Below are 71,361 nucleotides of genomic sequence, written 5' to 3'. Positions count from 1 at the left end.
GGATTATTTTCTCCCAGGATAAACGAATTACACACTAGTGTAGTGGTACTTCGAACCCTAGTGTTTATGCGAACACAAAGTTTGATAGCAAATCACACTTACTGTTGCTTTCTTTGAAGTTAAAACAATGCAGAAGAAAGGAGGAGAACTCAGAAAATCGTATTAAAAATCTGAGAGAATGGACTGGTATTTATAGCCAACGTTGAGCTCAATACTGAAGAGGTGCAACTCTTCAGAATGATTGTTTATGTAAAACGGTCATAACATAAATGTCATAACATAAATGGCTATTTTCGCAATAATAAACCGGGAATGGAAGAGGGAAGTTACTTTTCAGTTGCAAAATCGAAAAACTGAAAATGGATAACGGAAAAAAAATGTTTAATATTTCCGTTGGATTTAATATTAATATTCTGTTGGATTTCTGTTAATATTTGCTATTAACAAATAAATTTGTTCCAAAATATTAATCAATCAATTGATCATTTGACCAAATCTGAATCCAAGCTGAGCGAGCGAGGACGCGAGACTTGCCTTCTTCTTAACTCTTTAAGATCTAGAAGAAGTGCAATTGTATATATGCCCATTAAAAACCTTTTTCTCTTCCAATATGGGACAATGTCCCTTTGTTAAGGAGGAAATCTCAAATGATACTCAAATATTTCATTTTCCCTCCATTTCCCATTCACCCTCTTTTAGTTTAAAACCTCAACAATAACCACATTTCTGTCAAGGCTGGCAGTTGACGTGGAATATAATTAAGTCAAGTTAGCATTGAATAGTCAAGTATCTGGAAATAAACTTAGAGGTTATCAATGGTCACTGGCTCACTGCTCTATAACTCTAACCTTGCTACCTTTGTTTCAGTATCAGTACCAATTAACATGGTGAGCTGAAGCATAAGGTAAAAGCAGTTACCAGAACAATGAGAGATCTAGAATTTTATAGTCAATTCTAGATGCTACCTTTTACCTCGTCGTTTGTAAAAGACGAGGGGGACAAAAGGGTGATGCAATTATGAAAGGCAATTCCTGTACCCAATTTGTCATCACATGCTACACCAACGAAGCTGCTTAACCATTCAGTCGTCTCGTTTCCGCGGCATCAAATGCGGATCTAAGATTTGAAATGGGTTCAGATTTGTAATTTTGTCACATCTCATCCTGTCACACATCCTTTTTCCGCCCCCGCGGGGGGTGAAGGAGTTTTTTCCAATTAAAGGACAATCGAAACGGGATTTATTTATTTATTTTAGAGTCGCCACTTGGGAGATTTAAGGTGTCCCAAGTCACCAATTTTAATCCCGAATCGAGGAAAAGAATGACTCTGTATTACAGTCTGCGCACCAGAAATCCGGATAAGGAATTCTGTTAACCCGGGAGAAGGTGTTAGGCATTCCCGAGTTCCGTGGTTCTAGCACGGTCGCTCAACTGTCATATTTGGCTTAAATATCTGAGTTTTATACAATTATGAGCTCATGTGCAAATATTATCTTTTTATCGCTTTTATCATTATATTTGTTTTAAAAAATGGGAACATCGTTTAAAAACATGTCTTTGGATTGCGTCACATAAAATGTACCCGCGATCCGGAACGTATTTTTATTCAATGTTTTGGGATTTGGATTTGGGTCGCATAAATGCGCACCTGTGTTTAAGAATGTATTATTATTAAAGTCGTGCCTAAAGCGATTAGCGTATTATTATTTATGGGTAAGACTGTGGAATTCACTAAACAGTCCATCCCGAATTCTAAATACTCAATTAAACATTTATTGAGGGCCCCGCAATTAGTGCATTTTATTGGGCGAGGCTCATCTCATTTTATTTTTAAAAGGACAGTCCTAAAATGCCTACATTTTTCTATTGAAATTTGTCTCTACAAAATAAAAGAGAAAATATCTTAATTTATTTACATGTTATTACCTAGTTACATTATACTAGGCATGTTCTCAGTTTGTCAAATTAAAAAGAAAACATAGCAATTTAATTTTAATCCTAGACCATTTACATGCTGAAATTAACCAATATTATTTAACTAAACAATATTTCTATCAAGTTCCTACTAGATGGCCTATTCGTTTTACTTGACGGAGTTACAACACCATTTATTTATTTTTTAGGAAATATATAAATAGTTCAATCGTTAAGCTATCGTCGGATGTTCCACTATATGTATTAAATAACTACACGATTCTGATTTTTTGCAAACTAAATAATTTATACATACAAATAAAATTCAGAATATAATTAAAGCTAATTCAGAATTTCAACTCTTCATTTTTCGTATTCATGCTTCACATTCGGATTACAATAACCAGCGTGTCAGATGTGTACCTGATATTGGAAGCAAAAGAAAATGACGATGAGAATCAGCAGCAGTAATAACAGTACAACACAGCAACAACAGCCCAGCAACAGTAACAACCCAGTAACAGACCGGTGGATTAGTAATCCCAAAACAAATGCTTCCAACTTTTATGAAACAACAACAATTAATGCTGATTTCAAACAATGAAAGAAAGCAAAATATTTTTTTTTATTTGAAGGTTTGAATATTTTTCGGAATTTTTCTCTCTTAAATATTCAGCTCTTTTTTTTCTCTGTTTGTGTTTTTCTGTTCTGTCTATCTGTTCTTTTTTTTTTTCAGATTTCGTTTTTTTCTCTTCTTCCCTTCCGTCTTTTCATGTGTCTTTCAAGACTTCCTATATATAATCTCAACCCTTTAATCAATTAAAATCAATCTCTTTCTCTAGCAAATCCATTATCTTCCCACTCATCCCCATTACATTAAATAAATATATCACACCACCCCATTATATTTTGTCCCCATGCCTAACATAAACAAATACAAGATTCCCCCACACTAAAATTTGTCTTGTCCCCCCTTTATATTAAATAACTATATCACAACCCACCCCATTTCATTTTGTCACCCATGCTTCACATAAAAAATTACAAAAATGTACAATTCCTAAACTACCCCTCCGACCTTATTGCAATTACTATTTTACCCCCAAACGTACTGCGATTTACCAAATTACCCCATCAGCTATAACAAATCAATTAATCAAACTTAACCAAAATATAGACAATATGATCAATTTCTAACAATGTTCAAACAACGAATCACATGAACATGATTTCTTCAATATTTCAACAACAAATCACATGAACACAAATTGAACAACAAAGAACAACTAAAATTTAATTGAACAATATTTTAGCAACAAACAAACCTATTTTCCGATTCAACAACAACAACAACAAACAAGTATATTCAGATTTCTAAATTCAATAATATTGAACTTAAAATCAACCCTAACAACATTACAACCAACAATTCCTATACTAAACTTAAACAAGATTATGAGACAAATTCAAGAAATAATCATAAATGATAAACAAGAAATCAAACTATACAAATTTCGGATTCAAGATCAACCAAACAAAGTATGAACATGAATGAAAATATTCAATAACAATAACAAACAAACTTTGTTCAAACTTTGAATTAAACTTAAACAAAACAAATAAACATATTCAAATCACTAATATTCAAATAATCAACTAATCTTTAATAAATTAAATCCAACAAAACTTATAACAAAGATGCATGATCCAAAAATTAAAACCAAAACATAACTTCTCATTAAATTACTAAATTAAAAACAAACTTCAAACAAGATGAACACTAACTAAATCTATATTAACAACAAACAACGGATTTGAACGATTTAAACTAATACCTTTCTATATTAAAACTAAACTAACAATTCCTTTTTACAAAAATAAATAAAATTAACATGAAACAAAATGAAAAACAATTAATTAAATTTTCATTTGAATCTGAAAATTAAACCAACAAAACACATGAACAAACTCAAAAAAATTAATTCAACGATGAACAAGACAAGAATGTTAAACCCAAATCTTAAACCCACTAACCGGATCGAAACGACGATCAAAGAAGATGGTCGTTTGGCGTCGTTTGAAGACGACGCAGCAGCTACAGTAGCAGTTCCAGGAGCAGCAACTCAACACGATGGAACAGCAGTAGCAACACGTCGGAGCAGGCAGCAACGCGACATAGTAGCAGCAGCGCGAATGGAGACGAAGACGCAGCGGCAGCCATGAGAGCTCGAGTTCAAGCTCGATGAAGCTCGTCCATAGCTGGTCGTAGCAAAAGCAAGCAGCAGCATGACGGAGCAGCAGCGAGCAGCAGCAAAACGCTAGTGGCGGACAACAACATCTCCAAGACTGTTGCTTCTTCTTCTTCACCTCATGTTGCTCGTTGGTTTTCTGTCCAGCGACGACGAGGTGGTTTCGAATCAGCTGCTCGACGGGCAGCAGCAGTAAAAGAAGGAGAAAATGCAGTAGCGGGCAGCAACAGTAGAAGAAGCAGACGATGCAGCAGCAACTACGAAGAAGCAGACGATGCAGCAGCGTGACGGGGTTCGACGGAGGGTTGGCTGCGTTTTTCTTATTGAAGAAAGAAGATGAAGGAGTTGTGCGTGTGTGTGTGAGTGTGACGGGGTGAGGGGGAAGGGCTGGAGGGGGTGGTCGTTGGGGGTAGGGCAGCCATGGATGGAGCTTGAAGATGGTGAAGGAGAAGAGAGAAAGAGAGAGGGGGGTGGCGGATGGGTTAGTATTTTTTAGGGTTTTCTTCTTCTTCTTTTTGTTTTTTTTTTGTTTTGTGTTGTTTGTAAGATAATAGGGGTGTTGGGTTATGGGCTGGGTCAACCCAGTTCTAAATGGACTGGGTCGTTTGGGAAGATTGGGCCATTTTTTGGGCCTGTGGCTTGAAATTGAAGAAGAGGCCCAATTCTGACTTTCTTTATTTTTTGCTCTCTTTTCTTCTTTTATTTTTCTAAAACTAAATTATAAAACTTAAACTATTATTAAGAACTAAATTAAGTTATAAGCGCAAATTAACTCCCAATAACAATTAACGCACAATTAAGTAATAATTAAGCATAAAATTATATATTCGGACATTAAATGCTAAAAATGCAAACGATGCCTATTTTTGTAATTTTTATTTTTTTGTAAAACAAACTTAATTACTAACAATTGTAGAATTAAATCCTACATGCAAAATGCGACATATTTTTTTATTTTTATTAATTTAACAAATAAACATGCACAGACAAACATACAAATAATTACACAAAAATACCACAAAATATCACAAAAATTGCACACCAAGAAAAATTATTTTATTTTTGAATTTTTTGGGAGTAATTATCATATAGGGCAAAAATCACGTGCTTACAGCTGCCCCTCTTTGCCCGAAGACACGAAGGGTTTTCGTGCAAAGATGAAGCGAGCGATTTTTGCCCATCCGAGTACTCCGTGTGAAGCATTTTTTGAAAAAGATTTAACCGAACCTTTGCTTTCAAAGGTTTCCTACATATCCTGGGCTAAACAGGAATCAAGTCAATGTAGTTCGGGAAATTTTGGTAGCTGGGACTACCGTAGGACTGCAATGTTACTGTTGTTGCATGCTATTACCACTGCTTACCGATCTCCTTGTTACACTGTGCTTAAAAGAAAACAAGAAGCTAGGCTAGACTGTAATTTTTCTTTTTGCCTTGCTTTCTTGTCTGCTTGCATTTTTTTCCGGTGTTTTTCTTCTTTTTGACACATGCATTTGAGTTTGTGCTGGGACCTCTTGTTGCAACATTCTGCTTCCCGGTGCTGGGGATTTTTATTGTTTCCTACTGGGATTCCTGTTGTAAACCCTCTGTTTTATTGTCTTCTGACTTGATCTTGAAATAGATTCCTCTGTTGTATGGGCGGGCTCCCAACTTCAATACTTGAAAATTAATGTTGAATGTGTTCCTCTGTTATATGGGCGGGCTCCCAACTTCAATACTTGAAAATTAATGCTGAATGTATTCCTCTGTTATATGGGCGGGCTCCCAACTTCAACGCTTGAAATGAAAAAACTGAAATGTATGCCTCTGTTCTATGGGCGGGCTCCCAACTTCAATACCTGAAAATTAATGTTGAATGTGTTCCTCTGTTATATGGGCGGGCTCCCAACTTCAATACTTGAAAATTAATGCTGAATGTATTCCTCTGTTATATGGGCGGGCTCCCAACTTCAACACTTGAAATGAAAAGACTGAAATGTATGCCTCTGTTCTATGGGCGGGCTCCCAACTTCAACACTTGAAATGAAAAGACTGAAATGTATGCCTCTGTTCTATGGGCGGGCTCCCAACTTCAACACTTGAAATGTAAAGACTGAAATGTATGCCTCTGTTCTATGGGCGGGCTCCCAACTTCAACGCTTGAAATGTAAAGACTGAAATGTATGCCTCTGTTATTTGGGCGGGCTCCCAACTTCAATGCTTGAAATGTAAAGACTGAAATGTATGCCTCTGTTATCTAGGCAGGCTCCCAACTTCAAAGCTTGAAATGTAAAGACTGAAATGTATGCCTCTGTTATCTGGGCGGGCTCCCAACTTCAAAGCTTGAAATGTAAAGACTGAAATGTATGCCTCTGTTATCTGGGCGGGCTCCTAACTTCAATGCTTGAAATGTAAAGACTGAAATATATGCCTCTGTTATCTGGGCGGGCTCCCAACTTCAACGCTTGAAATGTAAAGACTAAAATATATGCCTCTGTTATCTGGGCGGGCTCCCAACTTCAACGTTTGAAATGTAAAGATTGAAATGTATGCCTCTGTTATCTGGGCGGGCTTCCAACTTCAACGCTTGAAATGTAAAGACTGAAATGTATGCCTCTGTTATCTGGGCGGGCTCCCAACTTCAACGCTTGAAATGTAAAGACTGAAATGTATGCCTCTGTTATCTGGGCAGGCTCCCAACTTTAACGCTTGAAATGTAAAGACTGAAATGTATGCCTCTGTTCTATGGGCGGGCTCCCAACTTCAAACAAACAACTTTTAAAATAAACGCCATTCCGTTCTTCAGGCGGGCTCCTGACTTCAACCAATAAATCGCCATTCTATTATTCAGGGGGGCTCCTGACTTCAACCAATACTTGAACTGTGTGTCTCCGTTCTTCAGGCGGACTCCTGACATCAGATTTGAAAAGTATGTCTCTGTTCTCCAGGCGGACTCCTGACTGCTAAATTTGAAATTGAATGTCTCTATTCTCCAGGAGGACTCCTGATTTCAACAACAACTTAGGAGGAAATGTCTCTCCTATGGGTGAAACTAAAACAAACTTATGGGTGAAACTAAACTTAGGAGGAAATGCATCTCCTATGAATGAAGCTAAACTTAGGAGGAAATGCCTCTCCTATGGGTGAAACAAACTTAGGAGGAAATGCATCTCCTATGGGTGAAACTAAAACAAAGGAGGAAATGCGTCTCCTATGGGTAAAAACTAAACTTAGGAGGAAATGCATCTCCTATGAATGAAGCTAAACTTAGGAGGAAATGCCTCTCCTATGGATGAAACAAACTTAGGAGGAAATGCATCTCCTATGGCTGAAACTAAAACAAACTTAGGAGGAAATGCATCTCCTATGGGTAAAACTAAAACAAACTTAGGAGAAATGCATCTCCTATGGGTAAAACTAAACGTAGGAGGAAATGCGTCTCCTATGGGTAAAAACAAACTTAGGAGGAAATGCCTCTCCTATGGATGAAACTAAACTTAGGAGGAAATGCATCTCCTATGGGTAAAAAAACAAACTTAGGAGGAAATGCCTCTCCTATGGGTAAAAAAACAAACTTAGGAGGAAATGCCTCTCCTATGGGTAAAAACTAAACTTAGGAGGAAATGCCTCTCCTATGGGTAAAAACTAAACTTAGGAGGAAATGCCTCTCTTATTGGTTAAACAACAACTTAGGAGGAAATGCATCTCCTATGGGTGAAACTAAACTTAGGAGGAAATGCATCTCCTATAGGTAAAAACAAACTTAGGAGGAAATGCATCTCTTATGGGTAAAACTTTGATGATTTCAAACTAGGAAGTGCGTCTCCTATTAAATGAAATCTTCACTTAGGAAGAGCGTTTCCTATGCGTGAACCATTTCCTTCTTCCTGAATTATTTACTTACCTATGTTGTCTTCCCTCGAAACTGTTGGGGATTATTTTGATGGGGATGACTTTTCTTTTTCTTCCTTACCCACTCTGGGTTGCCCGAAACTCTGTCGAGGATGCTTCTACATCTCGATGATCCACTGGGGATAACACTGCTGTGGATAAACTCTACTGAGTAAATATGTTATCTTTCTCCTTCCAAAATTACTTCCTTTTAAGTAGGATGTTTCATTCCTCTGCAAACTGCTTCCTTTTTTTCCTCTTTTTTTTTTCTTTTTTTTTAATTCTTTTTTATTCTTTTTTTTTTGTGTTTTTGTTTTATGCATAGCTTCTTCCTTCGAAGATTAACTCCCTTGAGACTCGTTTTGCCTTTCCCCGAAAGGAACTGCTAAGGATACCGATTTTCACCAAACTTGTATTGGACTCCTCGAAACTGCTGAGGATAACACTGTTGGGGAATTATTTACTTACCTATTGGGGGGTAAAATGTTATCAGCTGGGGATAACGCTGTCGAGGTTATCAGCTGGGGATAACGCTGTCGAGGATAACACTGTTGGGGGATTCTGATTCTTTCAGAACTAGTGCTTCACTGAGCTCAAGTTTCATCCCTTTGCTGGGGAACAACTTCCTCCATAGAACTTATTATGTTGGGGGCAACACTGGTTCTAAGACCACTTCCCTTGAGACTGGCGTTATCTTTATTCTTTCCCGCATGGGTACCTGACTTCCAGAAAATTTTCTAAGCGGAAGGAAAATTTTCTGCCCCAGTTTGATAATATCCCTTGCGGCATGCATTTCTGGCATCAATGCCATTTCCTTTACCTGTTTCAAATCAAACAAAATTTGTTAGTTTAAAACATGGTGGTTGGTTGTGATACCCCTACTGGGATGGCTTTTCCCTTTCTCCTTCCTTGCTCTGCGTTCCACAGCTTGTTGGGGATGATATTATGTGCTGGGGATAATCCCTTCCTGCTGGGGATATCCGTCTTCTTTTGTGACATAACTCGGAAGCTGGCATTTCCCCGACCTTTTAGTCCTAGTATGAATTTCCCAAATCATGCTCATTGCTCTCCTTGATTTGCCCACTGGCTTTGGCCTTGAGGTTTATAACTTTGGTTTTGGCAAGGATATCCCTTTTGACACTCGTCAATCCTTTTGTCAATTCCCTTTTGCTGGGGATATTTTCTTGACACTGGCCTCGCGCTTGTTCCTCGCTGACTACACCATTTGGATGCACTAGTCAGATCTCATTTTGTATAATTGGGAAGCTGATGACATATTTTGAAGTCATTTCATACTTGTTCTGACCGGACAGACTCTATTGGGGAAAATTTTTTATGAAAGGAGAAAGATAAAAGATACAAAACAAAAGACAAAGGAAATGATGACTCTTTTACAAAAGAAACTATAAATAAAAACCTATCAAACGCAGATACCGACTCTAATGGCCATGACATGCGTATGTGGCCTATCCTCTACCGTCAATCATCTTTCAAGATCTTCAATTGGCGATTCCCCATTGGATTCTTAATCTTATTCGACTTGTAGTGCCCAAAGGGTTTTCACTATCAAGTCTCTCTCATTTTTTGTTCTTCTCTCAGCTTTCATCGCCTTATGGTGCCTGTGAAGGTTTTCACCGATATGACTCTCTCATTTGTATCACTTTCCAGCTGGGGATTTGGAGTGTTGCCGGTATGACTCTCTCTGCTGGAGATTAGAGTCCTTTCTGCTGTGGAACAGAATGTTATGTTCGCCGGTAAGACTCTCATTTGTCTGACTTGGCATCTTTTGCAGACTGGTCAGAAGGTCTTTCTTTGGACCGTAATGTGGGTTTTTGGACAGGCTAGAAAGAAAGGGTATTAAAGGCTCAAAAACAAAATAAATTTGGGGTTTTTAAATTACAACCTTCGGAACCAATTTTGCTTACCACAAGCGCAACCCTTGCCCCAGTTTCTTGCTTGGGGATTATTTACTTATTTTTTATTATTTTTATTACACCATGACCGAGCCGTGAGGCGCCTGCGTATCCTCTTTGAGGAATCAGGTCAAACGTAGTTCCCAATTCCTCTTTTTTCATTTGACTTTCCTTTTTTTCTTTTTGTTATCATTTTTCTTTTCTTTTCTTTTCTTTTCTTTTTTTCGTTTTTTTTTTGTGTTTTTTTTCTTTTTCTTTTTCTTTTCTTATATTTTATGTTTGTGTTTCTACTCTTTGCTACTGATTCCGAAAGAGGGGTAAGAAAGAAAAAAAAATAAACAAGGCTCAAAAGGGGTAACGAAGAATAAAGTGTTTAGGTAGCAGAACAAAATGCCTTCGTCATTCCAGTCTTCAAAACATGCCAAGTGCAAACAACACAATTGAACATAGATTTATAGTCTCTTCCGATGGTGCTGGACTTGACAATTATGTTAAACACTTGCTTTTTCATTTGTCATTTCTAAAGCACTGCTGGGCGACACTCTCACTCTCATGAACGACCCTCATGCCAATTTGGCGAATCTTGCATTTAACGGTTTTCTTTATGTTTTACTTGCCCCAGTTCCACATGACTCGGGCTTCAAATAATCTCAAACCGTTCTTATTTCCTTTAAATGCTTTGATCACCTTCCGAGGGTTTTATGATTAACTTTTAAGATTAGGCATAAAGTGTGTGCGCATGTCATGTCACGAGAATCGGTGCTGAACAAAAATGATAAAAGGACTAAACAAAAAGATGACTGGAAACAATAAAAGACCGGCTTTTGTATTAGACTACCGGCGAAATGGTTTGAATAATAAAACAAACAAAACAACCAGAATAAAATCCTAACACAACCTTGACAAAACTTAAACAAACTGATATGACAAACTGGAAAGATAAGAAAGTTTGACACAAGACAATATTCAGATTACAACCCTAAGAATAATCCGAACAACAGAAATGACAACAAAATAAGCCACCAAAAACTTCTCTCCTGCTAACCAAGGAACGGAGCATCCTCCCATTTTATCAAAACTGGCATCTCAGCCACTGAGCTTCGCATCAGTATTGCCCAGACCATTGCCAACTTCAATATCATCAACTTTGGTCAACAAGTCCCAATAGGATGTGAGTGCTTATGTTATCAGGCCTGATCCCCGCAAAGTGTGCTTCTGGGTCTTGTATTTTCGGCTTACCACAAACCAACCACCTTAACCTTCTTTGTGATTCAAAGCAAAACAGGTTAGAATGGACTCAGTCGGTCTGGACTCAGTCAGTCCTCATTATTAACAACATCTTTTCCTCTCTTTTTTTCGATTTATTTTCATTTTTTTTTTCATTTTTTGTTGTGGTCGAATCTTATGGAGATTGCCTACGTATCATGACCCCGCATGAATCAGACCTTGCGTAGTTCGGACCAATACAAGATAAACAATAATAAACACCTTTTTCAATTTTCATATTAAAACAAACTGGGTTTCAAAGGTTTGAAAATGACCTACAAACTCGAAAATCAAACAACCCACATATTCTAATAAAAAGATTTACAAACCCCAAAAACAAATGGCCAGCTTCCTTTCTCCATTTGACAAATGCAACCGAACGGTTATTTTTCAAATGTGGCCCTTCCCAATTTCATATGAATTTTGAGGCTGGGGAGGATTATTTTATGACACTTTACAAACTTGTCCATTCTTTTACGAAAATAACTTTTCGACAACTGAAAGATACTCTAAGGCTATTTTGGCAAGAACGGTTTAAGACGCGGCCGAAGCTGGCTCGGCTTATTTTGACCAAAAGCCCAAACGGTGTTCACCTGACCGCTGACTCTTTGTTTTTTTTTTCAAATTACAATGAAAACCTGGTGTTGCAAACACGGCCCTTCAGCGCCTCGGGGGCGAAGATTTTTAAGGCTGTGTGGGTCAACTAGACAAAAAATACTAAACAAGACCCAAAGGTGGCTGTTTATGCAAAGTCAGCCCTCCGGCGTCCCTTTCGGGAACATTCGGCTATTTATGACAAAACAGCATCACCTGACTTATTTATGACTCTTTTTATCGTTTTTCAAATTAGAAAACTCAATATTGCAAACACGGCCTTTCAACGTCTCGGGGACGAAGATTTTTAAGGCTGTGTGGGTCAACTGGACCAAATCTTAAAAAATGACCCGAAAAGTGGCTGTTTATGCAAAGTCAGCCCTCCGGCGTCCCTTTCGGGAACATTCGACTATTTTTGACAAAACAGCATCACCCAACTTATTTATGACAAAATTAAAATTTTGACATGTTTTTTTATCATTATAATTTATTTGTTTGTATTGGCTAATTTAGCAAAAGGTGAGGTTGGACCAGATGAAGGTTGCCTACGTATCTCACATCCGGTGAGAATCAAACCATGCGTAGTTCGGGCAAATTAACCGAACTATTTTAAAACATGACTCTTTTTCATTTTTATTTTTTCATGGCAAGACAATCTATTTTCCTTTTCTATTTTTGAAAAAGACAAAATAATGATTTTTTTCCATTTTCAACAAACAATAAAACAATCTATTTCTCCAAAAAATAAAAGACTCTATTTTTTTTTATATTTTTTAGTAAAACAAAATAAAATATTTTCCTTTTTTTTTTCCAGAGTTTCGCCAGTAATTGGTCATTGATTTTTTCTAAAATAATCAATTAACTCCCTAACTGATATATTCTTTTTCCCTTTTTTTCTTTTTTTTTTCTTCAATTTTCCAATATTCCCGAGATTCAGAAACCGGTAAACATGCAAGTTCGAAACAAATATATGTACAGAGCAAGTAGGATGCATCAGAATGGTCTTTTCATTTCAGGTTGCTAGTCCTAGACGGACTCAACCCCTGTGTTGAGTCCCCTAAGTCAAATGCAACGTGATGCAAATAAGCGTTCCTACTAGGGATCCGGCATGAGGTTTCGTTATACTAGGTTTATAACCTGGGTATATGTTCTAGACTGTGTACCCGAGCGGACAACTCGAGTCGAGGAGGGGGCAACTTACCGGGAACCAAAAGGCCATCCGGCTTCGTAACTTATCCGTCCTCTTTCTTATTTCAGGTATTGACACTAACAGAATAGGGAGCCTCGACCAGCGAGCTTCTCCCCGGAGGTAAGAAGAGAAGGGTTTCGGCACAGTTTATATACAGTTCAGATAATATCAAAGCGGTAAAAGACAACATTTAGTATGTTATGTCAGAACATGCAATATATATCAGATAATAAAGCCAAATATAACAATTATTCTAAGCTCGAATTCTTGAACCCTGAACCAGTGATTCTGGGTTTAGAATTCCCCAGCAGAGTCGCCAGAGCTGTCACACATCCTTTTTCCGCCCCCGCGGGGGGGGGGGTGAAGGAGTTTTTTCCAATTAAAGGACAATCGAAATGGGATTTATTTATTTATTTTAGAGTCGCCACTTGGGAGATTTAAGGTGTCCCAAGTCACCAATTTTAATCCCGAATCGAGGAAAAGAATGACTCTGTATTACAGTCTGCGCACCAGAAATCCGGATAAGGAATTCTGTTAACCCGGGAGAAGGTGTTAGGTATTCCCGAGTTCCGTGGTTCTAGCACGGTCGCTCAACTGCCATATTTGGCTTAAATATCTGAGTTTTATACAATTATGAGCTCATGTGCAAATTTTACCTTTTTATCGCTTTTATCATTATATTTTTTTAAAAAAATGGGAACATCGTTTAAAAACATGTCTTTGGATTGCGTCACATAAAATGCACCCGCGATCCGGAACGTATTTTTATTCAATGTTTTGGGATTTGGATTTGGGTCGCATAAATGCGCACCCGTGTTTAAGAATGTATTATTATTAAAATCGTGCCTAAAGCGATTAGCGTATTATTATTTATGGGTAAGACTGTGGAATTCACTAAACAGTCCATCCCGAATTCTAAATACTCAATTAAACATTTATTGAGGGCCCCGCAATTAGTGCATTTTATTGGACGAGGCTCATCTCATTTTATTTTTAAAAGGATAATCCTAAAATGCCTACATTTTTCTATTGAAATTTGTCTCTACAAAATAAAAGAGAAAATATCTTAATTTATTTACATGTTATTACCTAGTTACATTATACTAGGCATGTTCTCAGTTTGTCAAATTAAAAAGAAAACATAGCAATTTAATTTTAATCCTAGACCATTTACATGCTGAAATTAACCAATATTATTTAACTAAACAATATTTCTATCAAGTTCCTACTAGATGGCCTATTCGTTTTACTTGACGGAGTTACAACACCATTTATTTATTTTTTAGGAAATATATAAATAGTTCAATCGTTAAGCTATCGTCGGATGTTCCACTATATGTATTAAATAACTACACGATTCTGATTTTTTGCAAACTAAATAATTTATACATACAAATAAAATTCAGAATATAATTAAAGCTAATTCAGAATTTCAACTCTTCATTTTTCGTATTCATGCTTCACATTCGGATTACAATAACCAGCGTGTCAGATGTGTACCTGATATTGGAAGCAAAAGAAAATGAAGATGAGAATCAGCAGCAGTAATAACAGTACAACACAGCAACAACAGCCCAGCAACAGTAACAACCCAGTAACAGACCGGTGGATTAGTAATCCCAAAACAAATGCTTCCAACTTTTATGAAACAACAACAATTAATGCTGATTTCAAAAAATGAAAGAAAGCAAAATATATTTTTTTTATTTGAAGGTTTGAATATTTTTCGGAATTTTTCTCTCTTAAATATTCAGCTCTTTTTTTTCTCTGTTTGTGTTTTTCTTTTCTGTCTATCTGTTCTTTTTTTTTTTTTTCAGATTTCGTTTTTTTCTCTTCTTCCCTTCCGTCTTTTCATGTGTCTTTCAAGACTTCCTATATATAATCTCAACCCTTTAATCAATTAAAATCAATCCCTTTCTCTACCAAACCCATTATCTTCTCACTCATCCCCATTACATTAAATAAATATATCACACCACCCCATTATATTTTGTCCCCCATGCCTAATATAAACAAATACAAGATTCCCCCACACTAAAATTTGTCTTGTCCCCCTTTATATTAAATAACTATATCACAACCCACCCCATTTCATTTTGTCACCCATGCTTCACATAAAAAATTACAAAAATGTACAATTCTTAAACTACCCCTCCGACCTTATTGCAATTACTATTTTACCCCCAAACGTACTGCGATTTACCAAATTACCCCATCAGCTATAACAAATCAATTAATCAAACTTAACCAAAATATAGACAATATGATCAATTTCTAACAATGTTCAAACAACGAATCACATGAACATGATTTCTTCAATATTTCAACAACAAATCACATGAACACAAATTGAACAACAAAGAACAACTAAAATTTGATTGAACAATATTTTAGCAACAAACAAACCTATTTTCCGATTCAACAACAACAACAACAAACAAGTATATTCAGATTTCTAAATTCAATAATATTGAACTTAAAATCAACCCTAACAACATTACAACCAACAATTCCTATACTAAACTTAAACAAGATTATGAGACAAATTCAAGAAATAATCATAAATGATAAACAAGAAATCAAACTATACAAATTTCGGATTCAAGATCAACCAAACAAAGTATGAACATGAATGAAAATATTCAATAACAATAACAAACAAACTTTGTTCAAACTTTGAATTAAACTTAAACAAAACAAATAAACATATTCAAATCACTAATATTCAAATAATCAACTAATCTTTAATAAATTAAATCCAACAAAACTTATAACAAAGATGCATGATCCAAAAATTAAAACCAAAACATAACTTCTCATTAAATTACTAAATTAAAAACGAACTTCAAACAAGATGAACACTAACTAAATCTATATTAACAACAAACAATGGATTTGAACGATTTAAACTAATACCTTTCTATATTAAAACTAAACTAACAATTCCTTTTTACATAAATAAATAAAATTAACATGAAACAAAATGAAAAACAATTAATTAAATTTTCATTTGAATCTGAAAATTAAACCAACAAAACACATGAACAAACTCAAAAAAATTAATTCAACGATGAACAAGACAAGAATGTTAAACCCAAATCTTAAACCCACTAACCGGATCGAAATGACGATCGAAGAAGATGGTCGTTTGGCGTCGTTTGAAGACGACGCAGCAGCTACAGTAGCAGTTCCAGGAGCAGCAACTCAACACGATGGAACAGCAGCAGCAACACGTCGGAGCAGGCAGCAGCGCGACATAGTAGCAGCAGCGCGAATGGAGACGAAGACGCAGCGGCAGCCATGAGAGCTCGAGTTCGAGCTCGATGAAGCTCGTCCATAGCTGGTCGTAGCAAAAGCAAGCAGCAGCATGACGGAGCAGCAGCGGGCAGCAGCAAAACGCAGCAGTGGCGGACAACAACATCTCCAAGACTGTTGCTTCTTTTTCTTCACCTCATGTTGCTCGTTGGTTTTCTGTCCAACGACGACGAGGTGGTTTCGAATCAGCTGCTCGACGGGCAGCAGCAGTAAAAGAAGGAGAAAATGCAGTAGCGGGCAGCAACAGTAGAAGAAGCAGACGATGCAGCAGCAACTACGAAGAAGTAGACGATGCAACAGCGTGACGGGGTTCGACGGAGGGTTGGCTGCGTTTTTTTTTTATTGAAGAAAGAAGATGAAAGAGTTGTGCGTGTGTGTGTGAGTGTGACGGGGTGAGGGGGAAGGGCTGGAGGGGGTGGTCGTTGGGGGTAGGGCAGCCATGGATGGAGCTTGAAGATGGTGAAGGAGAAGAGAGAAAGAGAGAGAGGGGGTGGCGGATGGGTTAGTATTTTTTAGGGTTTTCTTCTTCTTTTTTTTTTTTTTTTTTTGTTTTGTGTTGTTTGTAAGATAATAGGGGTGTTGGGTTATGGGCTGGGTCGACCCAGTTCGAAATGGACTGGGTCGTTTGGGAAGATTGGGCCATTTTTTGGGCCTGTGGCTTGAAATCGAAGAAGAGGCCCAATTCTGACTTTCTTTATTTTTTGCTCTCTTTTCTTCTTTTATTTTTCTAAAACTAAATTATAAAACTTAAACTATTATTAAGAACTAAATTAAGTTATAAGCGCAAATTAACTCCCAATAACAATTAACGCACAATTAAGTAATAATTAAGCATAAAATTATATATTCGGACATTAAATGCTAAAAATGCAAACGATGCCTATTTTTGTAATTTTTATTTTTTTGTAAATCAAACATAATTACTAACAATTGTAGAATTAAATCCTACATGCAAAATGCGACATATTGTTTTTATTTTTATTAATTTAACAAATAAACATGCACAGACAAACATACAAATAATTACACAAAAATACCACAAAATATCACAAAAATTGCACACCAAGAAAATTTTTTTATTTTTGAATTTTTTGGGAGTAATTATCATATAGGGCAAAAATCACGTGCTTACAGCTGCCCCTCTTTGCCCGAAGACACGAAGGGTTTTCGTGCAAAGATGAAGCGAGCGATTTTTGCCCATCCGAGTACTCCGTGTGAAGCATTTTTTGAAAAAGATTTAACCGAACCTTTGCTTTCAAAGGTTTCCTACATATCCTGGGCTAACCGAACCTTTGATATACCCAATGTTTTTAGGTCTTCAGAATACTTGTTGGGTCTTGTTATCTTGTAGACCTATTTGCACACAGTACCTGTCTCTCTCTTTCTTCTTCTTCGACTGTATCGTCTCCTTCATATCCAAAATTGGGTTTAGAGTTCTTTTGTACACGATTCTGGTCCAATATTCCAACACCCCCCTTAAGTTGGAGGGGTGAGAAATCAACCCCAACTTGGAAACGATCGCGCTGTGTAGAGGTCCAGAAAGAGGTTTGGTGAAGACATCGGCTAACTAGGATTTTGACGGAACAAAGGATAAAGAGATCAGTCCCGCGAGGTACTGTTGACGGACGAAGTGACAATCGATTTCCACGTGTTTTGTTCGTTCGTGGAAGACAGGGTTTTTTTGCTATGTGAATAGCGGCCTGGCTATCTTAATGTAGAGAAACTGGTAAGCTTGGGGAAAACGAGAGATCTGTGAGAAGGCGTACAAACCATGTTAGTTCAGTAACGACCTTCTTCATAGAACGATACTCGGCCTCGGCAGAAGAGAGTGAGATTGAAGATTGTTTCTTTGATTTTCATGAGATAGGAGAGTCGCCAAGATTGATATAGAAGCCACTGGCTGAACGACGAGATTCCGGACAAGACCCCCAATCCGAGTCGCAAAAAGCCATTAATGAAAGAGAAGGGTCTGATTTCATAAAGAGCCCAACTCCAAGTGAAGATATCAAATATCTTAGACAATATAGCCCAGCATCAAAATGTGGTCAACGTGGGCTTTGCATATATTGACTCAGATGTTGAACTGCAAATGAGAGGTCAGAGCGAGTATGAGTTAAAAAATTGAGTTTGCCCAAAAGTCACATGTAGATGGTTGGATCGTGAAGAGGTTCACCAACATCGACTCGAAGCTTGCAACTAGGATCTAGCAGAGAGGAAGTTGGTCGTGAATCGAGAACACCAAACTCAGAAAGAAGCTCTAAGGTGAACTTTCTTTGACTGATAATTAGTCTATGTTTTTCTCGTATTATTCCATTCCGAGAAAATAATAGCTTCTCCAAGATCTTTGATTTTGAATTCGGAATTGAGGAAATCCTTTAGATTAGAAAGTTCTGTAGGGTCGTCACCCGTGAGAAGTATGTCATCAACATAAACAGCCACAATAGAAATTCCAGAAGTTGTCTTTTTGAAAAATAAAGAATAGTCATTAAGAGAATGGGAATAGCGTTTGAAATTGAGTGCACTAGTAAGTCTTGCGTACCACTACCGTAAAGACTATTTGAGTCCATATAAGGACTTTTTTAATCTGCACACATGATTAGTAGAAGGTGAAACCATACCTGGTGGAAATCTCATGTATACTTCTTCCTGTAGATCACCATGAAGAAAAGCGTTATTGACATCTAATTGAAATAATTTCTAATGCATTTTGACTACAATGGCTAAAATGCATCTAACAGTAGTCATTTCAACCACTGGACTAAAAGTCTCATTGTAGTCTATTCCTTCCCTTTGTATGTCTCCCCGTATAACTAGTCGAGCTTTGAACCTTTCAATACAGCCATCGGATCTATATTTAACCTTATAGATCCTTTACAAGGAAAAGGTTTCTTGCCTTTTGGTAGTTCAACCACTTCCCAGGTTTGGTTGGTCTCCAAGGCTTGAAGTTTTTTTGCCATTGCATCCTGCCAACTGGGATGTAAAACTACTTGAGGGAAACTTGTAGGTTCAATGATATGAGAGATAGAGTTTAGAAGATATTGATTGGATGGAGAGAGGTCGGTGAAAGTCATAGTAGTAGGTGAGACTGGTGTTGCAAAGCAAGAATTGGTTAGATCAGTCAAATATACAGCATTACATACATAATTTGTCCGATAAGATGGTGGATTATGTTCCCTAGTAGATCTCCTTAGTTCAGGTTGAGGAGGAATAGAATATGGAGATGAATTGAACCTAGATGTAGGAGATGAAGTAGGAGCTATTCTAGGTGATGTTATGGATAGAGGGGGAGGAGGATTAACATCTGATTCTAAAGAAGGTTGGGTATCAGACTGAGGGAAATGATAAGTTTGGTCTTGTACAGTGAAAAATTCTTTAGGAAAAATAGGAGGTTCAAGTGAAAGAGGGGGGAAAGGGAATACATCCTCATAAAAAAACGACATTTCTAGAGATAAAAATGGTTTTAGATTTAAGATCCAACAGTTTGTATCCTTTCTTTCCAAAAGGATATCCTAAAAAAAACACTTCACTAATCTAGATTCAAGTTTTGACCTGTGACGATGTAGGGTAGAGGCATAACATAGACAACCGAAACATCTTAGAAAAGCATAAGCTCGAACTTTCTCAAAAAGGATTTCAAAAGGAGTTTTAAAATTAAGAACTCTAGAGGGAAAACAATTTATTAAAAAAGTAGCAGTTAACAAACAATCACTCCAATATATAGTGGGGAGATTAGATTGGAATAATAGAGCCCTACATATTTCTAGAAGATGTTTATGTTTTCGTTCGACCACTCCATTTTTTTGTGGTGTAGAAACACAAGAGGTTTGATGAAGGATTCCATTAGAAGAAAAACCCCCTGAAAGAATGGATCCTGAACCTAATTCCAAAGCATTATCTGAACGAATGATTTTAACCTTAGTTGCAAATTGTCTTTCTACCATTGCTAGAAAGGATTTCAAAACTGGAAAAGCATTGCTTTTTGTTCTTAAAAGATAAGTCCAAGTTCCCCTACTATAGTCATCTACTATGGTCAAGAAATATTTATAACCATCATGAGTTGGGATCTTGTAAGGTCCCCAAGTATCGACATGAATTAGTTGAAAAATTGAATTTGTGTTGATATTGCTTGACTGAAAAGGTAATTTTGCCTGCCTAGCTTGACAACATATATCACAAGGATGATTAAACTTGACAAGAGAAGAAAACTGAAGACTGGTTATATTTTGCATACTGGATAGAGGCATATGCCCCAACCTTTTGTGCCACAGGCTTACATTAGAGTTGACCCTAGCAGAACAAGAAATTGAATGAGAGACAATGTCTTTCTTGAGGTTGTTACAAGCTGAATAAGACTGAAAATTGATTGATTTATATAATCTAGGCCAGAACTTAGAGAAGTTGGATTAAGAAGATATAGACCTTCCTTGACTTCACCAACTACCACTGGCCTCTTCAGTGAATGGCCCTCCAAGAATGTGCCAAAAGATGAGAAGAGCAAGGTACAAGTGAGTTGTTTAGTGAGTTTGTGAACCGAAATTAGATTAAACCTAAAATCTGGAATATATAACACATTGTTTATGATTAAATCTGGCAGAACATGCACACTACCAACTTGACTGACCTTGACTCTGTATGAATTTTGGAGATTCACATATAAAGGTTTTCTTAGAGGTTTCACATTTAATAAAATAGAATAATCAAAAGTCATATGTTCTGAAGCTCCTGAATCTATTATCCAGGAGGTAGAATTCATGTAAGGAAGACAAGAAAGACAATATAGATTAGGGGTATTGATTATTTTACCAGCATAGTTGGCACTAGCATTTGCATCAGAAAACTGTTCACCATGTTGTCCAACCTTCACCTGCTGAAGAAGTTGGTAAAGCTGACTGAATCTCTTGAGTGATGACTTTCCCTGTTGCATTTCCTTCCATTGTGTTGACTGATTGACTTGTGTTTTCTTCATGCTTGAGTACTGCATTGATGTGAGGTCCTTCTTGATACTTTTTGGATTTGGTAAACTTGAAGGTGGAGGGAAAACCAATGATTCTATAGCATTTATCATTGGAATGTCCGGTCTTCTTGCAATAGTTGCACACTAGGTTATTCTTCTTTCCTTCAAGATTTGCTTTCAGCTTTCCTTCTCCATTAGCATATTTCTGAAAATAGGTTGGTTGATTTTGTGCTAGAAAAGCATTCTCAACTGGGTTTTGTGTAATATGAATTTCTCTTTGCTTCTCATCTTGAATGAGAAGAGAATAGGTTTGATTGACACTTGGAAGAGGGGTAAGCATCAGAATATTACTCCTTACAGTTGTGTATGCATCATTAAGTCCCTTGAGAAATTGGATTAGCCTACCATATTGAAAAGACTTTAAAGCTCTTGACTTTCCTCCGCAATTACATTCACAGGTGCAGTGCACATAACTATTCAAGGTATCTAACTCATCCCAATTTTTTTTACCTTTGTATAGTATCCTGCTATATCAGAGGTCCCTTGCACTAGGTCACCCAACTCCTTTTGCAACTGATAAAGTTGAGCACCATTGCATTGTCCGAATCTAACCTCAAGTTCTTTCCAAATTGCATTTGCAATTTTTGAATAAAGGACCTTTTCAGCTATGTCCTTAGATAGATAATTCAAGATCCACGATATAACCATATCATTGCAACGATTCCACTGCTTGAAGTCAGTGGAAGAAGCATCAGGTTCAGAATATGTTCCATCAATGAAACCAAGCTTATTCTTGGCAGATAGCGCAATGACTATGGCCCTACGCCATCCTCCATACCCCTTCCCATCAAATACTGAGTTGACTAGAACCATTCCTGGTGAATCTGATGGATGAAGGTAATAGAGGTGAGTGGAATCCACAGCAGCTGGTTGAGTAATTGTGCGAGCTGCAGAAACGTTTGAAGAATCATCTGTGGAATTTGGTGTCATTTTAAGGAGGAAGATAAGGCTAAAAAAAATGTAGGTTGGGTTTCAGATAGCTATTGCTCTGATACCATGTAGGAATTTAGAAAAAATTCTTCTCTTATTCACTGTCTAATATTCTGTACAATGTATCTATTTATACAAATATTCAATAAATAAAAATATAAGGTACAGCTATACTAGTTACAAGTGTCTAATATGTTATTTGTTGTCATAGTATTAATGCACATAATGTGTACAGATATTACATAGTTGTAAAGTGCATACATAGTTGTAAAATGCATTTGGACATGATTATGTTGGAAGGATTAAGTATCTTTCAGTTGTATCCAATTATGCTAAATAGATTGGACCAGATCTGTAACAATAGGACTAGACTTGTGTTTGTATTGGGCCTTCACTTTGTTGTTCTGTACACTGACCCAGTTGGCCCAGAACTTTGTTATACCTAATGTTTTTGGGTCTTCAGAATACTTGATGGGTCTTGTTATCTTGTAGACCTATTTGCACACAGTACCTGTCTCTCTCTTTCTTCTTCTTCGACTGTATCGTTTCCTTCATATCCTAAAATTGGGTTTAGGGTTCTTTTGTACACGATTCTGGTCCAACATTCCAACATGCTATAAACTTTAAAGGTTGAATAAAGTTTTAATTCTTAGATCACTTTTTTCAATTAGAACGGGCTTCTAAGATATTTATTTCTATAATAAATAAATAAAATTCAGAACATATTTCTATCTACTCTTCTTCTTCAGTTTATACTTATTAGTCTGGAATAAATTTCTTAGATCACGATTTGCTTGCAAAACTTTTAGTAATTTAATTTTCTTCAACGCTTAGATTCCAGCAACGTAAAGAACTTAGTAGACTTCAAAATTTCAGTACGGGAGAATGTGCTATATTCATTTGAGATGGAAGAAGTTTTTGATTTGTAATACTATTCTTTTTCTTTTTTATGTGCATCCACAATTATCTTTTTTATTTCAACGTCCAGACTAATCTGACACAATTTTTTTTACTAAAACTCCGGCTGCTGGTATATTCGAAGAGATATGTCGACGATTTTACTGCAAATACTGAAATAGTTATTTGAAATTTTAGAAATTTGGCCATGGAAGTTTGTGTTTAGCATTTGAATGTTAGTAATTGAAATATTATTTCAAGTTAAATAGTGGTTTCTTTCAAGTTGGAACCTTCAGCATTCACTAACAAAAATGACACAAATAATATACTTTTGTGCCACTATTAATTTTTTAATCTAGTAATAAAAGTATTCGGAAAAAAGTTAGAATTTTAAAGCACGTTATGCAGGAATTTTCTTATGCGCTAAAATTTTAAACACATATTGGATAGAATTTAAAAGTATACATTAGTTATGGTGATCATAGGATTTTGCCATAATTCCCGATGGATCACAAGGATATTTCAACATCCTAACTAAAAATTCTAATGATTGTTAGAATTTCTGGTGCTTTAAAATTTTGACACGAGACTATTTTCAAAACGTTTGTTAACAGGATTAAAATAGAAATAGCGATTAAGAAAAAAGTCCACACAGCTTAATTACTACTAGAAAAATTTGGCTTCATATAAATAGTGGTTTAAAAAAGTTCATAAAACTTAATTACTACGGGAAAATTTCAGCTTCCACTCACTTGGTCCAAAATCATATATAAGGGATCTTTATACAAATAGTCGATGGAGTATATTGTCGACTATTTTAATGTAAGTAGTTAGGCAGATTTTAACTGAAAAAGTAAATAAATAATATATTAAGATGAGATCAACTTTTGTACATAGACGTGCATATATGTCTCATTCTTCCTTTCAAGAGTTCTCTGCGAAATTTAGTGGGCATTTAGACATAAGAGTTGTGAAATTCTGGAAAAAAGTGAATTCTTTTTTAAAAGTGAAAATAGTATTTGAAAATTAGAGTTGTGTTTGGATATGAATATAAGCTATTTTTGAATTTTTGTGTGTAATTTGAAGTAACAATTTTGAAAAATAAACTTTCGTAGTTTTTAAAATTTCTGAAAATTTTTAAAACTAAATTCAAGTAAAATTTAAAATTTTTATTGCCAAATACTGATTCCGAAAAGTGAACATTTTTGGTAAAAATAAAATATGTTATGAAATAAAAGCAATTTAGTAAAACATGAACAAGAAATAAAAGCAATTTAGTAAAACCTGAACAAGAAATAAAGATAGAGAGAAGGAAGAGATTTTCTTCTTCAATTGTGTGTATTTTTCCTATCTATTATAAGGCTTTATATAAGCATGAAAAATGACATTAAGATCATGGAAGAAATCATGGAGGAAGATTATACATTACCATAATATTTATCGTAACAATTTTTTTTTATGGCTCCTTAGTACTCCTTCGTTTCTTGGCTTCTTGCTATCAATTAAATAATTTATATTGAGTTCCACGTTTGGAAAAAAAAAATGACAGTTGATAATGGAGTAATTTTTTAACTAAGATTCCTATGTAGAATTTGCATAACATTCCTTTTCTAATCTTTACTCGACAGAAGTGGCTTGTAGGGCCTTTTTTTGGAAACTTGCCGACAGCGATGTTTGACATCGTCAAGTGTCACTAGTTAATTTACAGAGTTGATTCCCATTTGCCTTTGTCTAATGGAAGATGGGGAAGATGAGATCTTCCTCCATCTCTTGCTTTAATTTCTCTTATTATTATTCCACCTCTGTTGCATTCTTCGCATCACTATACGGTATCTATTTCGTCTTGATTTCAGCAAATGTGAATGGGTTTGATTCTGTGATACAGCTCCCTACATCTGCGTCTTTGAGGAACACGACCCGCAAATCAGAAACCCTTTTTGATGTCAGCGATTTTGGAGCAGTTGGAGATGGCATCACCGACGACACTAATGTAAGTCCCGTTCTTTTATAGGAGTATTTTCTTTTTGGTCTGCGTTCGTTATGATTATGTAATGCTTCCACAGCTATGAGATTTGTCATAAACGTTGAATTTTCCATTGTGCTACTAATGATTCTGTTAATTTTTTGCCACTATTTTTTTTTCTATTTCCTTTATTTGTTGTGGATCACTAATTTTTCCATTGTGCTACTAATGATTCTGTTATCCTTGAGCTGAGGATCTAGCGAAAACAATCTCTTTACCTTTGTAAGGTAGGGTAAGGTCGGCGTAAACACTATCCTTTCTCGAGCCCACTTATGGGATTACAATGGGTTTGTTGTTGTTGTTGCTTCTAACGATTCTGTTAATTTTTAGCCACTGGTACTCATTCTTCTTGTCTGCTACAAAACGTAATCGTAAGATTGATACATTAAATAAAAAAATTTAGAAAAGGTTTTAAGAAGGCTAGTGCATATCTTTTATTGTAATGAACAAACAAAGCAAAAAGTTGCTCGCTTTGCTTCTTAGTGCTGATAGTTTATTAGCTTTTGTTAATATGTTTGGTGAGCTAAAAGTTTTTGAGACATTGTTATGAAGATTGGATCACCAGAATGCAAAGTACTTAGCTTCAGTTAAGAAGTTCTTTTGTATTTTCAGTCTTTTAAAGATGCTTGGGACAAGGCCTGCTCTTCAGCATCACGATCGAAAATTGTCATACCTGGTGGATATTCTTTCTTAGTTCAGCCACTTAATTTTGCTGGTCCTTGCCGGTCAAAGGTGTCGTTAGGGGTGAGTGCCAAAATTGAGCATTTGTATGTTATCCAACTCTTTATTTAGCTAAAAGGGACGTAGTTGTCTTTTTCAATATACACCAGATTGCAGGTACTATTTTAGCGCCAAAGGATCCTAAAGTCTGGGATGGCTTGAATCCACGAAAATGGCTCTATTTCCGTAGTGTGAAATACCTGACAATAGAAGGAGGAGGAGCTATAAATGGTATGGGCCAGGAGTGGTGGTCTCGATCATGCAAGGTCAACTTAACAAATGTAATTCTCTTTGCCATTTTTTTCATCGTGCTTAATGGTACTCTTTTACAACATGAATTTGATGTTTTGCAATCTTTTGTTTTGCTAGCCGTGTCAACATGCTCCAACGGTCAGTGCTGCCTTTCCGTCTCATGTGATTAATTTTGACTTATATAGTAGATATCAACTCTGTTTCAGGAAAAAAAGAATTTTATATATGCTGATTATGGTCTTGATTCGTTAATTAATGGGAGTGCAGGCTTTAACTTTTCACAAATGCAACAACCTCAAAGTCAGGAACATTAAGATCCTTAATAGTCAACAAATGCATTTAGCATTTACTGATTGCAAACATGTTGCAGCATCACGTCTCTCAGTCTTAGCCCCAGCTGATAGCCCTAACACCGATGGAATCCACATAAGTTCATCTAAACAGGTCAATATCAAGGATTGCACTATTGGCACAGGTTAGTTGATCTTTAGTTATTGCAATTGGAGAAACAGATAGATCATGTCTTGGTCGTTCTTTTGGTATTATTGTTGTTCTGGCTGTACCTCTGCTCAAATGGCTTAGATTACTATCGAACAGATACAATGTATGTTTGAGATGATAAAATCGGATTTATGGTTCTAATACAGCATCTTAGGGGGCATAGCTGTGTGTTTGCAGAGGTTGAAATATAATGCATTGTCTAGGGAATCTGAAATTGTGGACCAGAAGTTGTTTGTAGTTCAGTTATGATTAGTGAAATGTGAGGTCTTCTTTTGGATACAATAAGCAGGTAAAATATATTAAGCTAACCATTCTTTTATGCCAAATCGATTGAAGCTCAATTAGTTTTTTTTTTTTTTGAAAAAAAAAAATTTCTCACTGTTGCCGGATGCTCCAGTTGAGAGTTGAGCCTACGTCGTAGTTTCATCATCAACACTGTCACTTATTTTGGGTGATCAGGATGTCGTATTCACATTTGAGCCTCTATCGGATATTTCATTATCTTTTGACCAACTCAGAAACTGAATACAGGAGATGACTGCATATCTATTGTCGGCAATTCATCACGGATAAAAGTTAGAAACATTGTGTGTGGGCCAGGCCATGGTATAAGGTAGAAAATTTTGTTGTTTTGTTGAAGTTATGTAAAGATGAAGTTATAATTAGTACCCTGTTCTTTTAGCATTGGAAGCTTGGGAAAGTTCAATTCAATGTCTCAAGTTTACAATGTTCATGTTAATGGAGCATCTATTTCCAACACGGAGAACGGGGTTAGAATAAAGACTTGGCAGGTAATCCTGCTTATTTCTCTTTGATATCTGCATCGGATGAATCTTCATAACGTTGACATCATACCATTTTTCATCTTTAATAATTCAATTTGCTGACCTACGGTTACATATCCCCATCCCGTTGTTTGCTACCCCTTAATGCTTCTTCAGGGAGGTACCGGATTTGTCAGAAAGATTACTTTCGAGAATGTTTGGATGGAAAATGTCTCAAATCCTATCATAATAGACCAATATTACTGTGATTCTCTGCTGCCCTGTTCAAACAAGGTATGTTTTCTGCTCAATTTCTTGATTTTCAGTCCAAATTCATCTTCTTTGCCTAATCTTCTTGGTGTTCTATATATTGCTTGCTTGGAAAAGGAGTTCAATCTTGCATGGTTGTTGTGCATGTTAGCTAGTATATAGTGAGCAAGTATGCATCAGGTTATTTCTGCATTGAGCCTAAGATAAGGCTCGGTTGACATAGTAAATTATGGGCCTACTAGTGAACTAGTGAAGGTAGTGACATCCATGATGGAGTTATTGCTTGAGAACAAGGTGAATATTCAGTGGATTGTTATATATACCACATGGTGTTTACCTCTGTATTAAGCTCTTTTTTGATAAATACATGTTCTGCACTAAATGAAAGTTGTAATTCACTGTTCAGCATGTAGTCAAAAGAAATAGACCATCAATAGGTCCCTCAAGTATTCCGTTCTTCACGCCTTCCATGTTCTTTTGTGTGTGTGTGTGTGTGTTTTAATAGGTCTAATTCGAAAAACTACCACTACTCATTGTGCAGACTTCAAACATTCGCATTGATAACATATCCTTTGTGGGTATTAAAGGAACTTCAGCTACAGAAAAGGCAATAACAGTTGCCTGCAGCGATAGCTTCCCCTGTAGAAAGTTGTACTTGGAAGATGTTCAACTAACTTCATTTTCTGGGGAGCCGATAACATCTTTTTGCTGGGAGGCATATGGCTCATCCTCAGGTTTAAATTATCCGCCTCCTTGCTTTTCCTGTAATGACAGCATTCTTCAGCCAACAGTTTTATCCAACTGGAGTCAATCGATATGACATCTTCTGTGATAAAAGTACAGAGGCCCAGACCATATATCAGTTGTTAGCTGCTAAATGAATTGTCACAGGTATTCATTATCCTGGGGAAAGCTAGCTAACTTATTGAGCAAGTGGAACAGCTTGAGTGACAACTTATTTATCAGTAGCCGGTCTAAGTGTCAATATTTATAGAAAATACGAGTGTTAATTCGTGGATTTTAATTACTTATGTAAATAAAGTGCTCATTCTTTTTCATGAATCTTCATTAAAAAATTCCATGATATCTAACAATAGGATGAACAAACAGGAAAAAGCTTCGTACCCAGTGGGGAAAATATGAAATTGATAATTTTGTCCATTTAGGATATAAAACGTATAACTACATACTAGTTAGTATATCAAGGTCTATGTTCAATTTCCCTAAGAACAGGATTATTTTTGTTATTTCCCTTATGCATATGTGCAGAAATACAGGGTAAGACTGCGTACAATAGACCCTTGTGGTTCGGCCCTTCCCCGAAACCTGCGCATAACGGGAGCTTAGTGCACCGGGTTGCCCTTTTTTCCTTTTGCACATGTGCTCTGCAACATCTATCTCTGGATTTTTGTTGCTTGATTATCATTTATCATTATCATTATCATTCTATGCCTAAGAAAGAGCATGTCTGGATTATGATTCTACCGGTAACGCTTCATATAACTGTTTAAGGATTATAAAATATTAGAATACTATATTTTGGAGGACGATGAATCTCAACTTGGGGTCCAGAAACTTCTTTCGTGAAGGAAGGAGTTAAAGGAGAATTTGGCCAAACCTACAGTTCTGAATTTTGGAAACTGAAGGTTTCAGGAAAAAAAAATTGCTTCAGCGACAGGGCTACAACACCACAAATGATGAAATGGAATCCCAAAATTAGGCCGATTAAATTCCAATATTAGGTTGAAAGTGGCACCGACGCACCGCTTATGGAGGCGCTATTGAATGACAAAGTCAAAATCACATGTGCCAACACGTTACTTGCTTCTACTTTGGATATGGAACCAAGTCATGTCACATGCTCTTAAGATGGCATAATGATAAATGTGCTACCTACAAAGCAACAGTTAGGCATTTATTTAGGTACGGGTAAAGATGCCATGCCGATATTCATTGCCGATATTCGATCTACCTAATTGATCCAACCACATCCACTTCCTGTTAATATTATTCTTATGAGTTTGAAGTTTAGCATATAAAAACTCTAGTAAAATGGAAAGACATTTTGTTTTCCACCCAAGTTGTACGTATGATTGGTGAAATCAAATGTTGTTTTGGAGTCTAAACTCATTGCTTGCTAGCAAAAGAATAATTTTATTGTCAAACTCGTTTCCTAATATATAAACAGAAACGATTGGATATACGCATTCTGGATTATTGCATAAATAATTGATTTTGAAATAGAATAACCAGAATGATTAGCGTCGCACATGAGAGTGACAGTCTTGAATCGCCAAATATGGGGACACTACGTGGGGCCTTTCGGTATTAATCCATTGCTTTAGCCGCAATACTTTCAAACTTCGTGGCCTAGAAAGTGCATTCGTGTGGGGAATTTCAAGTATTTTGACCATTTTAATAGTCCTTGTAGGCGGCCCTCTTATAGTTAAGCTCTCTCGTTTCGCGTTTAAATTGCGTGCTTTGATTTTTTTCCTCCCACAACGTACTCGAGTTACATAAGCTTCACTTTTTTACGCATGTTTAATTCAATTTTACTTGTGACTACACCCATGATCAAAATATCACATTTAATAAATAGTAAGAATCAGGAGTTAAATTTTATTGATTGTATTGGACCTTCTATTACTCATGTTAACTATGTCAAAGAAAAAAAAATAACTTTTCTTGAATTGGCTAGTTTATTTATTTATTTCAAGATCATTGTGTTAAATGATGTCTAGCACTTGAACCATTCGTCTAATTTGCACCATACTCCCTAGTTCCTTCGTATATTTTCTTTCTTATTTAATATTTTCCAAAGGCTGATATAAGTACGATATATTTTCCTTCAAAACTAAATCAATTAGGTAGCGTTCCGGCGTGGGTAAAAGCCCCCCCCCCCCCCCAACCCACCCAAATTCAAAAAGTAGATGGGAATCATATTCCCCACTTTTACTCATAACGTACTTATCATAGAGAAGAAAAGTCAACTCTATAATTTTCGTCTATCTATAAATACAGATAATCGAGAAGTGGATAGAAGCAGAGAGTTGTCAACTCAGTTTTTCAAAGCAAAAATAGAAAGCTGAAAGATGAGTAGCTCCTTGAAGCCTCGTTACTACACACCCAAAGCGGAAGAAGACAAAATATCAGAAAGACCCATAGATTTGATTAGAGAGAATAAGAGACCTAATTCAGTAGTACTGAAGAGGCCGTCGGAACCCAGCTCTATGGGTATGAGGAAACCGCCGGCGTCGGAGAATAAGGCGGCGCCACTACCAAAGAAGCTGGAAAGCAAGCCATCAGAAGATATAAATGATAGCGCAGAGGCTTTCATAAGGAAGTTTAAGAACCAGCTGCTTCTCCAGAGGCTCGAGTCTATTGAGAACTATGAGCAGATGCTTAAGAGGGGAACGTAGCTCTGTTTCTTCCTTTTTCTTTTTTCAATTTTTCGCGTGTATGAATTGTTTCATTGTATTATTATGTGTCCATGTGGTCATCTATGTCATGCATAAGTCATAATTATAAATAACTTGTAATATATGCTAATTAATTTTTTATTGGGTCCATTGAAATTTGCCTTCTTTCCTCGCATTACTGCGTGTTTGATTTATATTGCTTGTTAATGCTGCATCTTCTTGCTAAAAGAGGTTAGAATTTGTATATATCTTTCTTAAATAATGATCTTTTACGCCAAAAGATGATCTCCTATATAGGGAAATAAGAAAGGGAATTAAGCATCTTTATCTTCTCTTCCTTATTGATTGTGGTTTTGGAAATCAATGAGTTATAGTTATTTTGTAACTGAGAAAAAGGTTGTATCAAAAGCTAGCACATTTTGTGTTTGTTCAAATAGTAATTTGGGTATAATTATGTCAACAAGCTTCTTGGAAAGGTATAAAATGTGCCAAAGGGTACTCCAACTATTTCCAATAGGTTGGCATACTTAAAATATCCTTTAAAAAGTTTTTGACTTTCTATCGGATGGGTTATCTAGCTAGCAAATCTGGTACATTTGATGTTCTTATATGAATACTAGCATTTATTCATATTTGGCTGCAATTTCAAAATTACTTCACATTTTACTAGTGACATTCTTCTTTTACTTAGAAAATATTTTACTAGCTAAATTTGATCAAAGGACAAACTCATCAAATTCATTTTCTACCGTTTATTTTGTGACTTGGCAAAAGTAGACAGACATCTCTCTGTAGCGTTTATGCTCCTCATCACCCTATATATACTCAAGCATTTTTCTTCTTGTTTCATTACGTATGATAGGAGTTCTTGATTATGGTATAGATCGGAGTGCTTTGCCTCTCATGTTCGGGGCAGGCGAAGACGAGAGTCTCTTATAACAATACAGTATAGATCAACGCCCAAATTAAAGAGTAGAAATTTTATTTAAGGGAAATAGAAAAAAGTTGCTCAGTTAGGAACAGGATGATGATAGTCGTTCTTCCTACTCTTGGAATTTATTCAAGCCCTGATGCACTTTTTGAGTAACATTTTACCCTCGAGAAAAATCCACTGGATCTGGACTCATGCCTAATTGGCGTTGTCAACTTCTTCCACGTTAATCCAACACGTACTGTTCAAATTAACAGAATTATACTACTTGTACATCAAAACCAGAAGCGGATTTACATGGATCCAAGCAGTGTCACGGCACATCGGCTTCGTCGAATTTTTTTACTATTTGTATATATATATATAAATAATAAGTAAAATAGAAATATAAGATAAAAGCATTAAAAGTGACACCATTTACAATAAAATAGCTCAGTAGTTTAGTGGTTGACAGTTTTAAGTCTGATGTGAGAGGTCTCTGGAGGACCATGTTCTAGTAATGATGTATTGAGTTGAAACATAGCTGGGCCTAGTGAGTTTGATAATGGACTTTCTAAAAATGGGTTAAATGTGGATAAGATTCATATTATCGCTTAAAAAAAAATAATCAATGGATTTAATTTTTACACTTGCAAAGACTTAAATTGGAGATTCCTCAATTTTGGGAGACCGGAATTCTCAAAAGTGATCATATTCAAGAAGCCATGAATAATATAGATCCATATTATCTATAGTTAACCTATTTTTTATCCGTATTAAATATGAGTTGAGTCGGCTAATTTATCCATTTTTACATTACCCGTTTTAAACTCGTTCATATCAACCCGCCTGATTTGTACCCTTAGCTATGCTGGAAATTGAAACAGAGAAGGATTTGAACGTACAATATTGATTGCTGGATTAGGAATCCAATAGCCCAGTCCATGTAAGAGAACATCCACATGTGAAGTTTGATACCCACTCGTACACATCCAATGTTATCATGTGATATATGCAAAAGTTGGCGAATCAAGAGAAACTATGTAATTTCCACATTATGTAGCGAATATGAAATACAAATTATTAGAAGTCATGCACAATTAGGAATTTAGGATTAGAGGGGACCCCTGCGCTACAGTTACATATTCTAATTAAGAGCTGCACCATAAACATAATATCCTAATTGAACTACTACAGTTGATTTTGTGGCTCTGGTTTATTGCCACCAACATTAGGTAAACAAACCCATGTTTTAATCTAAATCACCAGTTGCTATTGGTGATTTGTCCTTTTCGGGTGAGATAGACATAGTGATAAGAGTGACATGATCAACCTACTTGTTTGGACTTGTCTGATTAATCAAATTAGCAGTACGCAACATGAGATTACCGTCCATTCATATTTTAACTTAGTCCCAGGATCACTTGCATGAGAAGAGCAGTGTTCTGCGTATTTTATTTTTCTTTTCCAAAAGGCTGATTCAGAAGCGGTGCATGCATATCCTAAAGCGTAAGTATTTTATGGAACTGAACGATTTTGTGTTTGACTCAAAATATTAAAACTTTTTTGAACAAATCAATCAAAGATGAAGGGGTAAATCTTACCCGAATATAATAATCTCTTGAAAGAATAATAGATAAAGAGAAGATGGTCGTTAAGTTTCTTTTCGTTCAAGAATAATAATCTCTCCGGAATTTTTTTGTTACAAAGTTATTGTCCTCCTTTTATACTGTAGACATGTGATTTTTGACTCTCCCCAAGATCTTTTATATATTAGCGCAAAATATTTAATTTAGGCGTAATATAGATATTTTAAGTAATTTTGGCTCTTTCAATTTATTTTAGTACAAGAAAACAAAAATTACAACAATATATAATAATATAATAATAAGTTCATTAATATTGGTAGTCATTTTTAATCCAAAAGAAAAATATAAAAATAGTATCGTATTTTGATTTTTAATATAATGTTTGAAAATACAAAAAAATAGATTTGTTTTAATGGTTGGTTTTGTTTTAATAAATTATTTTAATAGTAGGACTAATTAATAAATGGGCGCGTATTTTTAATCTCATTCGCGGCAAAAGAATAGAGCTTGGGCTCGGGCAATCCATCCTTAGGCCTAATTTTGGACCTAGCCCACAATTGCCAAGCCCATAACTCCTAGGCCCACACCCCTTAACCTAAAAACCCTACCCAAAAACCCTAGACTCTACACTATAAAAAAGAAGAAAAAGAATAAGAAAAGAGAGGGGAACGGGGAAAAGGCAGAAGTTGCTGCGCATGAAGGAGTTTTCCTTCTTCGTTTAAGAAGCTTATAGAAGCAGCAGCTATAACAAGCTGCACAACACTAAAACAACACCCCTTCACGTCGTCATCTTCTTCGACGAACGTCGAGAACCAGCCATCACCTCATTTCCATCTTCATCCTCACCCCTCTCCCCAACGAACTGAAACCACCACCATAGCAGCCCCTTCCCCCGTCGACGCACATAACCATACACACATACAGCAACAGTGGGAGATCGGGAGTAAGAGGGAGGTGGCGAGTGACATTCTAAAAATCAATGGAACAGTAGCCTCGATTTAGGTTTGTTCAAGCTGTCCGTTTGTGAATCTGAGGTTGCGATGCGAGGTCCGTCGTTGAACTTTGTCGCGTTTCCGGCGAGTTTCGAAGTCTGAATCGTGGTTCCGATTCGAGGCTGCGATTCCGGTTCAAGTTGAAATTTCGTCGTTTGGCACTCCACTATGAGTGTGTAATTGCTGAAAATTTTAGTTGAATGAAGCTTAAATTTCAGATTCTCTGAATTGTCAATTTTTATGCTCGGCTGGTCGATTGTTAGTTTTGGTTTGTCTATGCTTCGTCGCCATTAATATCGATTAGCGACGTTTGAATTGATGACTGAATGAGTTTGAGCTTTCCGTCGAGCTTTTAGTTCGTCGATGGTCGTTGTCTAAGGAGACTCCGTTTCAGTCCTGCGTTGAGGTGCCGTTTGGTTGGTTTCCGGTTTGAATTCCGTCACTGGTTCTAACGTTTTGAGTACATGTGAGGTCCAGCTCCGTCCAAGTTGATGTTTGATTCGAGTGCCATTACAGCCACTGTTCTTTTGGCTCGTGTAACTGTTGAACATTTGAGAGGTTGAAATATTCATTTCAGGTGCATTATTTCCTATGTTATATTTACCTTTTTCTCTAATTTATTTGAAAGCTTCAGTTATAAAATTTTCTATCCCATGATAGTGTATTCAAAGTTGTTTACTGGTAGCTTCATTTGAGTTCACTGTAATTCCCACGGAGCTTGGTTTTCAATGTGCGCATGAGAATTTGTTGCTATTTTACTTTGTTTCTTTTGCTCTTTTCGTTACTGATTGGTATATCTTTGCTCAATCTGTATTAGGATGGTTTTAATAGTTGAAATTAAGTTGTAGTTCCTGTCATAGAAAGCAGAACGTTATTTCTCCCTCATTATTGAAAGAGACGAAACCATGGTGCCAAATTGTCCTTTGATCCGGTAACAAATTCATTAGGACTATTATTGTATTATTAGAGACAAATAAAAAATAGAAAATCATAGTTTACTTTAGGATGGACCTTTTAATAAAATACTGAGACGAGCCTCGCCCAGTAAAATGCAAAATTACGGGGCCCTCAAATTTTGTATTACCTTTAGGCTTCGGGATGTGCCGTTTAGCAAACTTCACAGCCTTCCCCAAAATAATATGGCATTAGACTCTTTAGGCACGATTTTAATAAAATTATCTTCTTAAACTCGGGTGCGCATTGATGCGACCCAAATCCAAATCTCGACGAAGTCGAAATGTGTGGACAACCACGGGTGCATTGATTGCGACGTGGTTCGAAATGCATTTTCACGATGTCGTAATTCTTTCAAAAATAAATAATGATAAAAAGCGGTTTACGAATAACGACACATAAGCTAGCATGTATTAAAATCAGATAACATCAAGTACAACAATTAAGCGACCGTGCTAGAACCACGGAACCCGGGAATGCCTAACACCTTCTCCCGGGTTAACAGAATTCCTTACTCGAATTTCTGGTTCGCGGACTGTTAACAGAGTCATAAATTTCCTCGGTTCGGGATTCAACCGGTGACTTGGGACACCATTAATCTCTCAAGTGGCGACTCTGAATAATTAATAATTAAATCCCGTTCCGATTGTCCTTTAAATGGAAAAACTCATTTACGCCCTTTGCGGGGTGTAGGTAGAAAAAAGGAGGTGTGACATATACTAAGAGAAAAATTCTTCTAAATTGTTAAAGACAAAATACCAGGAATATTCCTAATGTCCCCTAATGGGCTTACACTATTACAAGGGTCGTACAGTTTCTTCTTTGCCTTAAGGTCGTCTCCCTTGGGACGTCAACTCAAAGAGACCCCGTCGTTTGCCGTACTCGTCGTTGGTCGTGGTCGATCAAATTTGGACACATACAGTTAGTCCCTCCGCTTGTCGGGATTGCAACTGGGTGTATCCTCGATGAGCGGACTTCATGTGTTCTTATGGAGAAATTTGATCCGTTGAAACATTACGACATGGCCAACGAGGGACCTTCAACGTGTTCGGCAAGACATCGAGTGATACACTTTACCGGTAAATGATGTCAGCTTCACGTGCGTCATCATCACACATGTTTTCGAGGCAGGAATTGACGGCTTGATGCTTCGATTCTTGCGCTGCTTTGTGGCCTGCCGCCACCCAACCCTATAAATAGGTGAAGGGTTTGATTTTTCGAAAAACTTTAGCCACTTTACTCTTGATAACTTCTGTCACTCTTCCTAATTTGCTCTCATATCCTTCTGTTTCTTCTTACGTTCTTCATTTGAAGCTTCTTCTTCCTTCTTCTTTTTGTGTTGATATTCCTTTGAACGATATTATGCTGAGGTCTCGTCGTTCTTGTGAAGAGGCTCCTAAAGCCACCCCGTTGTCCATGGTGCCCCCTTCTGGTGGCGAAGATACGGTAGTAGAAGAGGGTGACAGTCTTCCTACGGTGGAGGAGTTACTACCGAGGCACCCCTCATCCCGGAGCGACTTTCTCAAATATCTCCCTCTTACTCCAGACCCCGTATTTTCTAAGATGGAGCAAGTTCATATCGATGCTCTTCGTGTAAAGTATGGCATTCCCGCTCATGTAGAAATGGTTCCGGCTGGGAGAGATTACGTGGATGTCCACAGACCTGGGTACTCCGCTTTCTATGAGTACCCTTTTATGATCGGTTATACTCTTCCTCTCTTCCCCTTAGCGGAAGAATTCTGTAGGTTCTACCAAGTTTGTCCAGCACAACTTTCGCCATATACGCTCAAGGTACTTCTGCTGCTGACCAAGTATGCAGAGTTGGTTGAGTGTAACGTTTCTGTCCACCACCTTTTGCACCTGTTTACACCCGGCTTCCATAGGGGTACCATGGTGCATTTGAGGCTTCGTGGCACGAAAGGGCTGGTGGTCGGGACAGATGAACGTGCAAGCCGCAAGTTTTGGCACAAGTACTTCTTTGTCAAGACCGAACATGTCGTCTTTAATTCTGCCAGGTTCCCAGAGCGATGGAATGAGACTCATAAGTACCATCGCTCGTTTTACTCTTCCTTCGTCTGTATTCATTTTAAAGTTTGTTTGTTTCCTGTTCGCAGCTTTAGGGCATTCGCCTCACCCTATTGTGGATATCAAGGGTTGGGTAGCCCGTCTGTTGCCTCATGCAGCAGAGACCCGTGATTGGTCTGCCTTCGTGAAACGTTACGGCCCTAGAGTCTTTTCTAGTAAATACTTTCCTTACTATTTCGTTGGTCGTACGACCTTGTTTATTAATCGACCCTTCATGATAACAGGTCATGTAACTTCTAGGCGGAGGGTGCCAGTCCCTGCATTTCGGTAGGTCGTTGCTGTCGCAAACGCACAATTTGTTTTGAATGAGTCTGTTTGAGAGGGCCATTCTCAACCTATTCAATTAGAAGGTCCCTCTCGAGTCATGATCATGAGGGAGGAGGCTTCTTCAGTACTGGCTTCACATCCTTTGGACGAGTCCTCTATATGGGACGAGCCGCTATTGAGAAAAAAGAGAAGGATGGAGCTTGGGAAGGGCATGGTCGTAGATGCTGACAGAAGCAGGAAGTCGTAGATAACACCCGTGCCCCCTTTTATGGCTGATGCCATCTTGTCGGGGAGGTCTCCCTAAGTTGAAGGAGCTTAACAAGAGCCGGCTCGGTGCTCTTAGCTAAGGGCGGTGCATCATCCAATGTTGGAGGTCGTCGTGTTGAGGGTGACGACTCAGGCTAGGATGTCAACCAGAAGGATGTCAACCAGTTCGTAGGTCGCTATACTCATGTGGAGATCAGAACGGAAGGGTCTGATCATCACATAGTCGTTCTGGGGGACTACAACTTGCTGCTGAACTGCGAGCAAGTGGCGTCTGCTCTAGCTCTTCTATATGCTGCCCTTGAGAACAAGGTGTTTAGGGCGATGAGCGACATGGAGTTGTCTTAGAAGGTCACCAGTATGGCTTTGCAGGTAGGTTGCTTTCCTCCCCTTTTCGTCGTTGGGTTTGTGTGGTGATCGTTGTTCTGCATTTTATTTCTAACTTCTCCCCTTTTTTATCAGACCCCCATCATGGAGATTGAGCGAGAGCGTAGGGAGAGAAAAAGGACGGGCCTTTATGAGAAGATGTCGTCCAAATATCAACAATATCATGCTAAGCATCGTGAGATGGCTGACATTTATCATTAGGACCCTGAGTTTCAGTTATTTTGTGAGGGGCTCAAACAGCGGGAATACCAACTGGAACATAAGATTGAAGAGTTGAAGGAGCGGGATGAGGAGCTCATAAAGGCTGTTGCTCGCAATAGTGAGCTCGAGGCTTCCTTTAAGGTGAAGGACGACGAACTTGAGTTGCGTAGGGGGGTGATGGTCAAAAATGTCGACTTGTAGGCAAAGGCGTCCGGTTTGACCGCCGAGTTGAATGCGAAGGCAGTAGAGGGGCTTAAGGGCGAGCTGAGCATTGGCACTGATAAGTTGGCCGCAGCTATCTTTTGAACCACATCTTTGGAGAATGCCCTCCGCATTTGCAGGTCGGAGCTAGCCGAAGAGAAGGAGGCCTCTGGTCATAAGGTTGCAGGGCTCGAGGGGTGTGTCAAAGAACTGGAGGCGGAGCTGGCTACGTTAAATGGACAAATGGCCTTGTTGAGGGCGGAGGACGCAAGTCGACATTCTCAGCCTTCTACGTCTTGTGCCTCAGCCGATCAAGTCGTGCCCCGTTGTTTATATGAGTTGTGGGTCCTCGTGGAGGATCGGCTTGATGTGTATAAGACTTTTCACGCCGATGGAAGGGCTACTGAGGCGGATCTTCAGGTTGTGCACACCGAAGCTCGTGAGGCATCTGGGTACGACCCTCTCACACCTGACAGGGATGACATTAACTCTGATGATGCGAACCGCCTTGCTTCGGATTCGTGGCACGAAGATGCTTACCCCACCGGGGATGATGTATAGTCTTTGTTTGTACTTGCTTTTGTATTGTGGTTTTTGCGGGGGGCATACATGAGTCTGTTTGTAAGGGCAAGTGTAAATAATATTTTGATGTAATGTAAAATTTATTTCGTCGATTTGTTCTTTCTTGTATTTATCGAACCCATGTTATCGTCGATGGCCTTGGTCATTGGGATGTTACTTCGAACTGTCGTCGAAATAGGATCATGTCGTAGTTTGAACGAGGTTGAACTCATATTATCCTCGATGGCCTTGGCCATTGGGATGTTACTTCGAGTTGTCATCGAAGTAGGATCTCATCGTAGTTCGAACAAGATCGAACTCATGTTATCATCGAGGGCCTTAGCCATTGGGATGTTGCTTCAAACTGTCGTCAAAGTAGGATCCCATCATAGTTCGAACGAGTTCTAACTCATGTTATTGTCGATGGCCTTGGCCATTGGGATGTTGCTTCGAACTGTCATCAAAGTAGGATCCCCTCGTGGTTTGAACGAGGTCGAATTCATGTTATCATTGATGGCCTTGGCCATTGGGATGTTGCTTCAAACTGTCGTCGAAGTAGGATCTCATCATGGTTCGAACGAGGTCGAATTCATGTTATCATCGATGGCCTTGGCCATTGGGATGTACGAACTATCGTTGAAGTAGGATCCCATCGTGGTTTGAACAAAGTCGAATTCATGTTATCGTTGATGGACTTGGCCATTGGGATATTGCTTCTAACTGTTGTCGAAGTAGGATCCCGTCGTGGTTCGAACGAGGTCGAATTCATGTTATTGTCGATGGCCTTGGCCATTGGGATGTTGCTTCGAACTGTCGTCGAAGTAGGACCCCGTCGTGGTTCGAACGAGGTCGAACTCATGTTATTGTTGATGGCCATGGCCATTGGGATGTTGCTTCGAACTGTCGTCGAAGTAGGACCCCGTCGTGGTTCGAACGAGGTCGAACTCATGTTATTGTTGATGGCCATGGCCATTGGGATGTTGCTTCGAACTGTCGTCGAAGTAGGATCCCGTCGTGGTTCGAACGAAGTCGAACTCATGTTATTGTCGATAGCCTTGGCCATTGGGATTTTGCTTCTAACTGTCCTCGAAGTAGGATCCCGTTGTAGTTCTAACGAGGTCGAACTCATGTTATTGTCGATGGCCTTATCCATTTCTTGTTGGAGATTTGATCGTATTCCCATAGGAAGACATGTCGACTTTGTTCATGCAATGGAGGTTTAATTATATACTTGTAAGGATCACATGTCGACTCTACACATACAATGGAGATGTGATTAAATTCTTGTGAGAATCACATGTCGACTCTGTACATACAATGGAGATTCGATTAAATTCTTGTGAGAATCACATGTCGACTCTGCTCATATAATGGAGATTCGATTATCTATATCCAGTCCCTTCATTACTTCGCTCCGGAGATCATGTCGACGGGTTGAGGTAATGAACAACACTTCGATCCTTGAGGCGTTTTCCTTGCCACCTCGTTAAAAAACTCCCCGGGAAAACCCGATTGGGACAAAACCCGGGTGAGGGAAAAAGAGTATGACTTAGGTGACACCTTCTTTTAGAAGTGGAAGTATTTAAGATGGGCGACATTCCAGTTGTTTTGGAGTAGTTTTCCTTCCATTGTCTCTAACTGGAATGCTCCTTTGTTCGCTGCAGCTATGATTTTGTATGGTCCGTCCCAGTTTGTTCCCAATTTTCCCTCATTAGGGTCTTTCGATGCTTGTGTTTTAGCCTTGAGGACGTAGTCTCCGATTTTGAGCAGTTGCACCTTGGCTCTTTTGTGGTAGTATCTTTCTAGTTGTTGCTTCTAGGCTACCATTCTTATGTAGGCCAAATCTTGTAGCCTACTTTCGTCGTTGCTTGGTCCGCTCTCGTTGGAGTATCTCAACTGGGTTCTTCGACCTCGATGGGGATAACTGCATCAGTCCCGTAGACCAACGAATATGGCGTTTCTCTTGTGCTGGCTTTTGGCGTAGTGTGGTATGCCCATAATACTTCCGGTAGTAGTTCAGGCCATAGCCTTTTAGCATCCTCAAGCTTCTTTTTCAATATATTCAGTATTACTTTATTGGAGAATTTGGCTTGACTATTGGCGGCAGGGTGATATGGCGTAGAGAGTATTCGTTTGATGTGCCATTTTTCGAAAAACTCAGTCGTTCTCTTTTCCGACGAGCTGAGGTCCGTTGTCGTAGCTGATTTCTTTGAGGATGCCAAAACGTCATATTATGTTTTTCCATATTAATGCGATGACCTCCTGCTCACGTATCTAAGTGTATGCACCTTCTTCCACCCATTTAGAAAAGTAATCAGTTAAAACCAAAAGGAAACGTACCTTACCTCGTTCTACTGGGAGGGGACCGACTATGTCCATTCCCCACTTTATGAATGGCCATGGTGAAGTGACGGAATGAAGGAGTTCCCCTGCTTGACGTATCATAGGGGCGTACTTTTGATATTGTTCACATCTCCTGACATAATCCGCAGCTTCGTTTTTCATGGTGGGCCAGTAGTACTCGATGCAGATGAGGCATCAGACGAGGGCGCGATTTTCTGTGTGAGCGCCGCAGTGCCCTTCGTGTACTTCTTCCAGTACTCGCCTTGTTTGATTTGGCCCAAGACACTTGGCTAGGGGGCCGCCGAATGTTCTTTTGTAGAGATCACCGTTTACAAGTCTGCCTGTACCCAGAGTTTTTTGACTTCTTTTTTATCTTGCGGGAGCGTTCCATCATGCAAATATGCTACAAGGCGGTTACGCCAGTCCCAAGTTAAGTATATAGAATGTACCCCGACGTGGTCTATTGTGGAATGGAGGAGGGCGACCACGTTTTACATGTTGATATTTTTGGTGGCCGCAGCTAGTTTGGTGAGGCCATCTGCTTCGATATTCTACGCCTGGGTATTTGGTCGAGGCGACATTCATCGAATTCTGGCAATAGTTTGTGGATTTCCGATTGGTACTTTTGTAGTCTCTGTTCTTTGATTTGGAAAGTCCCGGTGACTTGGTTCACCACGAGTTGAGAGTCACAATGGAGGACGAGTCATCGAGCGCCATATTTGAGGGCTAACTTCAAATCTGCAATCACAGCTTCATACTCGGCCTCGTTGTTAGTCATCTTGGGGCACCGCATGGACTGGCGAATCACTTCGCCTATACAGACTTCGAGGACGAGTCCCAATCCCGATCCCGAGGCATTAGAGGCACCGTCATTGTAGAGGACCCAGAGGTCGGTATGTGTGGAAGTGCGGAGTGCTTCCTGACCTACCCCGGGCAATATTTCCGTGCTGAAATCAGCGACAAAGTCGGCGAGCACCTGCAACTTAATAGTAGTTCGTGGTTGGTATGTTATGTCGTGCTCGCTTAGTTCTATGGCCCATTTGGATAGTCTACCCGATAGTTCGGGTTTGTGTAGGATACCTCTTAGGGGGAAGGTTGTCACCACCTTTATGGGGTGACATTAAAAGTACGATCTAAGCTTCCGTGAAGCTACGACTAGGGGTGTTCATGGTTCGGTTTGGATCGATTTTTCCCTAAAAAGAAACCAAACCAAGTAAGTCGACTTTTCAAATATTAGAACCAAACCAAACCAATTAAGTCGGTATTTTCTCGATTCGGTTTATGTCGGTTTTTCGGTTTTTTCGGTTATTTGTCGGTTTTTTCTTAAATATAAGACATAAACTACCAAACACACATTTTGGCGATCACATTTTCAACGTAACACTATCAAATCAATTGACCTTTGAGAAATCTATTATTTACCAAAATATATTGATGATAATTGAATCAAATAGTGATGAATAATTTAAGGACTCAATTAAAAATATATTATTTTTAACATGAAATAGATTTTTACACTTAACAAAAGAAAACTACCAATTAAACTAGAATGTAAAGGTAAAGAACTGTACTAAAAGTGCAAATGATTAATATTTACTATAAAAAATTTAAAACTTTGTATAAAAGTGTGTATATATATATATATATAGATGTAATAATAAATTTAAAATAACTACTCCTATATTCGGTTTGGTTCGGTTTTTTAATTAAAACCAAAACCAAACCAAACTTGATCGGTTTTTAAATTTCAAAACCAAAACCAAACAAAAAATATCGGTTTTTTGGTCGGTTTGGTTTGGTTTTCGGTTTGGTTCGGGTTTTTGGAGTTTTATGAACACACCTAGCTACGACCAATGCCAGAGTTAGTTTCTCAAGGTGAGGGTACCTTGTTTTGGCATCGATTAAGGTTTTGCTGTTATAGTAAATCAGAGATTGGCGTACCTTTATCTCCACGGACTAAGACTGCGCTTACCGCAACTTCGGAAACTGCTAGATACACAAGTAGACAATCGCCTGGGCCTGCTTTGACGAGTAGTGGTGGCGAGGATAGATACGTTTTCAATTTCCTCAGCACGTTGATGCATTCTTCGTTCCATTGCAGCCCGTGGTCTTTCCTTAGCACATTGAAGAATTTGTGGCATCTACCCGAGGATCGTGAAATGAACCTCGATAGGGCAGTTATTCGCCCTGTTAGTTTCTACACCTACTTTTTGCTGGTCAGTATTTCCGGTATTGCATCAATGGCCCTGATTTGATCCGGGTTGACCTCGATTCCCCTTTGTGACACCAGGAAACATAGGAACTTTCCTGAAATTATGCCGAAGGCGCACTTTTTGGGGTTCAGTTTCATCCCGTAATGCCTTAATATCTCGAAGGCTTCCTTCAGATGACCAATGTGATCCTTTTTCTTTGTCGACTTTATTAGCATATCGTCGATGTAAACCTCCATGGTCTTACCGAGAACATTTTGGTGACTAACCTTTGATACGTGGCCCCTGCGTTCTTGAGCCCAAACGACATCACCTTATAGCAGTACGTTCCTTGATGAGTGATGAAAGTGGTCTTTTCTTGATCTTCTTTAGCCATTAGAATTTGGTTATAACCAGAGTAGCATCCAAGAATCTCAACAGTTCGTGCCCTGCTATTGCATCAATAAGTTGGTCGATGTGAGGTAACGAAAAAGAGTCCTTCGGGCATGCTTTGCGTAGATCGGTAAAGTCAACACATATTCGCTATTTCCCGTTCTTCTTTTTGACTATGACCACATTGGAGACCCACTAGGGGTATTTCGATTCTCTGATAGAACCGTTAGTGAGTAATTTATCAACCTCCTCGCTTACCGCCTCATTGATTGCGGCATTGAACTTTCTCCTCATTTGTCGTACTGGCGGATAAAGTGAATTGACGTTCAGCCTGTGTGTGGCGATATCCCTTGGGATTCCTGCATATCTGAGTGGGAAAAAGCAAACAAATCGGCGTTGTTAGTTAAAAACTCATGATACTTACCTGGCTCCGAGAGGTTGTGTCCAACATAAGCCTTTTTTTTTTGCTATCGGTGTTATCCAATTGGATGAGATCGAGATCTTCTATGGTTGCCTTGCAAGCTTCTAAGATGTCCGGGGTCTTTGATGGCCTCTACTTGTACATCGTGTTTGGTTCTCGACATGGCTGATTGCTATGCTTTCGCACTTGACCCTTTTAGTTGTTCGGTGTGTGTGCAATCTTAGGCGATCCGGTAGCATTCTTGGACGGTACGTGGCTCGCCTCGGATGCTAAATATCCCCCATGGGGTGGGAAATTTGTTTACTTGATAGAATCTTGAAGGGACGACTCGCATGGCATGTATCCATGGTCGTCCTATTATAGCGTTGTAGGCCGTTTCCTGGTTCATGACGTGGAATGTCGTTTCCAGGGTAACCCCTCATGCTAGGACATGTAGCACTATTTCTCCAGATGTCCGCTCTACTGCATTATTAAAACCCGTTATTGTTATGCAATGCAGTATTATTTTGTCCTCGAGCCTCAATTACATAAGAACTAGTGGGTGAACAACACACGCGCCGCTTCCGTCATCCACCATTATTCTTTTTACATCGGTATCTGCAATGCGTAATGTTATAACCAAAGAATCATAGTGAAGGAAAGATAAACCGTCGGTATCTGATTTATCGAAGATGATACTAACTTAGAGGTCGTCATACCGTTCGTGGGCGACTGTCCATTTGAGTTTATGTGTGGTGGTGAATTTCACATGGTTGATTACCGTGTCATCGTCGCCGCCAATGATCATTTGTATGGTACGAGCGGGTGATGGTGTCTTTGGAGGCCCTTGAGGTTGATCGTTCCCTCGAGCGAAGTTGGCTCGTCCTCTGTCGCTCAGCAGTTCTTTCAGGTATCCCTGATTTGACATTCTTACTACTTCCTGACGAAAACCTATGCAGTCCTCGGTCTTGTGTCCTCTTTCCTGGTGGAACTAACACAGGACATTTGACCTCCTTGTGCTTGGGCCCGACTTTATCTTTTGCGGCCATTGCACTTTCGTGCGGAGCTTCTCTAGTGCGTATACTATTTCTGAGGGGGAAACACAAAAATTATGAGCAGATAGCAGTGAAGGCATAACGCTTTCGCTTCGGGAGGGTACACTATGTCGAGGCGCGACGTTTGTATGTCGTGGAGGTGGAGGATTGGATATTCGGATGTAAGGCCGATGTCTTTCTCGATTGAAGCATAGTAGTTAATCCCTTCGCCCGTCATGGCGGCGATCTCTCCTTGTCTCGGTCTGGACTGATGTTAATCGCTGAAGCGGGCCATTTAGGTCATCCTTGTCTGCCCTCACTTCGGCGCAATAAGCATTGTGGATCTCCTCTCACGTGGAAGGGGGTACTTTATGAGTCTACTGAGTAGGTTTTTGGTTGCATTTGACCCGTTTTTGTTTAGCCCGTTTTGAAAGGCTGCTACTGACATCCCTTCTGACACGTTTGGTAGGCTCATCCTTACTCTGTTGAATCGGGCTAGGAAATCCCAAAGTCCCTCTCCCGTCGTTTGCCTAACGGCGAAGATATCATTGACCCTAGCTTCTGCCTTTTTCGCTCCCGCGTGCGCGGTGACGAACTTGTCTGCCATTTCTTCGAACGTAGATATCGACCATTTTGAAGGTATTTGGAATGGAATGGGGAGCTGCCCTTTCGCTATATGGTTGCTTGAAGAATCGGCCCACATCGCTTTTTGGTAACAGCTTCGGAGCGCCTGGTATTTTATCGACCCTTTTCTGATGTTCCTTCATCTAGTCGCGGAGTGTTTTGTTCTCATTTTCCATCTCTTCCATTTTATTTAAGATGGACATAAGTACATCATCACCTGCATCAGTAACAGTACGGGTGTTACCTGTTCGTGTAGCGCTTGACTCATCTCTGCTGCGATTTCTGTGGGTGGCGCGTCTTCGACACCTCCCTGAATGGGTTTCTCGAGCATGTTGCTCAAGGCACTCGTTAACCATTCTTCTAGTAGCCTTTTGACTGCTGGTGACGCTTCTCCTACCGAGGATGTTAAGGTTCCTCTTTCGCGCAAGGTCGTTAGATCCCTGTGCGGAGGAGGTGAAATCTCACCCTCAGGTGTAATATTTGGTGTTGCATTTTCATTGTCTTCTCGACTGGCCTCGTTGAGGGAATTCAGGAGGTTATTTGTGACACCCTCTATTGCTTTTAGCCTTGCTTCTCCCTTTCCTGCCATCATTGGCTTTTATGGAGTTGGAGAAAGGCGATTATTTCCTTCAAGAATTTAGATGAAAACTACGATTTCAGCTATAGAAATCCCCACAGACGGCGCTAAATTGTTTGACTCAAAAGATACTAAAACCTTTTTGAACAAATCAATCAAAGATGAAGGGATAAATCTTAGCCGAATATAATAATCTCTAGAAAGAATAATAGATAAAGAGAAGATGGTCGTTAAATTTCTTTTCGTTCAAGAATAATAATCTCTCCAGAATTTTTTTGTTACAAGGTTATTGTCCCCTTTTATACTAAGAGAGAAACTCTTCTAAATTGTAAAAGACAAAATACCATGAATATTCGACGGAATATTCCTAATGTCCCCTAATGGGCTTACACTATTACAAGGGTCGTACAGTTTCTTCTTTGCCTTAAGGTCGTCTCCCTCGGAACGTCTACTCAGAGAGACCCCGTCGTTTGCCGTACCCATTGTTAGTCGTGGTCGGTCAAATTTAAACCCATACACTTTGCATATCAGAAGAAGACAGAACCAATTAAGGAATCAATGAGACCAGCTCATAGTACATAACTCCAAATTTGAACAATTGCCAATTTGTCTTATTACCAACAAACCCTAAGAAAAGACAAACTCACATAGAATACTCGCTAAAAACAAATACTAGTAACAAATTAAACATCTTCAGGTAATTACTTAATCGAGTCTCGATCCTACTACATGAAGATGATACAAAGTACGGGACACTGAAAAATATGCTCTCCTTTTTAAGGCTTGATTACTGGGACTTGTGCTACGGACTGTTGCTGCGATTGCTGAGGTTGAAGCAACTGAAGATTAGCCCTTGAGCAAGAACGAGCCATTTCACCAGCCAGGGGTATCACTGGCAAGTTGTCGCAGTTGCAAATTTCAACCATGAATCCATCTGGGTCATGGAAAAATAATTGATCCACGTATATGCCTCCTTCTTCCACCAGCTGCCTCGCGTATTTTATTCCCATTTCTGTCAGCTTCTTCTCCACTGCATCTATGCTCTCACACTGCTCATACATAACAAAAGTTTAATTAACAAAATTTCCATATATAAAGATGCGCAGTACACAACCCCAGCTCATACACATCAACGAATTTAACAACCAGTATACACTTGAAGCCATAAATTCAGAATCCAAGAATTGTAGTAAATTCTTTATATATATGTATAGATATTTCATGTCAAAAATATCGAGTGGAATTAAAGCCAATGCACATCAGTTATATCCGCCTCTGCATGTTAACGGGAACTAGAAATTAATTACCTGGAACGAGATATGGTTATCTTTGGGATTGATTTCAGTTTTCTTTGGCATTTTCTCAGGATCTTCCGATTGAAGTAGATGAATCCCTATTCCGTAACTAAACAGCCTGCCATACAAGAAATACACGGAATCTCAATTATGCAAATAATATGATAAACAATTGGTAAACTAAAGATTCGAAAGGGATCATAATTAAATCATAAAAAATCATGTTATGTGCATCTTCTTTTTCTTAATTTAAATTACCAAGCGCCATTAAAATTGAATGATCCAGGCCTCCTAACAGGCACAAAACCAAGAATATTCTTGTAGAATTCAATGGATTGCTCAACCGATCTACAAACAAGGGAGATGTGATTCAGGGATGTCAAGGCTAATGGGTTTCCAGTATTCCCCTTCATCTTTTCCTTTTTGCAAACAAAATTCAAAATTTAAAACAAAAAAATGGAACCACAATGAATAAATCCAAGAATAAGCAAAAGGATAAGGCTGAAGAGATGTAAGAGGGGTATGAATGTATGTGTGGATGTTAAAAGAGAAATTAGGAGAAAGAATCGGTGTTGGTCATGTGAAACAAGATGAATTTAGCAGCTCATATATAGAAGCCCTGGCTCTGTTTTGTTTGCCAGATCTGGCCCACTGTCCGATATGGATCTGATTGACACGTAGATCCACGTTGCTGACTGTATCGTATCATTTATTAGGCTCATACGCAAGCTGTTCCCTTCTATTGCTCTATACTTTTGCTTGCCCATTCACACAAATAGGGTATAAGTTTGACCCGGCAATTCTCATTATTTTATTTACAGAGTATTTGCAAAGAACTTTTCTCTTGAAATTTTTTAACGGTGATACAAGTTATTTAAAAAGTTAAAATTAGAAAAAGTCTTTCATCCACAGTGTTTAAAACATGTACACGTGTTTTAAGTTAAAGGAAAAATTAAGCACGTTGCCTTGAATAGGGATAGACAGTGTTTGGATTAACTTTTAAGCTAGTCAAATCCGTTTTTTAAATTTTTGACAAAGTTAAAAAGTAATTAAAATAAGTTTAAAACTACTTAAAACAAGTTAAAAAAAGTAATAAGTTGGACAACCCAACTTATTGTTTTTTGACTATTTTTGCTAAAAAACCATTTTTTTAAGCCAATCAAAACAGGCTCGTATACTCGAGCGGGTTGCTGTGTCCGCATGTATTGCCTATTCAACTGGCGATAAGTATAGCTACATTTAAGATCTTGAGGGATTGAAGTAAATATATCCATTGCTGGACTTTTCAGCTTATACATAGTTAACAAGAAGTAAAAAGAACCGACTAAATTAGAAAGTCATTGAAATTCGAACTTATTTCAATGCATCTCTATTTTTATAACCTTACAATCATTGGATTGCCTCATGAATACATCTTGTGCAGTTCTTAACAAGGAAAAATGCAATTGGATTCCGATCCTACCAATATTTTGGCCATCTTTCAAGCCCTATTCTCCTGGGAACTTAGTGACGTGTCCCCTATAGATGAAGAATCTAGAACCTCCTTAATTAATTCCCTATTTAATAGTATTGTATGGGTCCAAATTTGAACAACCATGACTGGTGGTGAGTACGACGAACGCCGAGATCCTCAAAATTTGTCATCCTGCAGAGGACGATCTTAAGGTGAACAAGAGACTGTAAGACCTTTGCATTAGGGTAGGCCCATTAGGGGACCTTAGGATTATTCTTTCGAATATTCTCTATAACTTGTCTTTTAGCACTTAGAAAGGATGAGTCTCTTATATATAGAGAGCGTAAAACAACCATGTAAGTCTCTCGGAACATCTCTCCTAACTCAGAATACTTGTTGTAAACTCGCTTACAAAAACAACCGAATGGATTGTTATTGATTCTCCTTTGAAAGGAGATAAAAAGTTCTTATCCTTTACATTCTACTGATCTATTTTTTGTTTTAGAGATTATTGTGCTTAGCTAAGATTTACCCCTTTATTTTCTTTGATTGATTTATTCAAAAAGATTTCGATATCTTTTAATTCAAAATAATGTACCACCACATGCATGCATCTTTAAATTCAATCAATGCTTTCAAACTTCCTTTCACAAATCTGCTTTATTTAATTCGCAGAAAAAAAGAAGCAAAGACAGTAACATGCATAAAAAATATGTGATGTCAACGTCATGGAAACATAGTTTGCCCGATTCACTAACGTTATTCAAACAAGTGTGGATCCTGACTAAGCTGTTACTTGCACATTTCTGACTAAGATGGATGGTTTAAAGCAGAAGAGAGATGAAGACGTACTGTTATAGCGCACTGACTGACAGATGGGATTTCTTGTCTATTTTGAGTATGTCATTTTCGAATCCTACTTAAACATCAACTATTTTTGCACCAAATCTAAATTTGATATAAAATTTAGTGTTTCTTTTGCTCCAATGGAACACCAAATCTTACACCATTATAGTGCATGAATAATGTTGCACCAAATTTGGTGCAACACTATTCATCAACACCAAATTTGATTTATTATTATTTTATTCATCTTTTTTATTTTTTTGGACTTTTAATTTATCATATATTGTGTATATAATTAATTTTTATATTAAGATATTTATAATTTTAATTTTATATCCTATTTTTTTGATATATTAATTTTTGTATATATTATATTTATATAAAATTATAAGTTAATTTTATTATTGTTATAATTGTATAAAAAGAAATATAACCATTATTTAAAAATAAAAAATGCAAATGTAAGATATCTAATATTGCTAAAATTGAAAAGTGAAAACTAAAATTTAAAAAAGAAAATTAACAATACATAAAATAAAAATACATTATAATTAAAGTCTATCAAAGGAGGATAATAATATAATATAGAAGAGAGAAAAAATATATTTTTTTTGGTGTAAAAAATGATGTAATAGTTGGAGTAAATTTGGTGTTATACCATTTTAGTGTGAAATTTAGTGTTAGGGTTGGAGATGGCGAGAAAATGAGCAAATCCTTTTTCTAATGATTGTATTAGCTTTCGTGCTTTATCCTGTCGACTTTGCACTTAAAGTTAGTTTTACTGACCCATCAGCATGAAAATATTGAAAGTAACACAAACATGTCAGGTGCGCATGTGTATGATCACAACACAATTATGTCGTAATGCAATCCAGCTTGGTCCCTTTCCCTTTCTCTTTCATTTTTCTATGTTTTAAACTTTTCTGGAACAATGCGAACAATGTTCTTTAGATTTACATTACATACACTGAAGAGTAAACTTTTGATATTATCAGAAAAATTAAGGCTGACTATGATCATCAGTAGTTTATTCATGCATGCAACCAGAACCATGGTTATGGAAGCTAGGAACTGCATAGCCGCTGATGACGGTTACAAAGAAGTGTATACTAGTATAAAAGAAGCACCCAAGAAATTAAAGGTAGTTTATGAATGCAATAATGAAGAATCAATAGCTTAAAATCTGTGGGACTAAATTATTAAGATGGATTCTCTCTTGAGCAAATATATATATATGGTGGTGATCTCAAATGTGTATCCAGCTGGAGGTGCAAGATATGATCGATCCAATATTTGTAAAAGACGTTATCGAGATCCCTGCAAGCATCTTTCTTCGCTTCAATGCAAAAACAACTAGCCATGAATTGGTCAGCTAGAGAAAATGCATGACAAAAAACATAACAAAATAAGGATACTGTTGGTCTATACACGTTATGTTTACAAAACGAAGCTTCGTCCGATGCCTGGTTAGGACTGACGAGGACAAAGATAAATACTGAAATTCCAACACATGTATATGATGAGCTCGATGTTTTGCTTCACGCTTTGGTTTACCAAATGTCAGACCATACTTTAATTTGAGGAATCCGTCAAAATAGCTAATTATTTTTCCTAAGTATTGTATTACTCAAGCACAGACTTGATCTGGTATTGATTATTTTATGACGGAGTTGGCGAAATATTTGGATAGAAAGTGAAAGGAATGGATCTGGCATTACGGAGGGCCCAATCTCTAAAGCCCAAATGTTGTCTTCTTTAGAAGAATTAAACAAAATAACCACCCGCTCACCCAATCTCTTAAACTAAAAGAATCTAGCGAATGTATAATTTATTTACAATATGTATATAATCATGTATAATCAATATATAATTTATGTATATCGGCTAGGAAAAGTAAATAATAAATAAATTTGTTCGATTTTGTTTAAAGGTCTCTTTTCATTGGGCTCTTTCTTGTGGAATCAGCCCGATATATCTTGGGGTTGGGAGAAATTTAAAAATAGCCAGATTTACAACTGGTCATTCAAAAATAGCCACAGTTTCAAAAGTAATCGAAATTTAGCCACTTTTCATGTAAAGGTAAATCTGAGAGAAAATACTGTTCAAAACCCGGAAAATACGCCCGTATATTATACTGGAGTTCCAGCATAAGTATGCTTGAACTCCAGCATATTATACGGGAGCTCCAGGATAACTATCCAGCATAAGTATGCTTGAACTCCAGCATATTTTACGGGAGCTCCAGGATAACTATGCTGGAACTCCAGCACACTAGAACTTCAACATAATATACGGGAATTCCAGCAAGTATAAATGTCCAGTATAATATACTGGAGTTTGGAGCACCGGTGCTCCAGTCTCCCGTATATTATACAGGAGTCAGCAAAGTATACCGGTCCAGCATAATATGCTGGAGTTCGTACACAGATGCACCGAACTCCCGTATATTATACGGGACCGGTCTTTGTTGCAGCAAAATAGTGGTTATTTTTCATTGACTTCGTAAACGGTGACTATTTTTGATTGACCAATCCGAAAACTGGCTATACCGTGCTATTTTGACCTTGGGGTTAGGACCTAATTCATAAAAGCCCAACGGATTGAATCACCCATCAAACCAACACTGGATACTCGTTGCCAAAAGTTTTTCTTTGAACTCCCGCTTAACGGTAATGGACAAAAAACGAGCAAATCTTTCTATGGTTTCTGATCCATGAAAAGGAATGAATTGGTACGGAGTCTTGAGCTTCTGATAAAAGAATAATGGCGATTAGGACATTTCTTCGTTCCAGAAGTATACATTATTTCTCCCGAACACTCTTCCATTGCTATCTTCCTCCACCCAAAAGCGTCCAATATTACCCTTCTTCTTCCTTGTTGGCTTATTTACCCACTTATAACTGTGTTCACTGTTCTCTGTTCATATCCTCATTTACTGTTGCAGAAACCAAACGGGAACCTGAAAACTCTGACCAACATTCTCCACACCTGGTGAATGAACTTTCTCGTGTTCTTAGCGACTACAGAAACCCCCACCACGACATAGAGTCAGCCCTCAATCCATTTTCCAGCAAAATTTCAACCGACGTAGTTGAACAAGTCCTCAAACGTTGCAAAAATCTCGGATTCTCCGCTCACAGGTTCTTCATATGGGCGCAAAAGTTTTCAGGTTTTTGCCATACTCAAAAAAGCTATCACATTCTTGTTGATATATTAGGTAGTAGTAAACAGTTCCCCTTGTTATGGGACTTCCTTGTAGAAATGAGAGTGAATAAATCATGCGAAATTACTCCCGAAATATTCTGGCTTGTTTTTAGGGCTTATAGTAGAGCTTGTTTGCCAGCTGATGCAATTAGGGCTTTTAATAAAATGGTCGATTTTGGGATTAAACCATGTGTAACGGATCTCGATAAGCTTTTGCTTGCACTATGTAAAAGAAAGCATACGAAGCAAGCGCAAGAGTTATTTTACAAAGTGAAGAATGATTTCGTGCCGACTGTGAAAACTTACAGCATTCTGATTAGGGGATGGGGAGAATTGGGCGAAGTTGCCGAAGCACAAAAGCTTTTCGATGAAATGCTTGAAAGAGGCTATGCAGTTGACTTGCCAGCTTATAATAGTATTCTGGATTCACTGTGCAAGGCTGGTAAGATGGATGAGGCCTTCAATTTTTTCATGAAGATGAGGTCCATTGGACTGGTACCTGATGCTTTTACTTATTCAATTTTCATTCATGGTTATTGCGCGGTAAATGATATTCATTCAACTTTCAGGGTTCTCGAACAGATGAAAAGGTACAAACTTGTGCCTAATGTATTCACGTATAACTGTATCATCAAAAAGCTTTGTAAGACCGAGAAGGTTGATGAGGCTTACCGACTGATAGATGAGATGATTAAGGGAGGGGTAACACCTGATTGTTGGAGTTACAATACAATCTTAGCTTTTCATTGTGATCATAATGAAATTAACTTGGCACTTAGGCTGATCTCGGCAATGGAACGAAACAACTGCACACCAGATAGGCATACGTATAATATGTTGCTTAAGATGCTTATTAGGGTGGGTAGGTTTGATAGATTTGAGAAAGTTTGGGAGAGCATGGAAGACAGGAAATTTTATCCTTCAGTCTCGACGTATGCTGTCGTGGTTCATGGTCTCTGTCAGAAGAAAGGCAAACTTGAGGAAGCATGTAAATATTTCGAAATGATGATAGATGAAGGCATTCCACCATATACAACAACCTGTGAAATATTGAGAAAAAGGCTAGTAGGTCATGGATTTACAGAGCAAACAGAGATACTTGCAGATAAGATGGAAAGAAGTACATCTAGTTTAATTCAAGAACTAGCAAACTTAATGAGAGGTAATAAGGCCTCCACAGAACTGAAGCATGATGAAGAATACTCAGATGAAAGTTACGAGTGAAAGAATCAAATGTACTAGATTAGTCTCAATTCCTAAGTCAAGGTGATACCCTATCTGTATCGCATGTTGTTTATCGGTCATCACATGCTTGGCATTCTTCAGTTTCTGATAGCAGTGAGTGGTATTAACTTGAGATCCCCAGTGGAAACTTCACGCTCTGATAGCAAACTGTAAGCAGAGTGGCAAAACCTTGGCCCGACCTATTATCTTGTGATGGCAAACTGTAGGCAAAAATTGGTGAAACATTAGCCTAATTGAGTTTCTTGTTCTATACATTTCCATAGCAAAGCCTGCATTATCGTTTTGTTGAGTTTTTTTAATGGTCCTGCTGCACTGTGGCTCCAGTTGCTCTTTAGCGTTCACTATGTGCAAATGATATCACTTGCTTGTAAATGTCTAGATATGTGCAACCGGAAAGGTGAAACAAGCTAATTTAAGGTTGTATAAAGTGGATATGTAGATGCAGACTTCCAGCTATTCGATAGTAAAGTAATGAAAGACGTGTAGTTATCACTTGGAGCCCAAATTTATGCTGTTGGATCTTTTCGCATCCTGAAGGCAGAAGCTGAAGGGCTATCAGTGTTGAAGAGTAAACAAGGGGTTTTTCCCAAAAAAGAAAAAGAAAAGCAAGGGGTGGCAAGGTCTGGTTGCTGGTTGAATGATGCCCTATATGCAGTAACTACTGCTGGTATACATTAGTTGAGGCATACAAGAATCTTCGGTTATAGTTTGACTAGATCAGGGCATATTTGGGACATAGTAGTTCTTTTGTGTTTGAATTGGAACATCTGAAGTAAATATTTACTTGTGAGACATTTTCAGAAAGTGCCATGGAGATGGGATAAGTGGTCGATCTGTTGTTTCTTTTTCTCCGCAAGTGTAATTAACTGCTGTTCAATGTTCTGTTCACATGAGCTAGTTGTCTCTTAGATCCTGAATGTTATGCAATACATCTATAAAAGTTGGGTTGCAGTACTTTTACTTTATTTTTTTGTTTTGCTGTGTCATTTCCTTTTGACGATGTACCGTTTTGTTTGTGACCAATTTTATTACTCCAATTGACACACTAATGGTCATATGTTGGTTTCTTTAGGAATGAAGAAAAAGCAAAAAGTTAAAAGAACTGTAGATTGAAGCTTTATCAAAATTGCTGAAGACGGAAATTAATGCAAATTTCAAAAGAAGAGTAGAAAAACAAAACAATTTAAAACTAAGAAACACATCTGGTAGTTTTTCAGTTTTGCTCAAAAAAAGGGCCTAAACTACCCTTATTGTTTGTCAAATGGTTTATAAAAACCCTCCGTCCAAAAAAGCACACGACGTTAATTCTGTTATTAAAATTACCCCCAATTAGGATTGTTTTGTTACATGGGTCATAAAACTACATTAACCCTACCGATTTTCAGTCTTCTTCTCCCAATTAGAATCTTGGTCATCTGAAAAGCTCATATGAGCTTCTGCCCCAAAATTTCCTTTTCCTTCAAAGCTTGATTTTGTGTGTAAACATTGTGCCTTTATTAAATTACTTTATAGTAGAATCAAATCACTCACCGGAAAATTCAAAACACTAGCCAGAAAAACAAATAATTTCGTTAAAGTTATCGGATAAATTAAAATGACATCATTGACGAATAGTTTAATTCCATCACTGAAGGTTGTGCTAATATCAAATGGGGCAGTTTCCTTAGCAATGGTATTAAAAGCGTCAATTCCACGGGTTTTTAACCAATTCCCAAACATTTGGAGTGTCGTTATAGCTTGGCTTAAATCTCTGTATCTCTTTATTGTTATCAATGGTATAATCATCGTCATCGCTGCCACTTTTTGTTCCTCGAACCATAAGGAGCCCAACTCATCGAGCGATTGATTTCAATTGTTGATTACTACTAGAACACATTCACAGTCAGATTTGATAGCAATTACACAGTCGGGGCTTTACTCAGTCAAAAAATGAAGTAAAGGAAGTGTTTGAGGCAGCCGCACCTGTGCAGGTGAACAAACTTTTTACCCAGGTGTTTGAGGTTAAGCTTGTGGTGGTGAATGGCTCTAGAGCTGTAAATGTGAATCCAGTAGATGAAGATGCGAAAGATGAGCCTATTGACAGTGATGCGATTATGATTTCAAAATCTGTTGTGGCTCCGTTGCAGAAAGTTGAAACTGAAACTGAAATGTACTAGTGTAAATTTGATCCATTTTCGTCCTGTAATTTGTCTAAAGATGGGGTTTATGATTGGAGAACAAGAAAGGGGGAGGTCAAATTAGTGAATGGGTCTGATAGATTCCACCCAATTTTGTAAATGGGTCGGATAAGGTAAATGAGTTGAAATAATATCCATTTGTTGTTCCAGTCAAAGATTGCCACGTGGCCCACTTAAAAATCGCCACATCATTAAATAAAAGACCCACCAATTCTGCCGTTAGTCGCGGGGGTATTTTTGTTAATAGAATTAACGTCGTGTGTTTTTTTGGACGGATAGATGGACGAAGTGTATTTATAAACCATTTAGCAAACGATAGGGATAGTTTTGGCCCTTTTCCGAACCCTTTTTTATGGCATAGAAATTATGCAAATCCTTTTCATTTTTTTTAAAAATTTGAAAATCATTTCTAAAACAAATGCCACATTAAATTATAATGAAAATCGAAGTGTATTTTAGAGGAGGAAAAATTACTACAATCATAATTGACACATTTAAAAAGCAAAAAAAGAAGAAAAAGCACAAACTCATGAACATAACATCTCAGTAACTAAAACAAGAAGGGCAAAAAGGGGAAGGTAGATCCACAATTGTTAGTTCCGGGCCGTAAAACCGTGGAGGTTGGCATCATTTTGTGAAGGCAGCGGAAGAGAAGAGATCTACTTACTCCCTCCATATCTCTAATCCTCATCTTCCTCAATCTTCATATTTTTCGCTTCCAAATTGCTGATAGTTTTAACAGAGAAGATACCCATTGGCTGTATTCTATAGAATGATCGCCTCAACGGTGCGCAAGCCCTTGTTTGGCGTTACTGTATTGGCGCTTTCTCTCTTTCTTGCTCTCTTCTTATTCCCACCTTTTCCTTTCTTTTCCGACCCTACCCTTACCTTTAATTCTTCCCTGTAAGTCTTGCTTCTTGTTCCTTTTTATTTCTACGTTTGTTAATTGCTTTGGTTTCTGTGTTTAAGTCTATGGGCATTTTTTTATTCTTCCTTCATGGAGTAAACTTCAAGATCCAATCTTTTCTTATACTTACTTTTTCTGTAAAGCCCTTTTTTTTTATGTCTTCAATTTTCTATAAGTTTTTCAGCTCCTCTATTAACACCCGTTCCAACGCATTTCCTGATTTTTGTGTATCAAGTAGCAATCTGATCTGTTTGAATTTGAGTGAAATTGCAGGATTGAAAGACCGGAGATATGGAGCATTCGAAGGATAGCCGAGTGGCGACCTTGCAATTGGTGGCTCCAACCCCAACTTAATGGTTAGTTTTTAACTGATACTCAAACAGTAAATAGCTACTAGTATAACATTAGATCCCATTGTCATTGATGCTGATTTGAATAACTATATACTCACTACTATGTTGTTATTTCGTGTATTTCTGGTGGTCTATTGATGGAGATTGAGCTGACTCGTACCAGGGAAAATTTAATTTGGGTAATAGCTATGCATATAACCTTCTCCTTGGGGAGTGGGTAAAAACAAGAAATAGGATAGAAGCTGTAGATTTTTTTTACTATGAAGAGGATAGAAGCTGTACTTATGCATATAACCTTCTCCTCTGAGGGGTTCTATGTTTTCTAAGTGGAGCATTTGACTGGCTTCCAATGCAGACATGGTTTTGTTGTTGAAATGCTGCAGCTCTTCCTGCTCAGACTAATGGGTATATTCGAGTGGATTGCTATGGTGGGCTCAATCAGATGAGGAGAGACGTAAGTATTGTTATTTGCTGCTCATACACTGAGTTTCCTACTGATTGAGATGCAATGATAAAATTCATATTCAATTTGTTTCTCGTCGCTGGTGATCTGCAGTTGTGTGATGGTGTTGGAATAGCTCGTTTGCTGAATGCTACCCTTGTCTTGCCAAAGTTTGAAGTGGCTGCATATTGGAATGAGTCAAGGTATGCTATTGTGGTGACTTCTATATTTATTTCATCTTCCCTTTTTAACTGGCATAATCTTGTAGGCTTTAGGTACTTGATTACTCCGTTTAGGATCTGGATCTTCTTTAGTCATTCATTCGTTACTATTAGTGTTATCAAAGGCGTGCTTAAGCCCTGAAGAAAGGCTCAAAACATGTTGAGCGCTTTGCCTTGCTTAGCAGGCGCTTAAGTGTTGTCATCCAGGCTCCAAGACATACTTTTCCTTGCCAATGAGTGTAATCTTGAGCAGGGACCTAAACAATTAATATTTCACTTTATCATAAATTTTCTTCAATTTCTTTGTTCATATATTTGGTATTTATGCTTATAGATATTAGTCTTGGACTACACATAAATATTTGTTATTTTTCTCCATTTGCGCCTTTTTTTTATTAAAGCCCACGCTTTATTTGTGCTTTGTGCTTAAAGCCCCAACAGACCTTAGAGCTTTTTTGGTTACTATGTCTAATTAGCAGACAACTCTGCAGTTTTACATGGTTAAGAACTACAACTACAACAACCTAGTGTAATTCCACAAGTGGGGTCTCGGGGTAGTGTGTATGCAGACCTTATCCCTATCTTCAAGAAGGCAGAGAGATTGTTCCCAGTAGACCTTCGGCTAGGAAAGGTAAAAGGAAGGTCCACAACAAGCACACCAATCAGAATACCGAAGCAAAAATGCGAAACTAACATTAGGTACTGCAATCAAAAAGCCGAAACGAAAGCAACAACAATAGTAATAGAGGTCAAGGATACGAAAATACACAAATGACACAAGGACAACGCTCGACTACCTATCCTAACCCTTTATCTTTATTTTCAACTTCCATACCTTCCTATCCATGCTCATGTCCTCAGTAAGCTGGAGCAACGCCATATCTTGCCTAATCATCTCTCCCCAATACATCTTCGGCCTGCCCTTACCTCTCCTTAGGCTCCTCCTGGGCTAACCTCTCACACCTCACCGGTGCATTTGTTCGTCTCCTCTTCACATACCCGGACCATCTAAGTCCCGCCTCCTGCATCTTGTCCTCCACAGGGGCTACACCCACCTTGTCCCAAATAACTTCATTTCTAATTCTATCTTACCTGGTATGCCCGCACATCCATCTCAACATCCTTATTTCAGCCACATTCATCTTTTGGACATGGAAGTTCTTGACCGGCCAACTCTCCGTCCCATACAACAGTCGCTCTGACCACCGCTCTGTAGAACTTACCTTTTAAGTTTTTGTGGCACATTCTTATCACACAAAACACTAGTAGCGAGCCTCCATTTAATCTACCCCGCCGCAATACGATGTGTAACATCCTCGTCGATCTCTCCATTCCCTTGTATAACCGACCCAAGGTGTATAAAACTTTCTCTCCTAGGAATGGCTTGAGAATCAAACCTCACGTCTTCGTCCACTAACTAAGTCGCACCAGTGAACTTGTACTCCAAGTATTTTGTCTTGGTGCTGGTCAACTTGAAACCTTTAGACTCCAGGGTCTGCCTCCAAACCTCTAACCTCTCGTTAACACCGCCTCGCGTCTCGTCAATCAGTATAATGCAAATACCATGCACCACGGTACCTCCCCTTGAATGTGGCGCGTCAGTGCGTTGATCGCCAAAGCAAATAGAAATGGGCTGACGGCTGAACCCTGGTGCGACCCCATCATAACTGGGAAGTGTTTCGAGTCCCCTCCCACAGTCCTTACTCGAGTCTTAGCTACATCATACATGTCCTTAATAGCCCTAATGTATGCAACAAGACATGGTTAAGAACTGTCTTAGGACATTTTAGAAGTTTTCTTTATAATGTTTTCCTATTCTTCCTTTTCATGCCTCTGAATGACTTGGTTTTATGTTTCAGCGGTTTTGAAGATGTGTTTGATGTAGACTACTTCATCCAACAAATGAAAGGCTTTATTGAAGTGGTAAAGGAGCTTCCAATCGAGATTGCATCAAAAGATCCCGTAAGAGTCGATTGCAGCAAACGCAAAGGCCAATTTGACTATGTTGAGAGTGTTCTTCCTTCCCTACTGAAGCATGGTTATATCTCAATCACCCCTGCAATGAGTCAAAGAAGGGATAGGTACTATAATCTTTTGTGATCAGAGTTATGTAAATAACTTTTAACCATTCGTTTCTGCACGCTGCTTTTAAAGGATTTAGTAGTTTAATTATCCTTATGACGAGAATTACTTATGTTTGCTTTTCAACATTCTTATAATCTCTTAGGTACCCTCTTTATGCAAAAGCTGCACTTTGTCAGGGTTGTTATAGTGCATTGCGCCTTACAAGCACATTAGAGAAGAAAGCGCTTGATCTTCTGCAAGCTATACCAAAGCCCTTTTTATCGCTGCACCTTCGATTTGAACCTGACATGGTAGCTTATAGTCAATGCGAGTACACTGGTCTTTCTCTTGCTTCTGCAAAAGCTATAGAAGCTGCACGGGTTGATAGGAAACCTTGGACCGGACAAAGGGCTCGTATTTGGAGAAGCCGTGGTAAATGTCCACTTACACCAAATGAAACTGCACTCATACTTGAAGCTTTAGCCATACCCACCAATACGACTATTTATTTGGCGGCCGGTGATGGCCTGATGGAACTTGAGGGACTGACATCGATTTACACCAATGTTGTTACTAAATCTAGTCTTCTTAGTGGAGAGGACTTCACAACCATGCATGGGAATACAAAAGCTGCACTTGATTATTATGTGTCTATTAACAGTGATTCTTACATGGCTACTTATTTTGGGAACATGGATAAGATGGTTGCAGCAATGCGAGCTTTCAAGGGGTTGTATAAGACACTTTTCTTAAACAGGAAGGCTTTTGCATTGTTAACCTCTCACGGGCTTAAAGGGAAGGAACTAACAGAAGCCCTGTGGAAGGTTCATAGAGATGATTTCATAATGGGTAGAGGATCTGCTTTACCAGATTGTTTTTGCGAATTCAATCTATAAACTCAGTTTTCTTGTTTTCCTCTGCAAGTTAATTTTTTTTTAATGTTTTGGTCATACACCCAGAGCAATGTATTTGTGCCTACTAGTTTTCTTTTAGAAGATCTGTCTTGTGCTTGATGTAGATGTTGATCACAAATTTATGCGATAACATTTCATTCAAGTGTTCTTTTTTTTGAAGGTTATTGATGGTAAGATTCAGCGATAATTCACTTTCATTTCTTCTTTTAAGTGGTGCCTTTTCCTTTCGCCTGTACACAGTTTTATATGTACCTCTTCTTCTTTCTACTTTTATTGCAGATAATGGGTTTTTGCCCATAAGATGGAATATGGTATTGTGAAGGTTGTTTACGATGGGTCATTTATCCTTCTTTTGTTGATCCAATGGTTTAAGTACGCTCTGTACATAAATTAGTTCCATGCGAGAATGGCGTTACCACTTACCAGTTCACTATGATGATGAGTTCACCTAAATGCTGTGTGGGAAAAAAAACCGTAAATATTGCGGCAAAGTAGGTAATATTATCTTGTTTGCAACAAACAGTAAGCTAAACAGTCACCTGGGAATTTCCTTCTCTGCGGGGACAAGAAGATCGTCTGTTTTGTTTAATGTTACACTTCAGGGTTTCTTTCAATCAGTTTTTGGAAGGATGACTTTCTCTGCCATTCTTTCTGGGTTAAGTGCACAAGCACTTCAAGTACTATTTCTCTCCTACTACATCAAATTCGAACTAAATCTCCTCTGACCATCCTTTCTGAAACAAACAAATGCACTTCGAGGCATCTCAGAATATTCTACTTGCACTTTTCAACAACAACAACAACCACCCAGTATAGTCCCACAAGTGGGGTCTGGGGAGGATAGTGTGTACGCAAACCTTACCTCTAGAGGTTGTTTCCAATAGACCCTCGCTCAAGAAGACGAAAAGACAAAGCATTTCATAAATACCACATCAAGTTGGTTTTACCTCACATATATATGTATAGGGTTTACATCAAAATTCCAAAAAATCGATTTCTTTTTACAAAGTGAGATATCCTTTTGCGCCGAAAAGTATAAACAAAATAAAAAAGACCCTCTAACTTTCAACAGTAGGCTTTCAACTTCCTCAAAAGTTCTATTATATCTCTCTCCAAATCAACCGGAAAAAATGCACAAAATGAGCGAGCCTCCTTACCAGATCTTCCTTTCAAGCATCTAGCCTTCTCATTCTCAACTTGCCCTGATATCCAACACTGTCCTAGGTCATTCTCATGACAATTTAAGCATGGAGTAAACTATGGAGCATACAGTGAAATGGAATGTAGTAAGAAGTGATCAAAATCCCCCTCATCCTTTGCAAAATACCACCAAGGCACCAACTGACAAGAGTGCTTAAAACTTGCTTTTTTTGCTGTCTCTCTTCCATACGCTACCATATGGGCCTGAATCACCTCTCCTAAATGAGTGATTATAATACAATTTCAAGGTTCAGCCTGCCCAAATCTTTCTTGTTACCGCTACACTGTCTCATTCCATCTTCTTGTGCCGAAGGTCTATCGGAAACAGTGCGTACACACTACCTTTCCCAGACCCCAATTGTGGGATTTCACTGGGTTGTTGTTGTTGTTGTTGTAGCCTGCCAAATCTCTATGTCCTCTCTGAATTGTGCAACAGCAACTTCTCTGAAGGCAAATTGCCCGTCTAATTCCAGTCCTAATCTTGAATGGGCGTCCTAAAGGAAATATCTTGTGACACTTGACCTCCATATCTCCTTAATCGCTCATGTAAAGTGGCCTCTTTATCAGTCATGATCGAGAATAGGTTGGAAATTCTTCTTTCAGTGCAGAACTCCCGCATCATACATCAAGCCAAAGACGGGTATGGTTGCCATTTTACCAAGCTGAAAGCAAATGCATTTTGAGAAAATAGAATCCTTTAATAACGTCCTCTTACAGGGATGAGCCTTCCTCCAAAGTGCTTGCTTCTACATGCAAATATACCATACTTTTACATTCTTTAATTGGTAAAGCTGTAATAATTTACATTCTTAAGCAAAGAGTCATTAAGCATGCAAATCAAGCATTGAATGTAAACACGATGAGCAGAAATGGGAAACAACAAAAGGTCCATATTTGACAGCAGCATCGGAGCAGAAAGCAAAAAAAAAAAAAAAAAAAAAAAACATCATCGGACAACATAAAATACATACCACAAAAAAAATATTAGTTCGTCACGTCAGTCACAAGAAAAGAGATCAACATTTTAGCATCTGATATATGCATTTTGCAATGAAAATCACCTGCATGAAACCAGATAAATTGCTATCAACAACATTTTTATATTTCGTGCTACATAGTCAAAAAGTCACGAGAAGGAAAAGGCAAGTTTGCCCACCCTGGTTTTAGTTGCACTGCCACCTAAGGAGAAAACACCTAGAGAAGCTGTAGCAGAACTGCTGCCAAAATTGGACTTTAGTTGGCTCCAAAACCGTCAGTCTGCACAGAAGACCAAAGAAAGCTACAATCAGAGAGCTCCATCCATCTTATAGAATATCCTGAGTACAACTATAATACATAATACTCTCTTGATAATGAAGACCTTCAGTCTTCTGCCAGTCCAAATATACCAAAAGCTTAACATCAGTTTCATCTTGATTATGAGATATGGTCTTTAACCAAGCTATGCAAAATCACTGAAGCCTCAGAGTTGAATCCACGACTAAGGTACTGGTCAAATATCAAAGAATACTTTAACGCGACACTCAGCTCTGTCGCACTTAAGCTGCAGGAAATAATATTTTTCCATTCCTTGGATTTTCCATCTAAGCAAATTCCATTTAACAAGGCGGCGAAAGTAATTGGATCTGTTGTGTAACCTTTACTAATCATCTTGTCACGTAGTTGCAATGCAGTTTTGAGCATTTTCTGTAAACAGAGGCAGATGATAATGGAATTGTATGCAGCATTTCTCGGGTGCCATTCATCTGATATCATTCTTTTAAAAGTACCCATAAACATAGAGTTCTTCTCATCGCGAGGATCATTTTTCTCCTCCGAGAAAATAGTAGGCGTGCAATGGGAAAACCCATTAACCAAATAATTGAACGTTACATCAGTTGGATAGCACTTGTGCATGAGCATTTGTTCAAAAATAAAAGCTGCTTTTGCAAGTTTTCCCACTTTACAAAAGCTGCCAATTAGTATACTATATGTTATCACATTAGGCATCATACCATTTGATTGCATTCTGTTGAATAAATCTTCAGCTCCCACAAGATCTCCATTCTGGCAAAAGCCATAAATCAGAGAGCTGTACGTGACCACATTTGGCATACAGATGCGCTTTACCATGTGAGCGAGCATAGTTAATGCTAGGCGTAAGTCATGCTGCTTTACATACCCATCAATTACTGTTGAATAACTAAATGCATCAGGAGCTATTTTTGACTTTTGCATTCTACTGAAGCAAGCAACTGCATCTTTCATCAGTCCAAACTTACAGTATCCCTTGATCATGGCATTGTACCCTACAAGGTCAGGATCCATACCCATTTCAATTGTCTTCTCAAATAGCTTCTTTGCTTCATGAAATTCCCCATTTCTTACACATCCATCTACCAAAGTGGCATACACATAAGCATCAGGTAATATACCATGGCCAAGCATCTCATCAAGGAGCTGCCTGGCAACAGGAAGCTTCATTTTTTTGCAGAGCCCACTCATCAAAACATTATAAATGCCAGCATCAGGTAATACTCCCCTTTCTATCATCTTGTCTCGAATGACTAATGCAACATCAACTTCACCAGATACCACTAATCCATGGACAAGAGCTCCATAGGTTGATACATCAGGTTTATCGCCATACTCCGTCATCTCCGCAAGCAAACTTAATGCCCTTTCAAAATCACCAAATTTGCAGTAGGCATGTATCATAGGAGTATAAGTAAATTTGGTTGGCACCAACCCAATATTCTTAACCTGCTCTAGAAGCTTTTCAGCTTCCTGAATTTTCTCATCCTTGCATGAATAAGAGATCAATGTGTTGTATGTCACTATATCTGGCTTGCTGCCAGCTTCAATCATTTTTCTTAAGGTGTCCATTGCCTCCTCAGTAAAACCATGCCTACACCTAGCATGAATAATAGAGTTATACACTTGGACACTAATAATGACACCCCTTGCAACCATCTCCCGTACAAGCATATCAACTTTCTCAAAGTTCCTATCTTTACAAAATCCATTTATCAATGCCCCATAAGTCTCCACTGTGGGTAAAAAGCTCTTCAATTTTAACTCATTGAAAAGCCTATACGCACTTCTAATATCACCCTTCTTGCAATAGCCATCAATTAATGTGTTATAAAAAACAACATTTGGTACACAACCTTTACCCCACCTATCCTCAATCAATTTCCTCCCTTCTTCAACCTTCCCCTCTTTACTCAACCCTGTGACAATAATACAAGTGCTAAAATTATCCAAAAATTTATTCTCAACACAACCACCACTTCTCTCAACGAGTTCATCATACAGTTGCCTAGCAGCTTTAATCTTACCATCTTTTACAAGACCATGAAGTAAAGAATTAACAGTAACTACATGTGGAACCAAATCATAAGTTTTCAATACAAAGTAATACAATTCAACAGCTTTATCAACCAAATTAGAATCAGAGTAAGCTTTAATTACAGCATCCAACGCCTCGAGTGTGGGCAACTTATCTTCAAAAGTAGTCAAGTTGGGTAATAAAGTTTCAATTTCGGGAAAGACTCTAAACTTAGCCAAGAGTTTCAAAAGAGAAGAATAAGCAAAACGATCAAGGGGACAACCGTAGGGTCTTTGAGAGACCCAATCAAAGAACTTGAGACCCACATGAGCATCCTTAAGTTTGTCGAACACATGGTGTGCAATGTCGGAAGGGACAACTTCTTCCTCGGAAAGGCGGGTTTCGACAGTGTGTTCCCACTGGTCTTGAGTTTGGAGGATTTGGCAGACCTCGTTAACGAGTTCGTTAATGCGGCGTGTTAAGGGGAAATTGGTCGGAGAAGAAGTTTTGGGTTTTGGGTTGTGAAGGGGTTTAATGCGGGAGAGGAGGGTTTTAGACATGTGAGTTATAAAATGGTAAACTTAGGAGTCATCTCCTGGACGAAAACTCAGTCCAGGAGAAAAGGGACTTGCTACAAGAAACAGATGACACAATAATCAAGCGGCTTTTGGCCAGCAACTCCAGAGACTGGTTGCACTGTTTCGAACCTCAAACTATTCAACCACAGACAACTTCTAACAGTGTACCAATCCCACATACTGCTACTGTCTAAAACCTCAAAAGAGTTTTTTTTCTCGTTTGGGCGGGTGAATGCGTCTAAATTCCAAAATCACCCATCTTGGGATAATTTTACCTTTCATCTATTATTGGTGACCCCTCGTAAAAATGCTACATAGCCACTTTTAGGGCGTTGGAATATGAGTTCGAAACTTTTTTGATGCTTTTTAGGACAAAAAATACGTTTTTAATGCTAGAAAAAAGGTTATGTAATTACGTAAAACGCAGTACTATACTGTATTTTACTTTAACGGAAAGTTGGCTGTTAAAGTAAAACGCAGTATAGTACTGCGTATTATTTTAAAATTTTTTTTTTACTAATTCGCAGTACTATACTGCGTTTTACTTATACGCAGTACAACACATTTGTTTTTTTTTTTGTAAAACGCAGTATAATAATGCGTTTTACCTGAAACGTAGTATTATACTACGTTTTACTCTGATTTTGGCCCCACCAATTAACTGACATAACAATAATTTAAATACATAAACGTAGTATTGTACTGCGTTTTACATAGAAAAATTCTACACCCCAAGCTTGGACTTGCCTTATTTAAAGGCGTTTCAATTTTATGAAAATTCATTCAATACTTTACTTCAAACTTACGTTCATACTTCTATCTTCTTCTTATCAATCATTTTTTTACAATGTCTGAAGTGCCAAAAATAAGGGTTCACTATATTGGGGAAGGGGGGGTGAGGTTGTGCTGGAGAATAATTCTATGAGGTATAGCTCACCTCCACAGTGTCATGTTAAATTGCCGCTTACTATGGAGTACGATAAATTGGTATCGTTGTTACGTACAAAAATGAGTGATAGGAGGCGTTCGGTTAACCTTAAAGTAACCGGTAGATTTCCGTATTCAGTGACTCCGCAGGGGTTTGCTTATTATTCTGAGTTTAACATCGAGGATGATGAAACTCTTAGAGATTTTTTGCAGATTCCGGATGAATACAGGGAATTTATTGTAATAAAATTATTGGAAATGTACGTCAAAGTGGAAGACGTTCCCAATAATGAAGGCGTGCATAGTAGGGATAACCCCCAGTCATCGGGTGGTTATTCTGAAGCAGTTTTTGCCGGACAGATTGCTGATGAAAGAGCTTGCCTTGATTTAAACTTGTCACCACCGGCGAATGAGCAGCCACAAAAAAAATTTCGACTTTATATAATCAACAAGACGACTGGTAAACTTCAATTTTACTACGCTTTAGCGATGTTTATTTTATATTTTAATTGGATTTGTATTAATACTCATATTTTTCATAGGGGGTACCGTCCGGATATGAATTTTACAAGTTATGACCCCGCCCCTAGTTGGAATATGTGTAGTTCTAGAGTATTGGACCACGGTGGTTCATCCCGGAGTCATCACCAATAAGAAAATATCCATCATGAAACGTCAAGACAGTACAACTTGTAAGTAAAGTGATATAGATATATCTAAAGTAGTTATCTAGTTGGGTAGCTTATTATTTTGTTCTTTTTGTACAGTGAAAACGAGCTTCTTGAAGCTCTTGACCTCACACAGTTGCCCATAGACGACGTATTTACTCGTGATTTGGCAGATGCGTAGAGTTACGAAGATGATAGTGATTATGACAACAATGTGGATGAGTCTTGGGATGACACACCCTTCCATGATGAGGGTGATGATGGGGAGGAAGTGAATGTTGAACCTGAGCTGACGAGGGAGCATGTTCCTCCACCTCATGCTAGACCAAGAGTGTACGAGTCCCACGTGCCATTTTATGAGCGGAATATTCCCTACCTTGATAATCTGCCAAGCATGCCGAACGTGGATGCCCTCACAAGGGATGATGATGAATTTCGGTCAGCGATGTGGGATAAGTCTAGACCAGTTGTTCTGATAAAGGGCATGTATTTACCCGATAAAGCTCGCCTAATTAGGGCTGTAAAAATCTACAGTATAAGAGAGTGCCGTGAGATGACGGTAAATGAGTTAACTACGGAGAAATACAAGACTGTATGCCGTAGAGACTTATGGGTTGTCACTGGATGTTGCGTGCCACCAAGAAGAAATCAGGTTAGTGGAAAATGGGTAAATTTATTAGCGAGCACAGATGTGAAATGGACACATACAATGAGAATCACTTCAACTTGGATGTGGACTTGATTTCTCTTGTCTTGATTCCATATGTGGAAGTGTCCATTAGGTTCAAGATTAAAGAGTGTATTACAGCCGTCCACCAGGAGTATGGTTGTACTATAACCAAAAGAAAGGCATATCTCGGTCGCAAACGTGCCTTTGAACTTATTTATGGCGACTGGGAAATGTCTTTTTCAAATCTGCCCAGGTACATGGCCGCACTGCAATACTTTAACCCCGGGACTGTTGTTGAATGGAGGCGTGAGTGGAGTCCGGACAGACCCGAATATATTTTCAACTATGTGTTCTGGTCATTTAAACCAGCAATTGATGGTTTTGTGCATTGTCGTCCTGTTATTTCCATAGACGGTACTCATGTCTATAGAAAGTATGATATTAAGCATTTGATTGCAGTTGCAGTAGATGCCAACGTGCAAATATTTCCACTAGCTTTTGCCATATGTGCCAACGAAAGCGAAGAGACGTGGATGTTTTTTTTTGAACCACTTGAAGCAGCACGTTGTCAAACATCGTTCAGGTATTTGTCTAATATCTGATCGGCATGGTGGTATTTTAAGTTCTATACGTCACTTGCCTGAATGGCAGGAACCATATGCATACCACTGTTACTGTGTGCGTCATCTGAAGGCCAATTTTCAGAAGAAATATCCTGACAAGGCCTTGCATGACTTAATGTATCTGCAACTGAGCACCAGCAGTGCAAATTCACGAGGCGCATGGAAGCGATCCGGCAGTTAGAACCACGAGCCTATACTTGGTTGATGGGGCATGAGCTTCACATATGGACATTGCATGTTGATGGCAGCAGACGATGGGGAGCCCTCACTACAAACATATCAGAATCATTCAACGGCTTGTTGAAGTCTACACGTGGTCTGCCTGTCACTGCCATGGTCCGCATGACATTCAAACAGAGTGCGGAGAGGTTTGTTTAAAGGCATGCAGCTGCATCAACATTGATGGACAGAGGTGTTCAATTTATGGCAATACCCATAAGAAGATTTGAAAGGTCCAGTAGGCGAACACAGTGGCATTCATTTCTTCAGTACAATCATGAACGGGGTGTATTTGAAGTTAAGACCGCTATCCGCGGACACCGTGGGAATAATCTATAGACGGTGAATGAAAATAGAAGGTTATGTTCATGTGGGAAATGGACCATATACCACATGTCGTGCGCACATGCGTTGAAGTGCTTTCAACAAGTTAGATATGGGGCAACAAACTATATTGATAGGCAATACAGTGTTGCTGCATACGTAGACACGTATAGTGGGAAGTTGCAGCCATTAGGTGCTGAGCATTATTGGCCGCCGGAACCTTGTAAGATGGTATGTAACAAGGACTATTTGCGCAAGCTGCAAGTGCAAAAGAGAACGCGTATATGGAACCAAATGGATGTTGGTGACACCGTTTATGCGCGTAAACGTGGCATATGCTTGCAAACAAGACACGACCATCGTAAATGTCCTTCAGGTGGTGTGCGTGGCGGTGGTAATCCGGCTCTTGGTGCAAGTTCGTCGAATGTACCCAACTATCAAGGATACCCCTAGTCTTTTGTTTTGGTATTGTTTTTTGTAATACGTGTTTGTACTTGTGTATGTTGCAATATATATCAAATAAAATTATGTTCCACAATCTGGAATGAGTGAAGAAAAAGTTGTTTAATTGTAGGAAAATGTAATATGTAAAGCGTGGTTTGGTAGTTTCATATAACAACACAAGCACTTAAACTTAACTTCCACTTCAATTAA

At 38.3% G+C, this 71,361-nt stretch overlaps 6 protein-coding genes across 8 annotated transcripts; 3 read left to right on the top strand and 3 right to left on the bottom strand.

The window, feature by feature from the left end:
* Positions 1-21,147: 21,147 nt before the first annotated feature.
* Positions 21,148-22,250, bottom strand: LOC104247704 (uncharacterized). The gene is made up of 2 exons (XM_009803783.1): positions 21,771-22,250; positions 21,148-21,642 (listed from the first exon to the last, which is right to left on the bottom strand). The coding sequence occupies exons 1-2, from the start codon at positions 22,248-22,250 to the stop codon at positions 21,148-21,150; spliced, it is 975 nt and encodes a 324-aa protein (XP_009802085.1).
* A 2,523-nt stretch (positions 22,251-24,773) lies between these two features.
* LOC104247703 (probable polygalacturonase At1g80170) lies at positions 24,774-28,733 on the top strand. Its single transcript, XM_009803782.2, has 9 exons — positions 24,774-25,137; positions 25,783-25,914; positions 26,001-26,171; positions 26,260-26,280; positions 26,410-26,617; positions 27,175-27,256; positions 27,326-27,434; positions 27,585-27,701; positions 28,219-28,733. Exons 1-9 carry the CDS (start codon positions 24,889-24,891, stop codon positions 28,495-28,497), a joined length of 1,368 nt encoding a protein of 455 aa, XP_009802084.1. The 5' UTR covers positions 24,774-24,888; the 3' UTR covers positions 28,498-28,733.
* Positions 28,734-47,614: 18,881 nt separating this feature from the next.
* LOC104247701 (glyoxylase I 4-like) lies at positions 47,615-48,963 on the bottom strand. Its single transcript, XM_009803780.2, has 3 exons — positions 48,621-48,963; positions 48,375-48,480; positions 47,615-48,116 (listed from the first exon to the last, which is right to left on the bottom strand). The coding sequence occupies exons 1-3, from the start codon at positions 48,773-48,775 to the stop codon at positions 47,844-47,846; spliced, it is 534 nt and encodes a 177-aa protein (XP_009802082.1). The 5' UTR covers positions 48,776-48,963; the 3' UTR covers positions 47,615-47,843.
* Positions 48,964-53,293: 4,330 nt separating this feature from the next.
* Positions 53,294-56,075, top strand: LOC104247700 (pentatricopeptide repeat-containing protein At1g52640, mitochondrial). The gene has a single exon (XM_009803779.2). The coding sequence runs from the start codon at positions 53,425-53,427 to the stop codon at positions 55,087-55,089; it is 1,665 nt and encodes a 554-aa protein (XP_009802081.1). The 5' UTR covers positions 53,294-53,424; the 3' UTR covers positions 55,090-56,075.
* Positions 56,076-57,932: 1,857 nt separating this feature from the next.
* On the top strand, positions 57,933-62,330 carry LOC104247699 (O-fucosyltransferase 13). The gene is made up of 6 exons (XM_009803776.2): positions 57,933-58,190; positions 58,468-58,550; positions 58,931-59,001; positions 59,104-59,192; positions 61,070-61,291; positions 61,438-62,330. Exons 1-6 carry the CDS (start codon positions 58,060-58,062, stop codon positions 62,168-62,170), a joined length of 1,329 nt encoding a protein of 442 aa, XP_009802078.1. The 5' UTR covers positions 57,933-58,059; the 3' UTR covers positions 62,171-62,330.
* Positions 62,331-63,086: 756 nt separating this feature from the next.
* Positions 63,087-67,500, bottom strand: LOC104247697 (pentatricopeptide repeat-containing protein At1g52620). Of its 3 annotated transcripts, none has more exons than XM_009803775.2 (4): positions 64,749-67,500; positions 64,545-64,645; positions 64,360-64,449; positions 63,087-64,134 (listed from the first exon to the last, which is right to left on the bottom strand). In XM_009803775.2, exon 1 carries the CDS (start codon positions 67,256-67,258, stop codon positions 64,805-64,807), a length of 2,454 nt encoding a protein of 817 aa, XP_009802077.1. In that variant the 5' UTR covers positions 67,259-67,500; the 3' UTR covers positions 63,087-64,134; positions 64,360-64,449; positions 64,545-64,645; positions 64,749-64,804. The 3 variants fall into 3 exon arrangements, with proteins under 3 accessions (XP_009802077.1, XP_070027574.1, XP_070027573.1); XM_070171473.1 differs by having other exon boundaries at positions 65,383-67,500; XM_070171472.1 differs by lacking the exon at positions 64,360-64,449.
* Positions 67,501-71,361: the final 3,861 nt, after the last annotated feature.

This window comes from Nicotiana sylvestris, chromosome 3 (genome assembly GCF_000393655.2).
Source record: "Nicotiana sylvestris chromosome 3, ASM39365v2, whole genome shotgun sequence".
Lineage (NCBI taxonomy): Eukaryota > Viridiplantae > Streptophyta > Magnoliopsida > Solanales > Solanaceae > Nicotiana > Nicotiana sylvestris.
This window is presented reverse-complemented; position numbering and strand designations above follow the sequence as displayed.

Coding starts and splice junctions, on each gene's coding strand:
- LOC104247704 (XM_009803783.1), bottom strand. CDS start 22,250: ATGACACCAAATTCCACAGATGATTCTTCAAACGTTTCTGCAGCTCGC. Junction 21,643..21,770: donor TAGCAGGATACTATACAAAG/GTAAAAAAAATT, acceptor CAATTTCTCAAG/GGACTTAATGATGCATACAC.
- LOC104247697 (XM_009803775.2), bottom strand. CDS start 67,258: ATGTCTAAAACCCTCCTCTCCCGCATTAAACCCCTTCACAACCCAAAA.
- LOC104247701 (XM_009803780.2), bottom strand. CDS start 48,775: ATGAAGGGGAATACTGGAAACCCATTAGCCTTGACATCCCTGAATCAC. Junction 48,481..48,620: donor TTCAATTTTAATGGCGCTTG/GTAATTTAAATT, acceptor CTTGTATGGCAG/GCTGTTTAGTTACGGAATAG. Junction 48,117..48,374: donor ATAACCATATCTCGTTCCAG/GTAATTAATTTC, acceptor ATGTATGAGCAG/TGTGAGAGCATAGATGCAGT.
- LOC104247703 (XM_009803782.2), top strand. CDS start 24,889: ATGGGGAAGATGAGATCTTCCTCCATCTCTTGCTTTAATTTCTCTTAT. Junction 25,138..25,782: donor GCATCACCGACGACACTAAT/GTAAGTCCCGTT, acceptor TTGTATTTTCAG/TCTTTTAAAGATGCTTGGGA. Junction 26,618..27,174: donor GGATTGCACTATTGGCACAG/GTTAGTTGATCT, acceptor AACTGAATACAG/GAGATGACTGCATATCTATT.
- LOC104247700 (XM_009803779.2), top strand. CDS start 53,425: ATGGCGATTAGGACATTTCTTCGTTCCAGAAGTATACATTATTTCTCC.
- LOC104247699 (XM_009803776.2), top strand. CDS start 58,060: ATGATCGCCTCAACGGTGCGCAAGCCCTTGTTTGGCGTTACTGTATTG. Junction 58,191..58,467: donor CTTACCTTTAATTCTTCCCT/GTAAGTCTTGCT, acceptor GTGAAATTGCAG/GATTGAAAGACCGGAGATAT. Junction 61,292..61,437: donor ATGAGTCAAAGAAGGGATAG/GTACTATAATCT, acceptor ATAATCTCTTAG/GTACCCTCTTTATGCAAAAG.